Source organism: Rattus norvegicus, chromosome 4 (genome assembly GCF_021556685.1).
Source record: "Rattus norvegicus strain SHRSP/BbbUtx chromosome 4, alternate assembly SHRSP_T2T, whole genome shotgun sequence".
Lineage (NCBI taxonomy): Eukaryota > Metazoa > Chordata > Mammalia > Rodentia > Muridae > Rattus > Rattus norvegicus.
Genome location: NC_141537.1, coordinates 21,686,744 through 21,747,691, shown reverse-complemented (window position 1 = coordinate 21,747,691; position 60,948 = coordinate 21,686,744). Strand labels below are relative to the sequence as shown.

Below are 60,948 nucleotides of genomic sequence, written 5' to 3'. Positions count from 1 at the left end.
ATGTGAACCATACATATCCAGCCACCAAACTAGATAAGATGGATGAAGCAAGAAGTGCAGGCTGACAGGAACCAGATGTAGATCTCTCCTGAGAGACACAGCCAGAATACAAAAAATCCATAGGCGAATGCCATCATTACACCACTGAACTGAGAATGGGACCCTCATTGAAGGAATCTCAGAAAGGACTGAAAGAGCTTGAAGGGGTTTGAGACCCCATATGAACAACAATGCCAACCACCAGAGCTTCCAGGGACTAAGCCACTACCCAAAGGCTGTACACGGGTTGACCAGGGCCTCCAACTGCATACATAGAAATGAATAGCCTAGTAAGAGCACCTGTGGAAGGAGAAGTCCTTGTTTCTGCCAAGACTGAATCCACAGTGAACGTGATTGTTGGGGAGCAGGCGGTAATGGGGGGAGGTTGGGAGGGGAACACCCATAGAGAAGGGGAGGAGCAGGAGTTAGGGGGATATTGGCCCAGAAAACAAGAAAGGGAATAACAATTGAAATGTAAATAAGAAGGACTCAAGTTAATAAAGATAAAAAAATTAAAATGACAAAAACACAATAAGCAAACAACTGGGACCACATAAATTTGCTAGGATTCAGTAATTAAATTGGCAATGTAAATAGAACAAAACAGAGACCAAATGAGTGGGAAACGATCTTACCAACCCTCCATCCAAAAGAGGGCTAATATTTACACGCTGCAAAGATCTCAGAAAGTTATAATACAGATAGTAGAATAAGCCAAATAAAAAATGGGGTATAGAACTGGAGAAAGAATCTTAACTGGGGAATACAGAATGGCCAAGAAGCATTTAAAGAAATGCTCAAACATCCTTAGTAATCAGATAAATGCAAATCCAAACAATCCTGAGATTTCATACCCCAACAGTCAAAGTCACTAAGTTCAAAAACTCAGGTGACAACGGATGCTGGCAAGGATGTGCAAAGGAACTGTCCTCCAATCTTGGTGGGAAGGCAAGCTGGCAGAACCACTCTGGAAATCAGTCTGGAATTTCCTCTGAAATGTGGACCCAATACTAGCTGAGGACCCAGCATTACTATTCCTGGGCATATTCCCAAGACGTGCTCCAATGTAGAACAAGGACACATCCTCTCCTATGCTCATAGCAGCCTTATTTTTAATAGCCAGAAGCTGGAAAGTACCCAGATATCTTTCAACAGAGGAATGTATGGAGAAAATGTGGTACGTTTACTCAAGGGAGTACTACTCAATTATTCTTAAGAGGATCATGAGTCATTTCCAATTTAGCACCTAAATTCATTTCTAAGATAATTGTCAGGTCCATTCCTTTGTGTCTTCGTAAGTCTTTAGCATCAGAATTCCATTCTGGGCACTATCTGAACCCACACACAAAATTCACAACTGCCTTTTAGAATTTCTAAACTAATAGAGGTTGTGATCCCAGAGGCACAGTCCCAAGAAGTGTTAGGAGTACTAACATATGCAATGCCTTTACATCATTAGCAATAGAAATCAAGCCTACACCCACACCTGCGATTAGGGGACCTATCTTGATGGAACCCAGGGCAAACATGAAATTCTTGCTTTCAAAGCACATTCCTCAAGTGAGCATTACAGCTCACATCTCCGATGTATCCAGCTTTTTCTCTGCTCCAAGCCCGAACAGCTAGTACACAGCTGGTGAGCGCTGACCCTTGGTGGCTGTCAGGGTGGTAAGCAGCATCAGTTATGGTCCTCTCCAGCAAGGCTCGAGTGTCTGGGCCCGATGTTGTCATACGTGGACGGATTCCCTGACGTGAAATTGGTGAGATGGCTCAGTTGTCCCCAGAACATAGGCTATTCCTAGCTGTGTCCAGACTTCTTTCTGTATTACCTGTAGGTCTTTTAGCCTGGCATACAAATCATTATTACTGTGACATGTTGGCTCAGTTACATCATCCAATACAGTCAGAGGAGCTGTGGCCCCATATAAGATCTCAAAGGGCGTAAGGCTGAATCTCAAAAAAATATCACTTGCTCTGATGAGAGCAAAAGGGAAGGAGTGCCATCCAGTCTGCACCAGCCTCCATGGTCAATTTGGTCAGGGTCTCTCTTAGGGTTCTATCTATTCTCTCTACCTGTCCTGAGCTTTGAGGTCTGTAATGTAATTTCCAATGGACCTCTAAATACCTTGCAAAACCCTGGATTACCTTGGCAATGAAAGAGGGCTGTTGTCTGTCCTAATTACCTTGGGCACTCAAAACTGGGGAAGATCTCTTCCTATATATTTTTATGACTACCAAGGCCATCTTTTGCTTGGTGGAGAAACCTTCTATCTATTCCTGCCAAGGTAACTACAGACACTCCTGGTTTTATCTCAGCGAAGTTAACTTCGACTTCCCAATAAACTCTTTAGGTCTCTTTGCCCTGTCTGTCTGTTAAGCTTTCACCTGTGACATACCTGACAGTTTTCTACTGTCTCTCTGCCTAAAGTCGTAAAGTACATTACATATAACTTGGATAAGCTTCTTATCCCCCTAAATGAGTCCATTGGAGTCTTTTATTTATTCTCTGGGGAGTATAGTTTTCCCCTAAAGTGTGTCATTGTCCTTCCTCTTCTAAGCAATTTGGGCCTTTTCTTCTGTTGTACATTCTAAGTGAGGAAATCCCTTAGTCCAATCCCAGTTCCCAGTGTCTGTCTCTTGCAGGCCTGCAACCAGGATAGGCTCCTGCATAGCCATTTCTCGAGCCACTTGATCTGCTTTGTTATTACCTCATGCCACTGAATCACTTCCCTCCTGATATCCTGGGCAATGAATAATACTCACAATTGCTGGCTTCATCAGGGCATCCAAATGATGGCAAGTGATAGGGGCAGAGAGGGAGGACCATGAACTAGTGGATTACCTGGCCCACACCAAGGTCCACAGTTTTCGGGTAGACCATAAGCTTCACTACCCTACATTCCTACAATGGACCATCAGAGCTTGTTTGGAGGTTCTAGCAGGAGAACGCAGCTACTCATATACCCTTGACCGAAGACCGATCAGGCTAACCAAAACCACTATCATCACAACACAACCCAAAGCAAAATCAAACTCTAAATGCCCAATGTCTGGGATCCACTTACAATCTACTAGAGTCCTCCAAGGACTTAGGTCACTTCTCAAGCTCTGCCCTTTGTAGCACACACATTGTCTTCTAGGTTCCAGATGCATGTACTCCACTGCTGCTGCTGCTCTTGCTGGTCATCTCATGGTACTGGCATCTCCATAATGCTGCTCTCTTCTGCTGCAACTAGGCTTTTCCAATAGCCTCTCAAACACTCTCTTCATGATGCCAAGCCTCAACTTCTTTGCATGACACCTTCAGTCCTGGGCCATCAATTGCAACTGAGGCTGTATCTTCACCAATGGCCTTCCATGGCTTCTCACAGTGCCCAGACTCACTTGTTCTTCCTGACTCCTTCATGCCTTCAAAACCAGTACCACCTGGGTGACTCTTATACACTATTAAGTCCAGCCACAGCACACTACCTTGGCTTCTCTGCAACACAGCCCCTTTGTGCTCTCAGAAAATACTTTCCAGAACATTTCACATCAATGATGCTGGTCTATTCTTAATCACCACTAATTTCTTCCAGCTGATCAGCATCAATAGTCCCAGTAATGCAAAGGACATACTTTAACAGTTCTGGTATCCTGTTAATCACAACTGACTCTTAACCCAGATAATCAAAACCACAGAATCTTCACAATCAAAACTGCAACAGCCCTGATAAGAGTCTTTCTAGGCTGGAGAGGCCTGCTCTCTACTACTGATGCTGTTCTTCAAGGTACTGGCATTTTCTGGCCTCACGACACATCGAGTGTTGTTGTACCCTGATAGGGGAGGCACTGGATTTCAGTCCAACCACAATGGGAGGGACCCTCTCTGCCATCTTCATTCCACCAGTCTTTGCCCAGGCTTTTGGATATTCTTTTGGCCATTTGCTAATGTCTGGGGCTTACTGTCCTCTAGTTTTAAAGCCATTATCATGGAAGTGGGATTACCCCCACTTTACTTTGGGTCCTATCTGAGTAAACTGAATCTGTGCCTTCAACTTTGTCAACAAGTCTCTTCCCAACAAAGGCACAGAACATTCAGGAATAAACAGAAAGGAATGGGACACCCATCCTTTCCCAGCACAACTGTTTGTGATGTGGTCCACGGATATTGTTTCTGCACAGTTGCCCCCACAATTGTGGTCTTTTTGTCTTTTAATTCTTTTGATGATTGTTTTAGGACTGAATGCTCTGCTCTGGTATACACCAGAAAGTCTATAGGGGTCCATTCCACTTTGAGGATTACCCTAGGCTTGGGGAGGGGGTCTGAGCCCCTTCTCCCATAATCATCTTCAAGAGGCAGGACCTTAGGTCTCCTGCCTTTCTTCTTTGTGATATCTCGGGCCCAATGTCCTTTTTCTTTGCAATACTGATCTTTCTGCAACAGAAGTCTCTGCAACTCTCTGCTCCCATATAGTCTTGGTCTTCTATTTCCCAGGTACTCTGTCTGCCTAGATCATGCGTCTCTTTATCTCTATCTCCCAGTACTATGGCCGGTATTCTAGACAAGTGCCTCCCTTCTTACAATCCACCGATTGTCACGCCCAACCTTGACCAGCAAGGAAGACATGACCAGCGAAGATCTTCTTCAAGGAGCTTTTCTCAGGAACCTTGATACAATCTTCTAACCCCGGGAAATCCCTGCACCACACTTAAATAGATAGCACTAGCCAATCCTAGCAAGCCACGTGGGGACAGCGGATAGGTTGTACTATGTGGAAGTGACCAGGCCAAGCAGGAACAGCCAAATAAGGAATTGTTTTTCTCAAAGACTTGTTTTTCACAAGGAGCAGAAGGCGGAAACCAGCACCATCCCCAGGGCATGGGACCTTGCAGCTTTCTACACTTCCCCCTTTTTGTTTTATTGGCACCAAGACGACACTGGCATATACTGAGCGTGGCGACCCCCCTGTCTTAGGATTGGCCCTTCGTGTACCCGTCATAGGATTACCTTGTCGTCCTCAAGCCTCCATGTCTTAAGTGAGAAGGGAAGTTGCCTGTCACTGAGTAGGGTCACTCAATATGCTCAGGGACGATGGAATATGCCAGGGGAAACAGGGGCCCAGTAGAGTAAGGGTGGCTATATATCTTATATGACTGTTAGCCATGCCTGGGGGGACTGTCCTGCCTCAATGACTGCAAATGCCTGCACGACCATGGCCACATGCCGCCTCTGTATGAACCTCATCATGCACAAACACCACAGGCTCACTAGGGAGACCAGCAGCAAGAGTCCAGCTAGGGCTCCCATAACTTCCCACTCCTTATATGATTCACAGCAGCAGCAATCCAAGATGACAATCCCGAAGCCAGTCCAGCATCCACACATGTGGAATTCACGGTCACAATGGCTACACGTAGCTGATCCATTAAAAAACCGAATTCTCCAGTCCAAAAGATAACTTAACAACTGTTTAGACAAATTAAAGGAGTGGGCTTAAGAGTCACGACGTATCAGCATGAGTCTCGGGAACACCGGTAGCATCCCCCACTAGGGCTCCGTTTTGACCAGCATTTGGGTCACACCAAGAAGTGACAGCAACAGCAGGATCTTCATTCTTGTTGCACTTCCTGGTCAATCGTTCAGGGACCCACAACGGATCTTGCCGGTCCTGAGGAAACACACAAAGAGACGCTCTCGCCCATGCCAGAACAGGATCTGGCCCATGCCATAAGCCAGTGATCACATCTTTCCATTTCACATAGCCTTTCAACGTGCCTGCCCGACATTGATGTCGGTCAGCTTCAGAAAGGCCATCATCATCCAAAATTAAAAAAATTAAGAGTAAAAAGGGCCAAGGATATCTGTTCCTTGGGGGTTCTACCATGGCCTATTTCCCCCTTTTGTTTAATTAGGCGCTCCTTTAATGTACGATGAGCTCGCTCAACAATACCTTGTCCTTGGTGATTATAAGGCAGGCCATGGCTCAACTGTACATCCATCTGTTTACAAAAGGATTTGAAAGATTGGGCAGTGTATGCTGGGCCATTATCAGTTTTTAAGTGTTGAGGCTTTCCCCAAGCAGCCCAGGCTTCTAGGCAGTGTCCAATAACATTGCGTGCCTTTTCTCCACTCATAGGGGTAGCATGAATGACACCTGAACAACTATCCACAGAAACATGAATGTATTTCAGAGTCCCAACTCCAGATGTGTGAGTTACATCCATTTGCCAAATCTTTAGGGGTAGGAGGCCCCTAGGATTAACTCCTACACTAGGGGGATGGTGAAAAGTGATACACTGTTGACATCCTAAAACTATCTGTCGAGCATCTGCTCAAGACAGCTGAAACTTCTGCTGTAAGGTTTTGGTAGGCACATGAAATTGTTGATGAAATCCGTCGGGCTTGATCCAATGATGAGCTTAAGAAGATAAACTCCATTCGGGTACATCTATCCACAAGATCATTTCCCTCACTGAGAGGACCAGGCAAACCTGTATGAGCTCTAATATGTTGGACAAAAAACTTGTGACCTCTTTCCCAAATCAATTCCTGAAGTTCCGTCAGCAGCTGGCATACCATGCTGCTAATTTTAATAGGGCCAGCTACTTCTAACATCTTAACTGCATTAACAACATATGATGAATCAGAGAGCAAATTAAAGGCAAAAGAACAATTTTTAAACACTTCTACCACAATCTTGAGTTCAATTACTTGTGGAGAGCCGGGTTGATATTGACACAAAATTGGCTCTTGATGGTCAATCATATAGGCTCCACAGCCATTTTTGGATCCATCTGTAAAAATGTTTGGCGCCCCCTGTATAGGAACACTGGAGGTAACCTTAGGAAAGATCACGGGATGTTCCTTAAAGAAGGATAGCAAAGGGTGTTTTGGATAATGATTATCTATCTCTCCATGGAATCCACAGCGTAATATAGCCCAATCATCCACAGTACCACACAAGATCTTCATCTGCTGACCTGTATAGGGCACTATGATTGAGGTTGGGGAAACACCAAAATATTGTATGCACTGTTGGATCCCATTCAGGGCTAATCGTGCAACTGCTGTAGGATAATACTCTACTGATCTAGCTGGAGAAGCTCTGGGATAAACCCAAAGCAGAGAGCCATCTTGCCACAACAATCCTGTGGGCTGCATGTAGGTGGCTAGAATGCATAGCACAATGTCTGCACCTTCCTCCCATCGATGCAACATTGCACCTTGTAATCCTTTTTCAACCTTCTTTAAAGGTTCCCTTGCTTCATCAGTCAATTGTCTAGGAGAATCCAAGGCCGAATTCCCAACTAAGATATTTTACAATGGCTTTAATTCATAATTTGGTAATTTTAAATAACATCTGACCCAATTAATATCTCCCAATAATTTTTGAAAATCATTAAGAGTCTTAAGATTATCTTTCCTCAATTCAACCTTTTGGGGGATAATGATATAAGGGCTTACTTTTGCTCCTAAATAATTTACAAGATTGCCCTTTTGTACCTTTTCAGGGGCAATAATCAATCCTTTACCTTCTAGGAATTTAACTAAATTTCCATATGCTAAATCTAAAATCTCTTCATTCTTCACAGTTAAAAGGATATCATCCATAAAATGGATGCATCTCAGTGCTGGAAACTTTTGTCTTATAGGGCGATGGCGTTGCCCACAAAAATTTGACACATAGTAGGGCTATTGGCCATACACTGTGGTAAAACCACCCATTCATATCTTTGATCAGGTCCTTCATGATTGCATGATGGAACAGTAATAGCAAATCTTTCACTATCCCTTGGACAAAGAGGTATGGAAAAAAAGCAGTCTTTTATATCAATCACTACAACAGGCCAACAGGCTGGCAGAGAGGATAAAAGAGGAAGCCCGCGTTGCACTGGGCCCATGATTTGCATCTGCTGATTAATAACTCATAAATCATGCAACAGTCTCCATTTCCCTGACTTCTTTTTAACCACAAATATTGGGGTATTCCAAGGTGACACTGATGGTTTTATATGCTTCATAGCCAGCTGTTCATCTACCAGGGCTTTAACTGCGGCAAGCTTCTCAGAGGAAAGTGGCCACTGAGGAACCCACACCGGTTCCTCTGTCTTCCAGGTAATGGGAATGCCTTCCTCAGCGGCCCCTAGGAAAAACCCAGGTTCTGATTCCATTCTCTCTGTTGGGCAGTTATAGGGCTAATCCTACCCTGCAGGTACTTCCCTATTCCTTTACCAGGCAAATAACCCATATTTTTCATAATCTTTTGTGAAGTATCAGAATATTCGTTGATCAATTTGACCCCATGTCTTTCAACAGATCCCTTCCCCAAAAGGAAATGGGCAAATCCAACACATAGGGTTGCGTAACTCCTGAATGCCCTTCTTGATCTCTCCAACTCAATTGTCTTGTACTCATATCAGGAGCTCTTGCATAACCAAGACCTTGTAATGTTTGAGATGAGGTCTGTACTAGCCATCCACAGGGCCAATCTTTTTGAGCTATTATACTTCTATCAGCCCCTGTATCCAACAATCCTAGGATCCTTTTACCATCTACCCTTAGCTCCATTACTGGGCGTTGGTCTAAACCCAAGGCTAAAAATGTAAGGTCTGAGCCTGTGGAACCGAAACCCTTCTCTCCCCTCTCTCTAGACTGGGCTGCAAACCTTTCATGAAGGCTAGGTAAAAGTAATAATTGGGCTATTCTGTCCCCAGGGGAAATGGCAGTAATCCCTTTTGGTGATTCTACCATGATCTTGACTACCCCGGTATAATCTGGGTCAATAACTCCTAGATGGACATGCAGTCCTTTTAAAACTGTAGATGATCTCCCTATAAGTAACCCTACTGTGCCAGGATCAAGAGGTCCTTTACAATCAGTTTCTATCAACTGGACCCCCATCGAAGGAGTTAGTACGAGTCTGGTGGTGGAGCGGAGATCCAGTCCTGCAGAGCCCATAGTGGCTCTCCTTGGCCCCTCGGATGGCAAAGAGATGGCCATCTCTCTTAACTCTGTTCTACATCCTGATTCTCGACTGCCCCATATATTTGTGGGCCCTGGGGTCGTGGCCCCACTGTCCATTTTTTGGACATGCTCCACCAAAACCTGAGCTAAGAGGCTGCCCATTGATGTCTTTTACTGAGCGGCACTCATTAGCCCAATGGTTCCCCTTTTTGCACTTGGGGCACAGCCCTGGTTGCCTTGGGTGTTGGCCACTTCCCGTACTGACTAGACTTCTCCTTTCTGGACATTGCCTTTTTAGGTGACCCTGTTTACCACACTTAAAACACGCTCCTGAGCTTCCTTCTTTTCTCTGCGTCATCTGCAGAACCGCAGCCGCAAGTCCAGCATTAGTCAAAGGTCCCCCTATTTCTCTACAGACCTTCATCTAAGCCTCAAGTCCCTTGTTCTTGTAAGGAGTGATAGCGGCTCGACATTCCTTTGTGCACTGTTCATAGACCAACTGTTTAATCAGGGGCATAGCAGTATCGGGGTCTCCAAAGACTCTCTCCGCTGCTTCCACACATCGGGCTACAAAGTCAGAGAATGGCTCCATAGGTCCTTGAAGGATCTTGGTGACCCTTCTCCCTTATTAGGTAAGGATTTTCATGCCTTTGTTGCAACTTCATTAATCTGCTGGTAAACCTGTCCTGGATACCCTGTCTGAGCATTGGCCTAGTGTCCCTGACCCAGCAGCATATCTCTATCCCAGGCAGCCTGGCCTCCCCCTGCTGCCAAGTTAGCAGCATCCTGTTCATTAGCAAACTCAATAAGAAAAGCTTTCCAGTCCAAATACTGTCCCGGACTAAGATAGGCCCGAGCAAGGTTAGTCCAATCACTAGGAGTCATGCAAAATCTGTGTAAGGCCTCAACCTGAGCTATGGTAAATGAGGCCGTAATACCATATGTCCTAACTGATTCCACCAGGGACTTGATCACCTTAAAGTCTAAAGGTTCATGATACCTTTGTTGATTAGCATCCACATAAACAGGATAGGCCAGATGTAGTTCTGTGCGGACTGCCTTCCACACTTCTGGGCAGAAAGTATGCCCCTGGCTTCTACTTCCCCCTTCTATAGCATTCAATGGAGGAGGAGCAGATGGGTGTCATCCAGTGGATTCACCCTCCATTTTATACTTACTTCCCCATCCCCTATGCTTTGCCCTTAAAGTCTGTCTTTTCACTTGTCCTATTAATTTCTGTAACTCATCCTCAGTATCCATCCCCTCCGTCTCTCTGTCTGTATCTGATCTTTCCTTATCTGTTTCTTCCGTACTTCCTTGCTTTTCCGATCTTTCTTCCTGGAGCATTTCAAGAGCCACACGTCCCTTTTCTAACACTTCCTGACAGCACATCTGATCCTCCTAGCAACAACTCACTAGACACCAAACTAGGCGAACTCCTGGTTTTAAGGTTCCTTGGGACCATGCAAAGTCTAAGTATTCGCCTAGCTTGTCCCAACAAGCAACAGAAAGATTACCCAAGACTGTGAACCAGGGTGAAATGGCTTTACATTCACTCAGAAACCTCTCTATGGTGCTCCTTTTCATCTTTAACTTTCTTGATTCAAACAGCTCCTGAAGAGCCAGAAAAATCGGGTGGGATTGTGAATTTCCCATCACAGCAATAGGCAAAAATGATTCCTAAATGAAAAAGGAAGTTTAGAAGCAGCCACAAAATAAGGAGGATGAAAAAGTCCATCAACTACAAGGCTGCCTGTTTTTACCTTCGGTTCGCTACTACCTTGAACTTTACCTTTGGTTCGCTACTACTGCGAACTTTCTTGCTCACTACCATGAAACTTTATAGCCGCTAATTTCCCGCAGCCCTCATCGTCCCAACTTACCTTGGGAACTTTTCCAGCGCTGCCCTGACTGCGAGAAGTTCTGATCTCCTTCCCCAAATGGTTGCCACCACTTGTCGCGCCCAACCTCGACCAGCAAGGAAGACTCGACCAGCGAAGATCTTCTTCAAGCAGCTTTACTCAGGAACCTTGATACAATCTTCTAACCCCGGGAAATCCCTGCACCACACTTAAATAGCTAGCACTGGCCAATCCTAGCAAGCCATGTGGGGACAGCAGATAGGTTGTACTATGCGGAAGCGACCAGGCCAAGCAGGAACAGCCAAATAAGGAATTGTTTTTCTCAAGGACTTGTTTTTCTCAATGAGCGGAAGACGGAAAACGGACTTGTTTTGCTCAATGACCAGATGACAGAAACTGGACTTGTTTTCCACAAGGAGCAGAAGGCAGAAACTGGCACCATCCCCAGGGCGCGGGACCTTGCAGCTTTCTACAACCAATCTACTCTTTCTTCCCTTTTTCTCTTTTCTTTCCTGCTTCTCTTCCTCAGTCTCTCTAACTTCACTTTCTCTACAACTTACACTAACTCTCAGTGATTTAGCTTGACCTTTCAACTTGCGGCATCTTTCTCTTCATATCTTTACATACCTTAGCCAAATTGGTGGGATATTTTTCAGGCCCTCAGAGACCCACCTTTGGAGCCTGGCAGTAGACCAGGCCCTCCCAAACATCAGGCGTGTTGAAGTCAACAGGCAGAAGTGAGGGCCTTCCATCCATCTAACAGCTACTAAAAAGCATGTCAACTGGAATGGTGAGAAAACAAAAACAGACCCCATAAAATAGAGGTACGCCAAAGGGGACAAATAGCATTCAGTCACACTAAAAAGACAATCAAAAATTAGGAGACAAAAACAGAAGTACTCACAACAACAAAAAACAAGCGACCGCTGCGAGATCACCACAAAACTGAACTGATTCAGATGGGAGCTTCCGTGACCTCACCAAAGACAGCTGAAGGAGAACAGATTCCATATCACTCCTCCTTCCCAACGGGACACCAAAGACAGAAGAAGGAGAGCAGATCGAAAATAATGATTAAGTCAAAGGTGCTTTCTGGAGGCCAGCAGACATCAAATGCTGGCCACTCCAAGGAGCAAAAAGTCTGCCATGGTCCTTTCTTAATCTTAACTGACAGGTTGTGTGCTCTAGCCCAAACCTCAGTCCAGTGATCTAAAGTCAAACTCAGAGGAGTCTTCACAGTCTGTCCCATCGTCAAAAATAACACAGGACATAAACACAGAAAGCAAAGAGACAAACTAACAGATCTGACTGTCTAGTGGTCCAGGGTCAAACTCAGAGGGGTCGTCACAGTCTGTCCCATCATCACAGTCCCAAGATCACAGAGACCTAAGACACACAGACTGAGACTAACAGACATCCCTCTCCACCTAGACAGGCAAGACCAGTCTGGAAAAACAGACGGCTGGAAGGACGTTTCGCTGCTCTAGTCCAGCAGAACTACTTTGTCTTCACCAGCACCCAGACAGCTGGGAGGGTGGGACTTTTCTCCAACTCCAGGAGAATCAATGTATCCTCACCAGCACCAAGACAGGAATCACCCCTGAATCCCTGGGGTCCCTACAAACCTCCTGGGAAGTCTCCCAGGGCAGTGCAGTCAGTGAGCCTCTGGGACACCTACCAATACTCACGCACCTCCGCCTCTACCCGAGACACGAGTGACTGCAAAATCAGAACTCGCATGCAAATACAGAACCAGAATTCAGCCAGCACAGAAACACAAACAAACAGACAATATCTAAACATTGAAGTCTATCTCCATAGACCAGGGTGATCACTGATCCCAGACCAGGCTCAAAATGTAAGACCGCCAAAGGCGGGAGACCCTCCTTCAAGTCTGCAGATGATGCTACCCCCAAAAAACTCACAAGACAATGATCTTGTTGTAATCACCATGTAGTTTATTGATAGGGAAGACAGATACCAGCGCACTGGGGTCGAGACATGTAGCCCACACAGGGGTAGAGGAGTTTGACCTCGAATGGTTGGGAGAAGGGGTATTTAAGGAAAAACCATATCAAATCACAAGGAAGAACCTCCTATTTCTCATGATTGTTACCGAAGCACCATGAAGAACCTCTTGTTTCTCATGATTGTTCTTTAAGATTTTAATCCAACACTATGATTTACCAGATCCTGATACTATTGTAGTCAGCAGCTATTATGGTGACTTGCTATTATGGTTAGCTAGTTTCTGGAACAAAGTGGCTGAACCAGCTGGTGCAATTACTTACTCTATCTGTGGTCAGCTAGTTCCTGGAACAGGCAATTCCATGGCTCATTTTGGCTTCAACTTTTGTCTAGGGGGCAATCTTCAACTTTTTCCTATCAGTCCAATCTCTCAAAATTGGGTGATTCAGCTGGTTTTGTGTATAAACTGGTGGTCTGAAGAAATAGTCCTTGGTAGATATGCTGACCAAGTAACAGCAAGCAGGCAAATAAAAAAGCATTCCTATTCCAGCAGCAGATAGAGTCCATATTAAACTCTTACCATCTGGATTTAAAGTGAGTATCAATCTGAATTAGGTCTATGCATCATCCCACATCAAGATATGGATCAGAGGCTTGTTTTTTCCATTCTCAACATTCTGGTCACAGGTGTGCCTTCTTTTTCTGGATTGTAGTTTATTCCAAATATAGTGAAGTTGAAAGCCAACAATAACCATCCAAATCCACGCTTCTTTAACTTGACAAAAATTGTATCTCATGTCAAAATGAAAACTATAACCAGGTTATAAATACAGCTAACATGATATAACCATCCCTCTTACGAAGGCATAAGCAATAATAAGGACAAAATGATGCCTAACATGATAACCTTTCCCCTAGGAAAACCACAAACAAATTGTGAATTAGGGTAGTTCAGTGTCCTTTACGAAGCATCCTTTTACTATCTCAAACTTAAATATGATAACTGTTGATAGTCTTTGAATTGATCTTAAAGAAATTAAAGAATACAAAATATCTCTTTACATGGATAGCAACATTCCTATCTATTGTAATCATCATTTCTATAGATGGTCTAGTGGCCTTTGATGATATATATACCTATCTCGTTTACTGCTCATTTTGTATTTCTACCATTCTCCACAAGCATGTCAGCAGATCTTGACTTCTTTCCTGAAGAAGTGACCCATACCTTTATTCATAAAGGGTCTTTTCACTTTGAACTTCTGCCCAGATTAAGCCATTATAGTTTCCCATTGACATTATTAAGGGGACATGATACTACTAAGAGGTGTTCTTCATAATCTTCCCCCCACATTGTGGAGAGGAAATACAGTTTCTCCATGGTGATCTACTGTTACCCCTGTTATCACTGTTATTCCTTTCTTAGTCTATTAGGTTAAGGTCAACAGAAGCCCAAAATGACCAGGAAGAAATCTGGGTTTAAATTTCAAAGGAATGTTCATTGTGACTCATAAGAGGAAGACTTCCGTCCTTTTGAAGCACACCTTTTAGAACAACAGATCTTACTGTCTCTGGTACAGGAAAGAAAAATTTTGTTGTAGGCCAGTAAGGATATTCTTTGCTACCTTTGATTCCTGGACAGTGGATATGGGAGAAACCCTATCATACATTGAACTGTGATTTAACCCACATACTGAGTTCTGAAGAACCTTGACCCAGGTATCCATGGCTCTCCAACCATGTCTTCATAAAAGCCACTGCATCTTTCTATTATTCCAGCTCTTTCAGAATGGTGTGCAATATGGCTGAAAAATGAATTCCTTAGTAAATGAAATACTGTATGTAAGATCAGGATGGTGGATATGATTTTTGTAAGTGTACAGATTATGGTTTTGGCAAAAACAATGTGTTCCAGAATGTACTCCAGAATGAACAAGGTATTTCCTCCCCACAGAGGACATGGTCCAACATAGTGCACATTACAACAGCTTGGAGACCGGCCAGCCCAGGAAATGGTACCATATCTGGGGTTAGGTGTTGAGTTCTGCTGTTGGCAAACCTGGTATTCAGCTTTAGTTGTGCCCAGGTCTGACTTGGTGAGTGAAAGTTCATATTGATGAGCACATAAATGAATAAACACATCTCTGCTACCATGGCCACTTTGTTTTTGTTCCAAATGAGCAATGATAAGAATGGCTGGGAAAAGAGGCTGGCACCAGCATAAAATTTAGAAACATCAATGAACTAGGTCCTAGTCTTCTCTTCCTCAGTCAACATATCATAGGAATCACTATATGAGGCTATGGATGCATATTTTGTAGCAACTGCATTTTAATAGGAATAGAAACTATAAGCATTTGGGGACCTTCTTTATATTGTCTGCTTGTGTATTTATGATCTGCTTGGGCCCATATGTATATAAACTTTTACCATTTGATAATAGATTGGTTTCTTTCCAGTTCCACTTCATGACTATGTGGGTCATTTTTCTTTGTATGTTAAATGGTTAGCATAATGTCAAATCCTTGGATTTCCCTATAACAGGCACAGAATAGTCTTAAAAAAGGAGAACTGTTGCTGTAGTCTTGTTCCATAATTCCACTGGTTTGTTCAGTGATACAAGTATACAGTCCTGCCAAAGGCCCCCATGGCATCCCTCTCTGACACTTCTACCTCAATAATACAGGGTCAGCTAGATCATGTGTTTCAAGTGGTAGAGCAGCCTGCAGAGCATTCTGGAGCTGTTGAAGGATATTTGAATGTCCCAAGCTCATCATATAACTACAAGCTTTCCAAATCACTTGGTTTATGTGGTGGAGGATCATAGCCAAGTAAGTAATCTACTGTCTCCAGGATCCTAATAGATCCCATAATCAGTGCCTTCTTTCTTTAAGGTGAGAAAGGTCAGGTACAGTAGCTTATCCTTCACCTTACAAGGAATGTCTCTGCATTTCCAATGTCCAACATGACTGAACTTTCACTGAGGTGGACAATATTTGAATGTTGTTTAAATACTTCCCATTCTGATACGTGTGTGTTTGTGTGTGTTTGTGTGTGTTTGTGTGTGTGTGTGTGTGTATGTGTGTGTGTTACCAATGAGTCAAAAGTGGTTGATGCCTCACTCTAAGTTGACTCAATCAACATAATTCCTTCAGTTTATTGCAACAATATAATATTTGTGCAAGAGACATACAAGTTCCCTTCTAACTAAGTTATGACTCATATCAGGAGACTTAATATATCCTATAGGCAAATCTATAAATGATTTTGGTTCCCCTTGTGAGCAGAAACTGAGACATAAGCATTTACTTGATTAAGAGCTATAAACCATATCCCAGGAGATATTTTACATTGCCCAAGAGAGCATACAATACTTGTACAGCAGTTGCATTTGGAATTACTGCTTGATTTAATTTTTGATAGTCAACTCACATTTTCTAAGTCCTATCTGTCTTCTTACTAGCCTGATAAGAGAATTAAAGGGAAATATAGGGAGAACCAACTCCACTGTATCTTTCAAGTTCTCGATGATGGCACAATTTTTCTAATTCCTCCAGGAATATAATACTACTCTTGATTCACTATTTTCTTGGAACAGGTGACACTAAAGGCTCCTGTTCAGACATTCCAAGTATCAGAGCTTTGACTTAGCATGACCTTGGAACCAGTATGAGATCTGCTATCTTCTAAGTATATCTGTTCCAAGTATCCATTCTGAAACTGAGGAAATAACCACAGAATGAATCAAACAATGTCCATTAGTCATCTGGCTTCCAAAAGCTTCCAGCTTAACTGGAGGACACAGTGTTTCTTGGAATCACATGGAATCATCATCAATTCAGATCCAGTATCCACTAGACTCCAGAATATCTGCTTGGATTCCTTACCCCAATGTTCTCTTGTAAAAGGAAATAGATCCTTGTGGGGAAGACGTGTAGAAAGGTTTACATAAAAACTTATAACTATCTCATCGCCATTCTTCAGGGAAACCCAGCTACCTTTTGTTCCTCAGAGTAGGAAACAAGTTCTGAGTCTGCAAGATGGCTCATGTCTAGAAATTAGTTCTTCAGCAAAGATTGCCTTTTACCTTGATCTAATGTAATCTTTCTTTCCTTTGTTTGTAAAGTTCTCTCTGCATATAAAGGACAAAGGGAAATTCAGTAGGCTTCTTATCGATTTCATACCTGGGAACACCATGATTGATGAGCATATAGCAAAGGTCCATACAAGTCGTATCAGCATAAAATTCAGAACATCTGTGCTGACCATTAAAAAGAAGTGACGTTACTGGCATGCTAATAATGGCTTAGTCTCACTTTCTCTTCTAGAACTCAGGACCACCAGACAAAGCATGCCAACTTGCACAATCGGCTGTGCCCTGTACCTTCCCTTACTAATTAAGAGAATGACTTACATCTTCATTTATCAAGGCATTTTTTTAATTGAAGTTCCCTCCTTTCAACTCTGGCTTGAATGACATTTGCCACCACCAATGGGTAAAAAAAATCTTGTGCTATTGTGGGCCTACTTATAAGTGAGTTCTCTGATATCTACTGTTTTAATTTGGGTTTCCACTGATGTGAAGAGTCAATAGAACTTAGGCAACTCTTTAAGAGAAAACATTTAAGCATGGTTGGCATACAGGTTAAGAGGTCCATTCCATTATTATCAAGACAGGAATATGATAGCTTCCAGCCAGGCATGGTGATAAAAGAGCTGAGAGTATTGCATCTTCATCTGCAGGCACACAGGAGAGGATTGGAATCCTCAGGTAGCTAGGAGAAGGCACTTTAATGAAAATTAAGACATAACATTCCCACATTTTCAGACACAATGATAGCAGTGCTGACAGGAAAACTCATAGCTCTGAGTGCCTCCAAAAAGAACTTGGAGAGAGCATATATTAGCAGCTTGACAGCACATTGAAAAGTACTAGAACAAAAAGAAACAAATACACATGAGAGGAGTAGATGGCAGGAAATAATCAATCTCAGGGCTGAAAGCAACCAAGTAGAACAAAAGGAACTGTACAAAGAACCAACAAAACCAGGAGCTTATTCTTTGAGAAAAACAACAAAATAGATAAACACTTAGCCAGAGTAACAAGAGGGCATAAAGACAGTATCCAAATTAACAAAATCAGAAATGAAAGGGGAGAAGTGACCACAGAATTTGAGGAAATTCATAAATGAACAGAACCTACTACAAACAACTATACCAACAAAACTAGAAAATCTGGATGAAACGGACAAATGTTTAGAAAGACATCAGGTACCAAAGTTAATTCAGGATCAGATAAACCATCTCAACAATCCCATAACTTCTTCAGAAATAGAAGTGGGTATTAAAATTCTCAAAATCAAAAGGCACAAAGGACCAGGTGTGTTTAGTTGAGAATTATATCACCCCTTCATGGAAGCCCTAATACTAATACTGTCCAAATTAATCCACAAAATAGAAACAAAAGGAATACTACACAATTTCTTTTATGAAGCTACTGTTATGGCTATACCTAAAACACACAAAGACCCAACAAAGAAAGAGAACTTCAGACTAATTTCCCTTAAGAATATTGATGCATAAAATCTCACGAACTGAATCCAAGAACACATTCAAAGGATCATCCATCATCATCAAGTAGGTTTCATGCCAGGTATGCAAGGATGGCTCAATATATGGAAATCCATAAATATAATCTACTATGTAAACAAACTCAAAGAAAAACATTTGACAAAATTCAGCACCACATCATGTTAAAAGTCTTGGAAAGGTCAGGAATTCAAGGTCCATACCTAAACATAGTAAAGCAAAATGCAGCAAACCAGTAGCTAACATTAAACTAAATGGAGAAAAACTTGAAGCAATCCCAGTAAATGAGAAAGTAGACACAGATGCCCACTCTCTCACTTAGTATTCAATACAGTACTTGAAGTCCTAGCCTTAGCAATCAGAAAACAACAGGAGGCCTAAGGATACAAACTGGAAAGGAGGAAGTCAAAATATCAAAATTTGCAGATGATACGATAGTATACTTAAGTGACTCCAAAAGTTCCACCAGAGAACTACTAGGCCTGATAAGCAACTTCAGCAAAGTGGCTGTGTATAAAATTAACTCCAACAAATCAGTAATTTTTCTCTCCTCAAACTATAAAGAGGCTGAGATAGAAATTAGGGAAACAGTACCTTTCAGAATAGTCACAAATAACATAACCATGGTGTGACTCAAACAATGCAATTGAAAAATCTGTATGACAAGAACTTCAAGTCTCTGAAGGAAGAAATTGAAGAAGATCTCAGAACATGGAAAGACCTACCATGATTGTGGATTGGCAGGATGATTATTGTAAAAATATACCTGGCTAAAAGAACTCTACAGACTCATTGAAATCAGCTTCAAAATCAAACTCAATACTTCAAAGAGTTAGAAAGAGGAATTTGCAAATTAATATGGAATAACTGAGGGAAGTGCCATAATGTGAAGGAACCCAGTGAAACGTTCATTGGGATAGAAAACAAAAGGGAAGGGGATATGTGCTGTATACAACATGAGATGCTCGCTCCACAGCAAGGGGAAATGAGTACTCCCCGAAAGACACTGAAGAATGCTGCCTCACGGAAGTAGAACCTTAAGGGTTTTTGGAACGTCCTTTGGCTGGGCTCGGTGGAACAGAGAGTGGAAGGAAAGGTACAGCTGAAGGAAACATGGGAGGGAGAATGTTCAAGGAAAGCCAGCAACAAAAGAGACGAGTGATGTTGATGAAAGAATCCAGGCAAACGAAATGCATGGACTCATCTGTCTTCCTTGCATTGCTTGGTTGAGCTACCTCTTCCTGAACTCCACCGAGAACAGTCCAACAAAACCTTCCGGCACTGGACTTGCAGCTTCTGTGGGATTGAACTGATTGGCAGAGTGATATCAGCTGACAGATGTGCTGAGGATAGACTTATTGAGCACAGGTGATATATATGGAGGGATAGAAATAGAACTTGAGGGTCTCGTGTCTTCTTCAGTGGTCTTCCATTCCCTGAGAGAAGGACAGCTGAGAATCTCTCCTGGTCTTCCTCCTGCTGAAGCATGCTTAACCTGAGGTCTGGCTGCCACTGCTGGCTTTTGCCACAGCTGCTGGTCCTTGATTGCTATCCTGACTCTAGCAAATTGGACTGCTGCTATATCCCTGAAGTGTTTGCTAGCAGACTGAGCTGCCACTTTCTGGACAAACTAGGTGTGGCTGCTCCAAGGAAACAACTATTGGTCTGCTTACAGAAAGGAGACTCACATGGCGGCATTCTGTGAGGCCCAACCAGCAGCTTACGAATTCATCTGTAGATACTTTCACACAACCATTGGACAGAAGCCAGAGAGAAATGGGGTTGTCTTAAGGAAAAGCTGGAGTATCTGAGGAGCATGGAGGCCCCTCGGGAAGACCAAAAAGACTCAACTAACCTGGATCCTCAAGATCTTAGAGAACAAGCAACCAACCAGACAGCATATATCTTCTGAGAGGAGGCCTCCAAAACATATACTCCAGAGGACTGCCTTTTCAGGTCGCATAGAATAGATGCAACTAAGCCGAGGGAGACTTGAGGCCTCAGGGAGTGGGGAGGTCTGGTTGGTGGGGAGAGGTATTGGGGAACAGCTCCTTGGACAGTGTGTGGTGGGAGGTGTTCTGGGATGAGTGTGGAATGGCATGGGGATGGTGACTGGACTGTAAATGTAAGACTAAAGTATAATAAAAGGAAAAATTGAACCTTTCTAAACTGGTCCATGTTCACATTATCCTTTCTTGTACACTTTCTCTGATGTGTGGTGGGCCATAAGGGAGGACTATGAGATTAAGAAACACCGTGAAGAAGCTTTTTAGGTTATCTCACTCATGATGATATTTTCCTAGTCCTACCCGTTTGCCTACGAATTTCATAAAGTCCTTCTTTTAAATAGTTGAGTAGTACTCCCTTGAGTAAACATACCACATTTTCTCCATACATTCCTCTGCTGAAAGACATCTGGGTACTTTCCAGCTTCTCGCTAGTATGAATAAGGGTGCTTTGAGCATAGAGGAGAAAGCGTCCTTGTTCTAGGGTGGAGCAAGTTTTGGGGATATGCCCAGGAAGGGAGTATCAACTCCACATTTCTGAGGAACTTCCAGACTGATTTCCAGAGTGCTTCTACCAGCTTGCGGTCCCACCAAGATTGGAGGACGGTTCATTTGTCTCCACATCCTTCCCAGCATCTGATGTCACCTGAGTTTTGAACTTAGCCACTCGGCCTGTTGGGAGACAAACGCTCAGAGTTGTTTGTATTTGCATTTACTTGAGTACTGAGTATGTTTAACCTTTTTTTTAATTGCTTCGGGGCCATTCCGTATTCCCCACTTAAGGTTCTTTCTTAATTTCCCCATTTTTATTTGGCTTACTCTGCTATCTGCATTCTAAATTTTTGAGAGCTTTGTAGAGTGTAGATATTAGCCTCCTATTGGATGGAGGGTTGGTAAGAACTTTCTTTCCCCATTCAGTTGGTCTCTGTTTTGTCCCTATTTACACGGCCATATTACTTTCAGGATCTTTCCACACTCATGTGGTCCCATTTGTTGCTTTGTTCTTTTTGTCAGTTTGTTATTGATGTTTTCATTTTTTATCGTTTGGGATTTTCTTTCTTTTTTGATTTGGTATTTGTTTGAATTTTTTCTTTTCCTTTTTGGCCTTAGAACATAAACCATTTGCCTTCTGACCAAGTGACTTTCTTTCCCCTTTGCCTCTCAGTTCCAGGATCTGACCCACATTCTCTTCTTTTAGTTTCAGTGTATCTGGTTTTACATGTTGGTCTTAGATCTACTTGGAGTTGAGCTTTGTACAAGGAGATGAGAATGTATCATTTTCCATTCCTCCACAAGGGGATTTCCACTGGAAAGAGCACCATTTCTTGAAAATTAGGTCTTTTTTCTATTGGGTGATTTTAGCTCCTTTGCAAAGGTCAAATGACCTTAGGTGGGTGAGTTGATTCCCAGGTCTTCAATTCTATTCCCTTGATCCTCCTGCCTTTCCTTGTACTGGGCACTCTTTATCTCTATTGCTCTGCAATAGAGCTTGAGGTCATGGGGGATGGTTCCTACCTTCTTATTTTGAAGCAGCAATACATTTCTTACACACTGTGGTGGAACTGTCCTTCAGTGAGACTAAACTTTCCAATGATATGGATGCATGGGTTCCTTAAAACTACAAGCATACCAACCAAACAGAATGTTTTTCATCCGTGAAGATGCAAAGGAATAGGAGGAAAAGATTCTTGTAAATTTATAATAATTGGATAGGGTGTGGTGCTGAGATCTCCTACTATTAATGTGTGGTTTTCTCTAAAAATTCAAGCTGGAGTAATGTTTCTTTTATGGTTCTGAGTGTGCTAGTGTTTGGGGCACAATCAAGATGTAATCTCGGTGGGTTTATCTTTGATGGGTATAATATCTCCCTCACCATGTCTTTTGACTCAACGTGGTAGAAATTCTATTTTCCTCGACATTCACATGTCTGCTCCAGCTTTTTGGGTGTGTCAGATTGCTTGGAATTTTAAATTCAGGGCTTTATTCCAAAGCTGCAACTGCCTTTGTTGCTGAGGTATGATTCTCGTGTGTAGCAGATTGAAGAATTTCTTTTGCATCCATTGTATTATCTTTTGCCTGTTAGGTTGGAGTTGAGTCCTTCCATGCTGAAAGATGTTAATAACTAATGATGGTTAATGTCGGTAACTTGGATAACTGTTGTGGTGCTGATGGTTTTGGTTGTGGCAGCAGTGTGTGTGTGGGAGTGGGAGGTTGTGCCTGTGTTTGTGTGTTTGTTTTCCACTTTTCTTTTTGGTGCTGAGAAATTATCTACCCCGTTTTCTCAAACATAGCAATCCTCCTCCAGTTCCAGGTTTATTTCTAATTTCTTTGTAGGGCTGTGTGTGGGAGTCAAAGTTTATATTAGAATCGGTCATGGGAATCTACTTTCCTTCCTTAGTCGAGAATGAAAGTTTTTCTGGGTATATTAGTGTAAGTGAGCAGTTGTATTGTATGGTGTCTGTAAAACACATGCCCAGCAATTTCTGTGTTTCAGGGCCTCTGTTGAGAATTCAGGTGTAGTTCTAATTGATCTTGAGTGAGATCAAACAGACACAAATAACTTATGTGGTATCTATTCACCTGTAACGGATATTACCTGTAAAATACAAGATAAAGTAAACAGGATACAAAGAACCTCCAAAGCCGCACAACACAGAGAAAAGTTGGAGAAGTATTGAACCCTTCTCAGAAGGAGAAATAAAATAGAGCTTGAGGGTAGATGGACAGAGGGTTCCGAGTTGGTCATCACGTAAGGCAGGGTATGGGATCATGGAGATAGAGAGACGTGTATTGGTAATGGGAAATCTCTGGGCCTCAGAGCTTACTGGAACAAGTGGGAAGACACAAGGCGATCTGTAGGCAAGCACAGATGAGACTCCGAACGGATGGGGGATTTGATGCTGAAAAGGCCCCTCCCTGTAACATGACATTATGATCAAATATTCTTCTTCTCCGCCTCCTCCTTTTCTTCGTCCTCCTTGTCCTCCTTCTCCTTCTTGTGCTCCTCCTCCTCCTCATTCTTCTTCCTCTTCCTCCACTCACTAGGTCATTTGGACTTCTTCCTGCCTACCTCCTCCACGTCTAATCAACCAGTCCCTACAAAACCCTCTTGGGAAAAGTGTGTCTTCTCTCATGGACACTCCTCCACAGTGCTTTCTTCTAAGCAGCCAGGCTCTTCTCTCTGTACACAAACAATTCAGGCATATCCTCTTCATCACACCTTCCTGTGCTTTATCACACAGTCTACTTTTCAAATATACCTTCCCTTTCAAACACTGGTCTCTCCATCTAACCCAGCTGTATGAAAAGAGCATATCTATAGTCCAAGCAGAGGGTTTAAAAGCGTTTGCTATGACGGAGAAACACCTCAACTACAAACAGTCCTTTTTGGTAAACACACCATTTTGGCGGTTCATATTACTACCACATATTCTGAGACACTGCTGTGCAGTGCTAGCCAGGGCTCTGTGTGCCTGGGGCTGGTCTGTACCATGTGGGCTGAGGTCAAGTGTGTGGGCATACTCATTCACTGTCGTCTGCGGCAGGGTAGAACTCAAATAAAACTCTTTCTTTTTCCTCTAGTATTTAGATGTCTAGCATTGATTTGATGGGATTGTATTTGATTTCTGTGTGCGTTGGGCATAAACCGTCTTTGGCCAACAAAGCATGCAACAAGTCAGGATAAACAAATGACTGCCAACACCTCTGCCCCAATTGAGGAGGTAAATTGATCCAGCAAAGTGGCTGCCCTGATCCCATCTAGGGAATTGCAAGGTCAGCGTGATCCTTCTGGACACACCCTTCATACACGCCTTTAATCCCAAACAAGATAATCCTACTGGAAGGCAGACAAAATGTTCAATCAGAGTACAGAGGGTGTGTCAGAGATTGGATACACCCACCTCTCCTATATAAGCACAGCAAAAGAACGGAGAGTTTTTATCCATTAGCAGAGTTGCCTTCAGTTGGGAGTGCATTAGCTGAGCTCATTGGAGTGCACTGGAGCTCCGTTGTGAGTGTGTACATAGACCATTCAAAGCAGAGGCTAAGAATAAGTCAGAAGATCAGAACAATAGACAGAATTATTTTGAGCAAAGCCCTGTAAAGGTTGGAGAGGCCGGGTTGAATCAGTCATCTCGGACAGGTGTTGGAATTGAACCATTCTACCAGAATTCAGGAAGAAAAGGAACTTATTCAAAATTAAGCCGGTGAGACTACAATTTCTTCTGGCAATTAAAAGGTACATCTGGTTTATTTGGGCGGTTTACATCGGGGGAGTCGGGGGAGGCAAACCCAAAGTGATTATCCAGCAAGACGCCCACAGGTCCTCTGAGAGAAAGCTCCAGAAGAGAAATTCACCGAGGTTGTCTCCAGAGGAAGAATCATTTCCTCAAGTCCTGCAGGGGACCCAGAGACATTCTGCAACTCTGGAACCACTGGAGACTTAAGACCAGAGCAAGGCACCGATCAGAGGACTCAGACAAGGTAAGCCTTACCAAGTCAACAGAAAAGACACTTTTCCTTGTATAGGCAGACTTTGACTGCATTACCAATGGAAAATTCCAGTGCTGATCCCTCACACACAAGTGTAAAGATTGGAGAGTACCAGAAGATAGTTGAGAAAGCCTTGACTTTACTGATTGCATGTGTGATTTCGGGCATAAGCCTCTACCAATTTACAGTTGCAATCTTCATATATTTCCTCTTAGAAGAACTGAAAAATACACATCTACAACTAGAAATTCTCTCAAAAAAGGTTGCAAAGCTAGCCGGGCAACAACAAGAAATAGGTGTGCTAGGAGGAAAACTAGACACGATATTAGAAAGGCTTGAAAGACCAACGGCAGAGGAAGCAAGAGAACAGGAAGTGCTTAATTGTGAACCTGTGGTGCCTGATAAAATCGAGGCTGAAGACAGACAGCCCATTGAACATAAAGCACCCCCTCTTACGGACCTTACTGAGGCAGGTTCACCATCTGCACTATCTTTCCCAGCGGCCCGGGAACAGAGGCCTGAAAATGGTTTGCAAGAGCAAACAGGAATTACAGGTCCTAATAATAGGAAGCCGGACTGTGCAGAGCCTCCTCGCTCTTGCAGCTCTCCTCACCTCAAGCCAAAGACTCCCCAAACCGACCCAGCTCTGCTGCCCCAGCACTTAACTTCACATACTGATGCAAGATTGGCCCGACCCTGCGATCAAATCTATTCCTCCATTACCCGGGATCAAAGATTTCAAGATATTCTGAAAACACCATACCAGCTGGACTTAAGAAATGAACCAGCCAGAGAAGATCTGAAGCCTATTGTTATAGATGGCAGTAATGTTGCAATGGCCCATGGTCTGAACAAGTTCTTTAGTTGCCGTGGCATAGCCATTGCAGTTGAATATTTTTGGAAGCTCGGCCACAGAAACATCACTGTGTTTGTCCCACACTGGAGAACCACTCGGCATCCTGATGCCGCAGAACAGCACTTCTTAAGCCAGCTCCGGGAGCTTGGGCTATTAGCTGTCACTATTTCCGGGAAGAACCTTGGGCAGAGTATTGCTTCTCATGACCACAGGTTCCTGCTCCACTTAGCAGAAAAGACTGGTGGCATCATTGTAACCAATGACAACTTGAGAGAGTTTGTGACCGAGTCCGTGTCCTGGAGAGAAATTATCGCAAGAAGGCTGCTTCAGTACACTTTTGTGGGGGACATATTTATGGTTCCTGACGACCCTCTGGGAAGACATGGACCTCGGCTCGAAGAATTTCTTCGAAGGGAGGCCTTTCTTCTACACACGCCTCCAAAACTCGATGCCCAGTCAGATGTGCGCACATTTGGCCACGCCATCCAGAGCCACAATAGCCAGGGAGCCCAAGCAAGCCCTGGTGCTTCACCCAGGACCAGGATTCTGCAGAGAAAAGCGCTCTGAGTGTGGCCTTTGTGAATGGCTTCCCGGACGCTGAGCAAAACCTGATGTTCGACCAGACTCTGACGGCTCATCCCTACTTGAGAGACCTGAGTGCCCTCTCCGTCCTGGTGATTTGCTGCAAGCTGGCCTGAAGGCCCAGGGACAACGGGAGCCCTGGGTGGGAGGTTGGAACTGCCAACTGCGGGAAGTGCCATAATGTGAAGGAACCCAGTGTAAGGTTCATTGGGATAGAAAAAAAAAAAAAAAAAAAAAAAAAGGGAAGGGGATATGTGCTGTATACAACATGAGATGCTCGCTCCACAGCAAGGGGAAATGAGTACTCCCCGAAAGACACTGAAGAATGCTGCCTCACGGAAGTAGAACCTTAAGGGTTTTTGGAACGTCCTTTGGCTGGGCTCGGTGGAACAGAGAGTGGAAGGAAAGGTACAGCTGAAGCAAACATGGGAGGGAGAATGTCCAGGGAAAGCCAACAACAAAAGAGACGAGTGATGTTGATGAAAGAATCCAGGCAAACGAAATGCATGGACTCATCTGTCTTCCTTGCATTGCTTGGTTGAGCTACCTTTTCCTGAACTCCACCGAGAACGGTCCAACAAAACCTTCTGGGAATGGGCTTGCAGCTTCGGTGGGCTTGAACTGCTTGGCCGAGTGATGTCAGCTGACAGATGTGCTGAGGCTAGACCTGTTGAGCACAGGTGATATATGGAGGGATAGAAATAGAAGTTGAGGGTCTCGTGTCTTCTTCAGTGGTCTTCCATTCCCTGAGAGAAGCACAGCTGAGAACCTCTCCTGGTCTTCCTCCTGCTGAAGCATGCTTAACCTGAGGTCTGGCTGCCACTGCTGGTTTTTGCCACAGCTGCTGGTCCTTGATTGCTATCCTGACTCTAGCAAATTGGAGTGCTGCTGTATCCCGGAAGTGTTTGCTGGCGGACTGAGCTGCCACTTTCTGGACAAACTAGGTGTGGCTGCTCCAAGGAAACAACTATTGGTCTGCTTACAGAGAGGAGCCTCACATGGTGGCATTATCTGAGGCCCAACCAGCAGCTTACAAATTCATCTGTAGATACTTTCACACAACCATTGGACAGAAGCCAGAGAGAAATGTGGTTGTCTTAAGGAGAAGCTGGAGTATCCGAGAAGCATGGAGGCCCCTCGGGAAGACCAAAAAGACTCAACTAACCTGGATCCTCAAGATCTTAGAGAAGAAGCAACCAACCAGACAGCGTATATCTTCTGAGAGGAGGCCTCCAACACATATACTCCAGAGGACTGCCTTTTCAGGTCGCATAGAATAGATGCAACTAAGCCGAGGGAGATGAGGCCTCAGGGACTGGGGAGGTCTGGTTGGTGGGGAGAGGTATTGGGGAACAGCTCCTTGGACACATGGGAGGTGGGAGGTGTTCTGGGATGAGTGTGGAATGGCATGGGGATGGTGACTGGACTGTAAATGTAAGACTAAAGTATAATAAAAGGAAAAATTGAACCTTTCTAAACTGGTCCATGTTCACATTATCCTTTCTTGTTCTCTTTCTCTGATGTGTGGTGGGCCATAAGCGAGGATGAAGAGTTTTAGAAACACTGTGAAGAAGCTTTTTAGGTTATCTCACTCATGATGATATTTTCTAGTCCTAACCGTTTGCCTACTAATTTCATAAAGTCCTTCTTTTAAATAGTTGAGTAGTACTCCCTTGAGTAAGCATACCACACTCTCTCCATACATTCCTCTGTTGAAAGACATCTGGGTACCTTCCAGCTTCTCGCTAGTATGAATAAGGGTGCTTTGAGCATAGAGGAGAAGGCGTCCTTGTTCTCTCATGGAGCAAGTTTTGGGGATATGCCCAGGAAGAGTATTGCTGGGTCCTAAGGGAGTATTGTGTCCACATTTCTGAGGAACTTCCAGACTGATTTCCAGAGTGCTTCTACCAGCATGCGGTCCCACCAAGATTGGAGGACGGTTCCTTTGTCTCCACATCCTTCCCAGCATCTGTTGTCACCTGAGTTTTCAACTTATCCACTCTGCCTGTTGGGAGACAAAAATCTCAGGGTTGTTTGTATTTGCATTTACTTGAGTACTGAGGATGTTTAACCTTTTTTTAATTGCTTCGGGGCCATTCAGTTCTTTCTTAAGGTTCTTTCTTAATTTCCCCATTTTTATCTGGCTTACTCTGCTATCTGCATTCTAACTTTTTGAGAGCTTTGTAGAGTGTAGATATTAGCCTTCTATTGGATGGAGGGTTGGTAAGATCTTTCTTTCCCCATTCAGTTGGTCTCTGTTTTGTCCCTATTTACACGGCCATATTACTCTCAGGATCTTTCCACATTCATGTGGTCCCATTTGTTGCTTTGTTCTTTTTGTCGGTTTGTTGTTGATGTTTTCATTTTTTATCGTTTGGGATTTTCTTTCTTTTTTGATTTGGTATTTGTTTGAATTTTTTCTTTTCCTTTTTGGCCTTAGAACAGAAACCATTTATTTGCCTTCTGACCAAGTGACTTTCTTTCCCCTTTGCCTCTCAGTTCCAGGATCTGACCCACATTCTCTTCTTTTAGTTTCAGTGTATCTGGTTTTACATGGTGGTCTTTGATCTACTTGGTGTTGAGCTTTGTACAAGAGATGAGAATGTATCATTTTCCATTCCTCCACAAGGGGATCTCCACTGGAAAGAGCACCATTTCTTGAAAATTAGGTCTTTTTTCTATTGGGTGATTTTAGCTCCTTTGTCAGGGTCAAGTGACCTTAGGTGTGTGAGTTCATTCCCGGGTCTTCAATTCTATTCCCTTGATCCTCCTGCCTTTCCTTGTACTGGGCACTCTTTATCTCTATTGCTCTGCAATAGAGCTTGAGGTCATGGGGGATGGTTCCTACCTTCTTATTTTGAAGCAGCAATACATTTCTTACACACTGTGGTGGAACTGTCCTTCAGTGAGACTAAACTTTCCAATGATATGGATGCATGGGTTCCTTAAAACTACAAGCATACCAACCAAACAGAATGTTTTTCATCCGTGAAGATGCAAAGGAATAGAAGGAAAAGATTCTTGTAAATTTATAATAATTGGATAGGGTGTGGTGCTGAGATCTCCTACTATTAATGTGTGGTTTTCTCTAAAAATTCAAGCTGGAGTAATGTTTCTTTTATGGTTCTGAGTGTGCTAGTGTTTGGAGCACAATCAAGATGTAATCTCGGTGGGTTTATCTTTGATGGGTATAATATCTCCCTCACCATGTCTTTTGACTCAACGTGGTAGAAATTCTATTTTCCTCGACATTCACATGTCTGCTCCAGCTTTTTGGGTGTGTCAGATTGCTTGGAATTTTAAATTCAGGGCTTTATTCCAAAGCTGCAACTGCCTTTGTTGCTGAGGTATGATTCTCGTGTGTAGCAGATTGAAGAATTTCTTTTGCATCCATTGTATTATCTTTTGCCTGTTAGGTTGGAGTTGAGTCCTTCCATGCTGAAAGATGTTAATAACTAATGATGGTTAATGTCGGTAACTTGGATAACTGTTGTGGTGCTGATGGTTTTGGTTGTGGCAGCAGTGTGTGTGTGGGAGTGGGAGGTTGTGCCTGTGTTTGTGTGTTTGTTTTCCACTTTTCTTTTTGGTGCTGAGAAATTATCTACCCCGTTTTCTCAAACATAGCAATCCTCCTCCAGTTCCAGGTTTATTTCTAATTTCTTTGTAGGGCTGTGTGTGGGAGTCAAAGTTTATATTAGAATCGGTCATGGGAATCTACTTTCCTTCCTTAGTCGAGAATGAAAGTTTTTCTGGGTATATTAGTGTAAGTGAGCAGTTGTATTGTATGGTGTCTGTAAAACACATGCCCAGCAATTTCTGTGTTTCAGGGCCTCTGTTGAGAATTCAGGTGTAGTTCTAATTGATCTTGAGTGAGATCAAACAGACACAAATAACTTATGTGGTATCTATTCACCTGTAACGGATATTACCTGTAAAATACAAGATAAAGTAAACAGGATACAAAGAACCTCCAAAGCCGCACAACACAGAGAAAAGTTGGAGAAGTATTGAACCCTTCTCAGAAGGAGAAATAAAATAGAGCTTGAGGGTAGATGGACAGAGGGTTCCGAGTTGGTCATCACGTAAGGCAGGGTATGGGATCATGGAGATAGAGAGACGTGTATTGGTAATGGGAAATCTCTGGGCCTCAGAGCTTACTGGAACAAGTGGGAAGACACAAGGCGATCTGTAGGCAAGCACAGATGAGACTCCGAACGGATGGGGGATTTGATGCTGAAAAGGCCCCTCCCTGTAACATGACATTATGATCAAATATTCTTCTTCTCCGCCTCCTCCTTTTCTTCGTCCTCCTTGTCCTCCTTCTCCTTCTTGTGCTCCTCCTCCTCCTCATTCTTCTTCCTCTTCCTCCACTCACTAGGTCATTTGGACTTCTTCCTGCCTACCTCCTCCACGTCTAATCAACCAGTCCCTACAAAACCCTCTTGGGAAAAGTGTGTCTTCTCTCATGGACACTCCTCCACAGTGCTTTCTTCTAAGCAGCCAGGCTCTTCTCTCTGTACACAAACAATTCAGGCATATCCTCTTCATCACACCTTCCTGTGCTTTATCACACAGTCTACTTTTCAAATATACCTTCCCTTTCAAACACTGGTCTCTCCATCTAACCCAGCTGTATGAAAAGAGCATATCTATAGTCCAAGCAGAGGGTTTAAAAGCGTTTGCTATGACGGAGAAACACCTCAACTACAAACAGTCCTTTTTGGTAAACACACCATTTTGGCGGTTCATATTACTACCACATATTCTGAGACACTGCTGTGCAGTGCTAGCCAGGGCTCTGTGTGCCTGGGGCTGGTCTGTACCATGTGGGCTGAGGTCAAGTGTGTGGGCATACTCATTCACTGTCGTCTGCGGCAGGGTAGAACTCAAATAAAACTCTTTCTTTTTCCTCTAGTATTTAGATGTCTAGCATTGATTTGATGGGATTGTATTTGATTTCTGTGTGCGTTGGGCATAAACCGTCTTTGGCCAACAAAGCATGCAACAAGTCAGGATAAACAAATGACTGCCAACACCTCTGCCCCAATTGAGGAGGTAAATTGATCCAGCAAAGTGGCTGCCCTGATCCCATCTAGGGAATTGCAAGGTCAGCGTGATCCTTCTGGACACACCCTTCATACACGCCTTTAATCCCAAACAAGATAATCCTACTGGAAGGCAGACAAAATGTTCAATCAGAGTACAGAGGGTGTGTCAGAGATTGGATACACCCACCTCTCCTATATAAGCACAGCAAAAGAACGGAGAGTTTTTATCCATTAGCAGAGTTGCCTTCAGTTGGGAGTGCATTAGCTGAGCTCATTGGAGTGCACTGGAGCTCCGTTGTGAGTGTGTACATAGACCATTCAAAGCAGAGGCTAAGAATAAGTCAGAAGATCAGAACAATAGACAGAATTATTTTGAGCAAAGCCCTGTAAAGGTTGGAGAGGCCGGGTTGAATCAGTCATCTCGGACAGGTGTTGGAATTGAACCATTCTACCAGAATTCAGGAAGAAAAGGAACTTATTCAAAATTAAGCCGGTGAGACTACAATTTCTTCTGGCAATTAAAAGGTACATCTGGTTTATTTGGGCGGTTTACATCGGGGGAGTCGGGGGAGGCAAACCCAAAGTGATTATCCAGCAAGACAGCCCACAGGTCCTCTGAGAGAAAGCTCCAGAAGAGAAATTCACCGAGGTTGTCTCCAGAGGAAGAATCATTTCCTCAAGTCCTGCAGGGGACCCAGAGACATTCTGCAACTCTGGAACCACTGGAGACTTAAGACCAGAGCAAGGCACCGATCAGAGGACTCAGACAAGGTAAGCCTTACCAAGTCAACAGAAAAGACACTTTTCCTTGTATAGGCAGACTTTGACTGCATTACCAATGGAAAATTCCAGTGCTGATCCCTCACACACAAGTGTAAAGATTGGAGAGTACCAGAAGATAGTTGAGAAAGCCTTGACTTTACTGATTGCATGTGTGATTTCGGGCATAAGCCTCTACCAATTTACAGTTGCAATCTTCATATATTTCCTCTTAGAAGAACTGAAAAATACACATCTACAACTAGAAATTCTCTCAAAAAAGGTTGCAAAGCTAGCCGGGCAACAACAAGAAATAGGTGTGCTAGGAGGAAAACTAGACACGATATTAGAAAGGCTTGAAAGACCAACGGCAGAGGAAGCAAGAGAACAGGAAGTGCTTAATTGTGAACCTGTGGTGCCTGATAAAATCGAGGCTGAAGACAGACAGCCCATTGAACATAAAGCACCCCCTCTTACGGACCTTACTGAGGCAGGTTCACCATCTGCACTATCTTTCCCAGCGGCCCGGGAACAGAGGCCTGAAAATGGTTTGCAAGAGCAAACAGGAATTACAGGTCCGAATAATAGGAAGCCGGACTGTGCAGAGCCTCCTCGCTCTTGCAGCTCTCCTCACCTCAAGCCAAAGACTCCCCAAACCGACCCAGCTCTGCTGCCCCAGCACTTAACTTCACATACTGATGCAAGATTGGCCCGACCCTGCGATCAAATCTATTCCTCCATTACCCGGGATCAAAGATTTCAAGATATTCTGAAAACACCATACCAGCTGGACTTAAGAAATGAACCAGCCAGAGAAGATCTGAAGCCTATTGTTATAGATGGCAGTAATGTTGCAATGGCCCATGGTCTGAACAAGTTCTTTAGTTGCCGTGGCATAGCCATTGCAGTTGAATATTTTTGGAAGCTCGGCCACAGAAACATCACTGTGTTTGTCCCACACTGGAGAACCACTCGGCATCCTGATGCCGCAGAACAGCACTTCTTAAGCCAGCTCCGGGAGCTTGGGCTATTAGCTGTCACTATTTCCGGGAAGAACCTTGGGCAGAGTATTGCTTCTCATGACCACAGGTTCCTGCTCCACTTAGCAGAAAAGACTGGTGGCATCATTGTAACCAATGACAACTTGAGAGAGTTTGTGACCGAGTCCGTGTCCTGGAGAGAAATTATCGCAAGAAGGCTGCTTCAGTACACTTTTGTGGGGGACATATTTATGGTTCCTGACGACCCTCTGGGAAGACATGGACCTCGGCTCGAAGAATTTCTTCGAAGGGAGGCCTTTCTTCTACACACGCCTCCAAAACTCGATGCCCAGTCAGATGTGCGCACATTTGGCCACGCCATCCAGAGCCACAATAGCCAGGGAGCCCAAGCAAGCCCTGGTGCTTCACCCAGGACCAGGATTCTGCAGAGAAAAGCGCTCTGAGTGTGGCCTTTGTGAATGGCTTCCCGGACGCTGAGCAAAACCTGATGTTCGACCAGACTCTGACGGCTCATCCCTACTTGAGAGACCTGAGTGCCCTCTCCGTCCTGGTGATTTGCTGCAAGCTGGCCTGAAGGCCCAGGGACAACGGGAGCCCTGGGTGGGAGGTTGGAACTGCCAACTGCGGGAAGTGCCATAATGTGAAGGAACCCAGTGTAAGGTTCATTGGGATAGAAAAAAAAAAAAAAAAAAAAAAAAAAGGGAAGGGGATATGTGCTGTATACAACATGAGATGCTCGCTCCACAGCAAGGGGAAATGAGTACTCCCCGAAAGACACTGAAGAATGCTGCCTCACGGAAGTAGAACCTTAAGGGTTTTTGGAACGTCCTTTGGCTGGGCTCGGTGGAACAGAGAGTGGAAGGAAAGGTACAGCTGAAGCAAACATGGGAGGGAGAATGTCCAGGGAAAGCCAACAACAAAAGAGACGAGTGATGTTGATGAAAGAATCCAGGCAAACGAAATGCATGGACTCATCTGTCTTCCTTGCATTGCTTGGTTGAGCTACCTTTTCCTGAACTCCACCGAGAACGGTCCAACAAAACCTTCTGGGAATGGGCTTGCAGCTTCGGTGGGCTTGAACTGCTTGGCCGAGTGATGTCAGCTGACAGATGTGCTGAGGCTAGACCTGTTGAGCACAGGTGATATATGGAGGGATAGAAATAGAAGTTGAGGGTCTCGTGTCTTCTTCAGTGGTCTTCCATTCCCTGAGAGAAGCACAGCTGAGAACCTCTCCTGGTCTTCCTCCTGCTGAAGCATGCTTAACCTGAGGTCTGGCTGCCACTGCTGGTTTTTGCCACAGCTGCTGGTCCTTGATTGCTATCCTGACTCTAGCAAATTGGAGTGCTGCTGTATCCCGGAAGTGTTTGCTGGCGGACTGAGCTGCCACTTTCTGGACAAACTAGGTGTGGCTGCTCCAAGGAAACAACTATTGGTCTGCTTACAGAGAGGAGCCTCACATGGTGGCATTATCTGAGGCCCAACCAGCAGCTTACAAATTCATCTGTAGATACTTTCACACAACCATTGGACAGAAGCCAGAGAGAAATGTGGTTGTCTTAAGGAGAAGCTGGAGTATCCGAGAAGCATGGAGGCCCCTCGGGAAGACCAAAAAGACTCAACTAACCTGGATCCTCAAGATCTTAGAGAAGAAGCAACCAACCAGACAGCGTATATCTTCTGAGAGGAGGCCTCCAACACATATACTCCAGAGGACTGCCTTTTCAGGTCGCATAGAATAGATGCAACTAAGCCGAGGGAGATGAGGCCTCAGGGACTGGGGAGGTCTGGTTGGTGGGGAGAGGTATTGGGGAACAGCTCCTTGGACACATGGGAGGTGGGAGGTGTTCTGGGATGAGTGTGGAATGGCATGGGGATGGTGACTGGACTGTAAATGTAAGACTAAAGTATAATAAAAGGAAAAATTGAACCTTTCTAAACTGGTCCATGTTCACATTATCCTTTCTTGTTCTCTTTCTCTGATGTGTGGTGGGCCATAAGCGAGGATGAAGAGTTTTAGAAACACTGTGAAGAAGCTTTTTAGGTTATCTCACTCATGATGATATTTTCTAGTCCTAACCGTTTGCCTACTAATTTCATAAAGTCCTTCTTTTAAATAGTTGAGTAGTACTCCCTTGAGTAAGCATACCACACTCTCTCCATACATTCCTCTGTTGAAAGACATCTGGGTACCTTCCAGCTTCTCGCTAGTATGAATAAGGGTGCTTTGAGCATAGAGGAGAAGGCGTCCTTGTTCTCTCATGGAGCAAGTTTTGGGGATATGCCCAGGAAGAGTATTGCTGGGTCCTAAGGGAGTATTGTGTCCACATTTCTGAGGAACTTCCAGACTGATTTCCAGAGTGCTTCTACCAGCATGCGGTCCCACCAAGATTGGAGGACGGTTCCTTTGTCTCCACATCCTTCCCAGCATCTGTTGTCACCTGAGTTTTCAACTTATCCACTCTGCCTGTTGGGAGACAAAAATCTCAGGGTTGTTTGTATTTGCATTTACTTGAGTACTGAGGATGTTTAACCTTTTTTTAATTGCTTCGGGGCCATTCAGTTCTTTCTTAAGGTTCTTTCTTAATTTCCCCATTTTTATCTGGCTTACTCTGCTATCTGCATTCTAACTTTTTGAGAGCTTTGTAGAGTGTAGATATTAGCCTTCTATTGGATGGAGGGTTGGTAAGATCTTTCTTTCCCCATTCAGTTGGTCTCTGTTTTGTCCCTATTTACACGGCCATATTACTCTCAGGATCTTTCCACATTCATGTGGTCCCATTTGTTGCTTTGTTCTTTTTGTCGGTTTGTTGTTGATGTTTTCATTTTTTATCGTTTGGGATTTTCTTTCTTTTTTGATTTGGTATTTGTTTGAATTTTTTCTTTTCCTTTTTGGCCTTAGAACAGAAACCATTTATTTGCCTTCTGACCAAGTGACTTTCTTTCCCCTTTGCCTCTCAGTTCCAGGATCTGACCCACATTCTCTTCTTTTAGTTTCAGTGTATCTGGTTTTACATGGTGGTCTTTGATCTACTTGGTGTTGAGCTTTGTACAAGAGATGAGAATGTATCATTTTCCATTCCTCCACAAGGGGATCTCCACTGGAAAGAGCACCATTTCTTGAAAATTAGGTCTTTTTTCTATTGGGTGATTTTAGCTCCTTTGTCAGGGTCAAGTGACCTTAGGTGTGTGAGTTCATTCCCGGGTCTTCAATTCTATTCCCTTGATCCTCCTGCCTTTCCTTGTACTGGGCACTCTTTATCTCTATTGCTCTGCAATAGAGCTTGAGGTCATGGGGGATGGTTCCTACCTTCTTATTTTGAAGCAGCAATACATTTCTTACACACTGTGGTGGAACTGTCCTTCAGTGAGACTAAACTTTCCAATGATATGGATGCATGGGTTCCTTAAAACTACAAGCATACCAACCAAACAGAATGTTTTTCATCCGTGAAGATGCAAAGGAATAGAAGGAAAAGATTCTTGTAAATTTATAATAATTGGATAGGGTGTGGTGCTGAGATCTCCTACTATTAATGTGTGGTTTTCTCTAAAAATTCAAGCTGGAGTAATGTTTCTTTTATGGTTCTGAGTGTGCTAGTGTTTGGAGCACAATCAAGATGTAATCTCGGTGGGTTTATCTTTGATGGGTATAATATCTCCCTCACCATGTCTTTTGACTCAACGTGGTAGAAATTCTATTTTCCTCGACATTCACATGTCTGCTCCAGCTTTTTGGGTGTGTCAGATTGCTTGGAATTTTAAATTCAGGGCTTTATTCCAAAGCTGCAACTGCCTTTGTTGCTGAGGTATGATTCTCGTGTGTAGCAGATTGAAGAATTTCTTTTGCATCCATTGTATTATCTTTTGCCTGTTAGGTTGGAGTTGAGTCCTTCCATGCTGAAAGATGTTAATAACTAATGATGGTTAATGTCGGTAACTTGGATAACTGTTGTGGTGCTGATGGTTTTGGTTGTGGCAGCAGTGTGTGTGTGGGAGTGGGAGGTTGTGCCTGTGTTTGTGTGTTTGTTTTCCACTTTTCTTTTTGGTGCTGAGAAATTATCTACCCCGTTTTCTCAAACATAGCAATCCTCCTCCAGTTCCAGGTTTATTTCTAATTTCTTTGTAGGGCTGTGTGTGGGAGTCAAAGTTTATATTAGAATCGGTCATGGGAATCTACTTTCCTTCCTTAGTCGAGAATGAAAGTTTTTCTGGGTATATTAGTGTAAGTGAGCAGTTGTATTGTATGGTGTCTGTAAAACACATGCCCAGCAATTTCTGTGTTTCAGGGCCTCTGTTGAGAATTCAGGTGTAGTTCTAATTGATCTTGAGTGAGATCAAACAGACACAAATAACTTATGTGGTATCTATTCACCTGTAACGGATATTACCTGTAAAATACAAGATAAAGTAAACAGGATACAAAGAACCTCCAAAGCCGCACAACACAGAGAAAAGTTGGAGAAGTATTGAACCCTTCTCAGAAGGAGAAATAAAATAGAGCTTGAGGGTAGATGGACAGAGGGTTCCGAGTTGGTCATCACGTAAGGCAGGGTATGGGATCATGGAGATAGAGAGACGTGTATTGGTAATGGGAAATCTCTGGGCCTCAGAGCTTACTGGAACAAGTGGGAAGACACAAGGCGATCTGTAGGCAAGCACAGATGAGACTCCGAACGGATGGGGGATTTGATGCTGAAAAGGCCCCTCCCTGTAACATGACATTATGATCAAATATTCTTCTTCTCCGCCTCCTCCTTTTCTTCGTCCTCCTTGTCCTCCTTCTCCTTCTTGTGCTCCTCCTCCTCCTCATTCTTCTTCCTCTTCCTCCACTCACTAGGTCATTTGGACTTCTTCCTGCCTACCTCCTCCACGTCTAATCAACCAGTCCCTACAAAACCCTCTTGGGAAAAGTGTGTCTTCTCTCATGGACACTCCTCCACAGTGCTTTCTTCTAAGCAGCCAGGCTCTTCTCTCTGTACACAAACAATTCAGGCATATCCTCTTCATCACACCTTCCTGTGCTTTATCACACAGTCTACTTTTCAAATATACCTTCCCTTTCAAACACTGGTCTCTCCATCTAACCCAGCTGTATGAAAAGAGCATATCTATAGTCCAAGCAGAGGGTTTAAAAGCGTTTGCTATGACGGAGAAACACCTCAACTACAAACAGTCCTTTTTGGTAAACACACCATTTTGGCGGTTCATATTACTACCACATATTCTGAGACACTGCTGTGCAGTGCTAGCCAGGGCTCTGTGTGCCTGGGGCTGGTCTGTACCATGTGGGCTGAGGTCAAGTGTGTGGGCATACTCATTCACTGTCGTCTGCGGCAGGGTAGAACTCAAATAAAACTCTTTCTTTTTCCTCTAGTATTTAGATGTCTAGCATTGATTTGATGGGATTGTATTTGATTTCTGTGTGCGTTGGGCATAAACCGTCTTTGGCCAACAAAGCATGCAACAAGTCAGGATAAACAAATGACTGCCAACACCTCTGCCCCAATTGAGGAGGTAAATTGATCCAGCAAAGTGGCTGCCCTGATCCCATCTAGGGAATTGCAAGGTCAGCGTGATCCTTCTGGACACACCCTTCATACACGCCTTTAATCCCAAACAAGATAATCCTACTGGAAGGCAGACAAAATGTTCAATCAGAGTACAGAGGGTGTGTCAGAGATTGGATACACCCACCTCTCCTATATAAGCACAGCAAAAGAACGGAGAGTTTTTATCCATTAGCAGAGTTGCCTTCAGTTGGGAGTGCATTAGCTGAGCTCATTGGAGTGCACTGGAGCTCCGTTGTGAGTGTGTACATAGACCATTCAAAGCAGAGGCTAAGAATAAGTCAGAAGATCAGAACAATAGACAGAATTATTTTGAGCAAAGCCCTGTAAAGGTTGGAGAGGCCGGGTTGAATCAGTCATCTCGGACAGGTGTTGGAATTGAACCATTCTACCAGAATTCAGGAAGAAAAGGAACTTATTCAAAATTAAGCCGGTGAGACTACAATTTCTTCTGGCAATTAAAAGGTACATCTGGTTTATTTGGGCGGTTTACATCGGGGGAGTCGGGGGAGGCAAACCCAAAGTGATTATCCAGCAAGACAGCCCACAGGTCCTCTGAGAGAAAGCTCCAGAAGAGAAATTCACCGAGGTTGTCTCCAGAGGAAGAATCATTTCCTCAAGTCCTGCAGGGGACCCAGAGACATTCTGCAACTCTGGAACCACTGGAGACTTAAGACCAGAGCAAGGCACCGATCAGAGGACTCAGACAAGGTAAGCCTTACCAAGTCAACAGAAAAGACACTTTTCCTTGTATAGGCAGACTTTGACTGCATTACCAATGGAAAATTCCAGTGCTGATCCCTCACACACAAGTGTAAAGATTGGAGAGTACCAGAAGATAGTTGAGAAAGCCTTGACTTTACTGATTGCATGTGTGATTTCGGGCATAAGCCTCTACCAATTTACAGTTGCAATCTTCATATATTTCCTCTTAGAAGAACTGAAAAATACACATCTACAACTAGAAATTCTCTCAAAAAAGGTTGCAAAGCTAGCCGGGCAACAACAAGAAATAGGTGTGCTAGGAGGAAAACTAGACACGATATTAGAAAGGCTTGAAAGACCAACGGCAGAGGAAGCAAGAGAACAGGAAGTGCTTAATTGTGAACCTGTGGTGCCTGATAAAATCGAGGCTGAAGACAGACAGCCCATTGAACATAAAGCACCCCCTCTTACGGACCTTACTGAGGCAGGTTCACCATCTGCACTATCTTTCCCAGCGGCCCGGGAACAGAGGCCTGAAAATGGTTTGCAAGAGCAAACAGGAATTACAGGTCCGAATAATAGGAAGCCGGACTGTGCAGAGCCTCCTCGCTCTTGCAGCTCTCCTCACCTCAAGCCAAAGACTCCCCAAACCGACCCAGCTCTGCTGCCCCAGCACTTAACTTCACATACTGATGCAAGATTGGCCCGACCCTGCGATCAAATCTATTCCTCCATTACCCGGGATCAAAGATTTCAAGATATTCTGAAAACACCATACCAGCTGGACTTAAGAAATGAACCAGCCAGAGAAGATCTGAAGCCTATTGTTATAGATGGCAGTAATGTTGCAATGGCCCATGGTCTGAACAAGTTCTTTAGTTGCCGTGGCATAGCCATTGCAGTTGAATATTTTTGGAAGCTCGGCCACAGAAACATCACTGTGTTTGTCCCACACTGGAGAACCACTCGGCATCCTGATGCCGCAGAACAGCACTTCTTAAGCCAGCTCCGGGAGCTTGGGCTATTAGCTGTCACTATTTCCGGGAAGAACCTTGGGCAGAGTATTGCTTCTCATGACCACAGGTTCCTGCTCCACTTAGCAGAAAAGACTGGTGGCATCATTGTAACCAATGACAACTTGAGAGAGTTTGTGACCGAGTCCGTGTCCTGGAGAGAAATTATCGCAAGAAGGCTGCTTCAGTACACTTTTGTGGGGGACATATTTATGGTTCCTGACGACCCTCTGGGAAGACATGGACCTCGGCTCGAAGAATTTCTTCGAAGGGAGGCCTTTCTTCTACACACGCCTCCAAAACTCGATGCCCAGTCAGATGTGCGCACATTTGGCCACGCCATCCAGAGCCACAATAGCCAGGGAGCCCAAGCAAGCCCTGGTGCTTCACCCAGGACCAGGATTCTGCAGAGAAAAGCGCTCTGAGTGTGGCCTTTGTGAATGGCTTCCCGGACGCTGAGCAAAACCTGATGTTCGACCAGACTCTGACGGCTCATCCCTACTTGAGAGACCTGAGTGCCCTCTCCGTCCTGGTGATTTGCTGCAAGCTGGCCTGAAGGCCCAGGGACAACGGGAGCCCTGGGTGGGAGGTTGGAACTGCCAACTGCGGGAAGTGCCATAATGTGAAGGAACCCAGTGTAAGGTTCATTGGGATAGAAAAAAAAAAAAAAAAAAAAAAAAAAGGGAAGGGGATATGTGCTGTATACAACATGAGATGCTCGCTCCACAGCAAGGGGAAATGAGTACTCCCCGAAAGACACTGAAGAATGCTGCCTCACGGAAGTAGAACCTTAAGGGTTTTTGGAACGTCCTTTGGCTGGGCTCGGTGGAACAGAGAGTGGAAGGAAAGGTACAGCTGAAGCAAACATGGGAGGGAGAATGTCCAGGGAAAGCCAACAACAAAAGAGACGAGTGATGTTGATGAAAGAATCCAGGCAAACGAAATGCATGGACTCATCTGTCTTCCTTGCATTGCTTGGTTGAGCTACCTTTTCCTGAACTCCACCGAGAACGGTCCAACAAAACCTTCTGGGAATGGGCTTGCAGCTTCGGTGGGCTTGAACTGCTTGGCCGAGTGATGTCAGCTGACAGATGTGCTGAGGCTAGACCTGTTGAGCACAGGTGATATATGGAGGGATAGAAATAGAAGTTGAGGGTCTCGTGTCTTCTTCAGTGGTCTTCCATTCCCTGAGAGAAGCACAGCTGAGAACCTCTCCTGGTCTTCCTCCTGCTGAAGCATGCTTAACCTGAGGTCTGGCTGCCACTGCTGGTTTTTGCCACAGCTGCTGGTCCTTGATTGCTATCCTGACTCTAGCAAATTGGAGTGCTGCTGTATCCCGGAAGTGTTTGCTGGCGGACTGAGCTGCCACTTTCTGGACAAACTAGGTGTGGCTGCTCCAAGGAAACAACTATTGGTCTGCTTACAGAGAGGAGCCTCACATGGTGGCATTATCTGAGGCCCAACCAGCAGCTTACAAATTCATCTGTAGATACTTTCACACAACCATTGGACAGAAGCCAGAGAGAAATGTGGTTGTCTTAAGGAGAAGCTGGAGTATCCGAGAAGCATGGAGGCCCCTCGGGAAGACCAAAAAGACTCAACTAACCTGGATCCTCAAGATCTTAGAGAAGAAGCAACCAACCAGACAGCGTATATCTTCTGAGAGGAGGCCTCCAACACATATACTCCAGAGGACTGCCTTTTCAGGTCGCATAGAATAGATGCAACTAAGCCGAGGGAGATGAGGCCTCAGGGACTGGGGAGGTCTGGTTGGTGGGGAGAGGTATTGGGGAACAGCTCCTTGGACACATGGGAGGTGGGAGGTGTTCTGGGATGAGTGTGGAATGGCATGGGGATGGTGACTGGACTGTAAATGTAAGACTAAAGTATAATAAAAGGAAAAATTGAACCTTTCTAAACTGGTCCATGTTCACATTATCCTTTCTTGTTCTCTTTCTCTGATGTGTGGTGGGCCATAAGCGAGGATGAAGAGTTTTAGAAACACTGTGAAGAAGCTTTTTAGGTTATCTCACTCATGATGATATTTTCTAGTCCTAACCGTTTGCCTACTAATTTCATAAAGTCCTTCTTTTAAATAGTTGAGTAGTACTCCCTTGAGTAAGCATACCACACTCTCTCCATACATTCCTCTGTTGAAAGACATCTGGGTACCTTCCAGCTTCTCGCTAGTATGAATAAGGGTGCTTTGAGCATAGAGGAGAAGGCGTCCTTGTTCTCTCATGGAGCAAGTTTTGGGGATATGCCCAGGAAGAGTATTGCTGGGTCCTAAGGGAGTATTGTGTCCACATTTCTGAGGAACTTCCAGACTGATTTCCAGAGTGCTTCTACCAGCATGCGGTCCCACCAAGATTGGAGGACGGTTCCTTTGTCTCCACATCCTTCCCAGCATCTGTTGTCACCTGAGTTTTCAACTTATCCACTCTGCCTGTTGGGAGACAAAAATCTCAGGGTTGTTTGTATTTGCATTTACTTGAGTACTGAGGATGTTTAACCTTTTTTTAATTGCTTCGGGGCCATTCAGTTCTTTCTTAAGGTTCTTTCTTAATTTCCCCATTTTTATCTGGCTTACTCTGCTATCTGCATTCTAACTTTTTGAGAGCTTTGTAGAGTGTAGATATTAGCCTTCTATTGGATGGAGGGTTGGTAAGATCTTTCTTTCCCCATTCAGTTGGTCTCTGTTTTGTCCCTATTTACACGGCCATATTACTCTCAGGATCTTTCCACATTCATGTGGTCCCATTTGTTGCTTTGTTCTTTTTGTCGGTTTGTTGTTGATGTTTTCATTTTTTATCGTTTGGGATTTTCTTTCTTTTTTGATTTGGTATTTGTTTGAATTTTTTCTTTTCCTTTTTGGCCTTAGAACAGAAACCATTTATTTGCCTTCTGACCAAGTGACTTTCTTTCCCCTTTGCCTCTCAGTTCCAGGATCTGACCCACATTCTCTTCTTTTAGTTTCAGTGTATCTGGTTTTACATGGTGGTCTTTGATCTACTTGGTGTTGAGCTTTGTACAAGAGATGAGAATGTATCATTTTCCATTCCTCCACAAGGGGATCTCCACTGGAAAGAGCACCATTTCTTGAAAATTAGGTCTTTTTTCTATTGGGTGATTTTAGCTCCTTTGTCAGGGTCAAGTGACCTTAGGTGTGTGAGTTCATTCCCGGGTCTTCAATTCTATTCCCTTGATCCTCCTGCCTTTCCTTGTACTGGGCACTCTTTATCTCTATTGCTCTGCAATAGAGCTTGAGGTCATGGGGGATGGTTCCTACCTTCTTATTTTGAAGCAGCAATACATTTCTTACACACTGTGGTGGAACTGTCCTTCAGTGAGACTAAACTTTCCAATGATATGGATGCATGGGTTCCTTAAAACTACAAGCATACCAACCAAACAGAATGTTTTTCATCCGTGAAGATGCAAAGGAATAGAAGGAAAAGATTCTTGTAAATTTATAATAATTGGATAGGGTGTGGTGCTGAGATCTCCTACTATTAATGTGTGGTTTTCTCTAAAAATTCAAGCTGGAGTAATGTTTCTTTTATGGTTCTGAGTGTGCTAGTGTTTGGAGCACAATCAAGATGTAATCTCGGTGGGTTTATCTTTGATGGGTATAATATCTCCCTCACCATGTCTTTTGACTCAACGTGGTAGAAATTCTATTTTCCTCGACATTCACATGTCTGCTCCAGCTTTTTGGGTGTGTCAGATTGCTTGGAATTTTAAATTCAGGGCTTTATTCCAAAGCTGCAACTGCCTTTGTTGCTGAGGTATGATTCTCGTGTGTAGCAGATTGAAGAATTTCTTTTGCATCCATTGTATTATCTTTTGCCTGTTAGGTTGGAGTTGAGTCCTTCCATGCTGAAAGATGTTAATAACTAATGATGGTTAATGTCGGTAACTTGGATAACTGTTGTGGTGCTGATGGTTTTGGTTGTGGCAGCAGTGTGTGTGTGGGAGTGGGAGGTTGTGCCTGTGTTTGTGTGTTTGTTTTCCACTTTTCTTTTTGGTGCTGAGAAATTATCTACCCCGTTTTCTCAAACATAGCAATCCTCCTCCAGTTCCAGGTTTATTTCTAATTTCTTTGTAGGGCTGTGTGTGGGAGTCAAAGTTTATATTAGAATCGGTCATGGGAATCTACTTTCCTTCCTTAGTCGAGAATGAAAGTTTTTCTGGGTATATTAGTGTAAGTGAGCAGTTGTATTGTATGGTGTCTGTAAAACACATGCCCAGCAATTTCTGTGTTTCAGGGCCTCTGTTGAGAATTCAGGTGTAGTTCTAATTGATCTTGAGTGAGATCAAACAGACACAAATAACTTATGTGGTATCTATTCACCTGTAACGGATATTACCTGTAAAATACAAGATAAAGTAAACAGGATACAAAGAACCTCCAAAGCCGCACAACACAGAGAAAAGTTGGAGAAGTATTGAACCCTTCTCAGAAGGAGAAATAAAATAGAGCTTGAGGGTAGATGGACAGAGGGTTCCGAGTTGGTCATCACGTAAGGCAGGGTATGGGATCATGGAGATAGAGAGACGTGTATTGGTAATGGGAAATCTCTGGGCCTCAGAGCTTACTGGAACAAGTGGGAAGACACAAGGCGATCTGTAGGCAAGCACAGATGAGACTCCGAACGGATGGGGGATTTGATGCTGAAAAGGCCCCTCCCTGTAACATGACATTATGATCAAATATTCTTCTTCTCCGCCTCCTCCTTTTCTTCGTCCTCCTTGTCCTCCTTCTCCTTCTTGTGCTCCTCCTCCTCCTCATTCTTCTTCCTCTTCCTCCACTCACTAGGTCATTTGGACTTCTTCCTGCCTACCTCCTCCACGTCTAATCAACCAGTCCCTACAAAACCCTCTTGGGAAAAGTGTGTCTTCTCTCATGGACACTCCTCCACAGTGCTTTCTTCTAAGCAGCCAGGCTCTTCTCTCTGTACACAAACAATTCAGGCATATCCTCTTCATCACACCTTCCTGTGCTTTATCACACAGTCTACTTTTCAAATATACCTTCCCTTTCAAACACTGGTCTCTCCATCTAACCCAGCTGTATGAAAAGAGCATATCTATAGTCCAAGCAGAGGGTTTAAAAGCGTTTGCTATGACGGAGAAACACCTCAACTACAAACAGTCCTTTTTGGTAAACACACCATTTTGGCGGTTCATATTACTACCACATATTCTGAGACACTGCTGTGCAGTGCTAGCCAGGGCTCTGTGTGCCTGGGGCTGGTCTGTACCATGTGGGCTGAGGTCAAGTGTGTGGGCATACTCATTCACTGTCGTCTGCGGCAGGGTAGAACTCAAATAAAACTCTTTCTTTTTCCTCTAGTATTTAGATGTCTAGCATTGATTTGATGGGATTGTATTTGATTTCTGTGTGCGTTGGGCATAAACCGTCTTTGGCCAACAAAGCATGCAACAAGTCAGGATAAACAAATGACTGCCAACACCTCTGCCCCAATTGAGGAGGTAAATTGATCCAGCAAAGTGGCTGCCCTGATCCCATCTAGGGAATTGCAAGGTCAGCGTGATCCTTCTGGACACACCCTTCATACACGCCTTTAATCCCAAACAAGATAATCCTACTGGAAGGCAGACAAAATGTTCAATCAGAGTACAGAGGGTGTGTCAGAGATTGGATACACCCACCTCTCCTATATAAGCACAGCAAAAGAACGGAGAGTTTTTATCCATTAGCAGAGTTGCCTTCAGTTGGGAGTGCATTAGCTGAGCTCATTGGAGTGCACTGGAGCTCCGTTGTGAGTGTGTACATAGACCATTCAAAGCAGAGGCTAAGAATAAGTCAGAAGATCAGAACAATAGACAGAATTATTTTGAGCAAAGCCCTGTAAAGGTTGGAGAGGCCGGGTTGAATCAGTCATCTCGGACAGGTGTTGGAATTGAACCATTCTACCAGAATTCAGGAAGAAAAGGAACTTATTCAAAATTAAGCCGGTGAGACTACAATTTCTTCTGGCAATTAAAAGGTACATCTGGTTTATTTGGGCGGTTTACATCGGGGGAGTCGGGGGAGGCAAACCCAAAGTGATTATCCAGCAAGACAGCCCACAGGTCCTCTGAGAGAAAGCTCCAGAAGAGAAATTCACCGAGGTTGTCTCCAGAGGAAGAATCATTTCCTCAAGTCCTGCAGGGGACCCAGAGACATTCTGCAACTCTGGAACCACTGGAGACTTAAGACCAGAGCAAGGCACCGATCAGAGGACTCAGACAAGGTAAGCCTTACCAAGTCAACAGAAAAGACACTTTTCCTTGTATAGGCAGACTTTGACTGCATTACCAATGGAAAATTCCAGTGCTGATCCCTCACACACAAGTGTAAAGATTGGAGAGTACCAGAAGATAGTTGAGAAAGCCTTGACTTTACTGATTGCATGTGTGATTTCGGGCATAAGCCTCTACCAATTTACAGTTGCAATCTTCATATATTTCCTCTTAGAAGAACTGAAAAATACACATCTACAACTAGAAATTCTCTCAAAAAAGGTTGCAAAGCTAGCCGGGCAACAACAAGAAATAGGTGTGCTAGGAGGAAAACTAGACACGATATTAGAAAGGCTTGAAAGACCAACGGCAGAGGAAGCAAGAGAACAGGAAGTGCTTAATTGTGAACCTGTGGTGCCTGATAAAATCGAGGCTGAAGACAGACAGCCCATTGAACATAAAGCACCCCCTCTTACGGACCTTACTGAGGCAGGTTCACCATCTGCACTATCTTTCCCAGCGGCCCGGGAACAGAGGCCTGAAAATGGTTTGCAAGAGCAAACAGGAATTACAGGTCCTAATAATAGGAAGCCGGACTGTGCAGAGCCTCCTCGCTCTTGCAGCTCTCCTCACCTCAAGCCAAAGACTCCCCAAACCGACCCAGCTCTGCTGCCCCAGCACTTAACTTCACATACTGATGCAAGATTGGCCCGACCCTGCGATCAAATCTATTCCTCCATTACCCGGGATCAAAGATTTCAAGATATTCTGAAAACACCATACCAGCTGGACTTAAGAAATGAACCAGCCAGAGAAGATCTGAAGCCTATTGTTATAGATGGCAGTAATGTTGCAATGGCCCATGGTCTGAACAAGTTCTTTAGTTGCCGTGGCATAGCCATTGCAGTTGAATATTTTTGGAAGCTCGGCCACAGAAACATCACTGTGTTTGTCCCACACTGGAGAACCACTCGGCATCCTGATGCCGCAGAACAGCACTTCTTAAGCCAGCTCCGGGAGCTTGGGCTATTAGCTGTCACTATTTCCGGGAAGAACCTTGGGCAGAGTATTGCTTCTCATGACCACAGGTTCCTGCTCCACTTAGCAGAAAAGACTGGTGGCATCATTGTAACCAATGACAACTTGAGAGAGTTTGTGACCGAGTCCGTGTCCTGGAGAGAAATTATCGCAAGAAGGCTGCTTCAGTACACTTTTGTGGGGGACATATTTATGGTTCCTGACGACCCTCTGGGAAGACATGGACCTCGGCTCGAAGAATTTCTTCGAAGGGAGGCCTTTCTTCTACACACGCCTCCAAAACTCGATGCCCAGTCAGATGTGCGCACATTTGGCCACGCCATCCAGAGCCACAATAGCCAGGGAGCCCAAGCAAGCCCTGGTGCTTCACCCAGGACCAGGATTCTGCAGAGAAAAGCGCTCTGAGTGTGGCCTTTGTGAATGGCTTCCCGGACGCTGAGCAAAACCTGATGTTCGACCAGACTCTGACGGCTCATCCCTACTTGAGAGACCTGAGTGCCCTCTCCGTCCTGGTGATTTGCTGCAAGCTGGCCTGAAGGCCCAGGGACAACGGGAGCCCTGGGTGGGAGGTTGGAACTGCCAACTGCGGGAAGTGCCATAATGTGAAGGAACCCAGTGTAAGGTTCATTGGGATAGAAAAAAAAAAAAAAAAAAAAAAAAAAGGGAAGGGGATATGTGCTGTATACAACATGAGATGCTCGCTCCACAGCAAGGGGAAATGAGTACTCCCCGAAAGACACTGAAGAATGCTGCCTCACGGAAGTAGAACCTTAAGGGTTTTTGGAACGTCCTTTGGCTGGGCTCGGTGGAACAGAGAGTGGAAGGAAAGGTACAGCTGAAGCAAACATGGGAGGGAGAATGTCCAGGGAAAGCCAACAACAAAAGAGACGAGTGATGTTGATGAAAGAATCCAGGCAAACGAAATGCATGGACTCATCTGTCTTCCTTGCATTGCTTGGTTGAGCTACCTTTTCCTGAACTCCACCGAGAACGGTCCAACAAAACCTTCTGGGAATGGGCTTGCAGCTTCGGTGGGCTTGAACTGCTTGGCCGAGTGATGTCAGCTGACAGATGTGCTGAGGCTAGACCTGTTGAGCACAGGTGATATATGGAGGGATAGAAATAGAAGTTGAGGGTCTCGTGTCTTCTTCAGTGGTCTTCCATTCCCTGAGAGAAGCACAGCTGAGAACCTCTCCTGGTCTTCCTCCTGCTGAAGCATGCTTAACCTGAGGTCTGGCTGCCACTGCTGGTTTTTGCCACAGCTGCTGGTCCTTGATTGCTATCCTGACTCTAGCAAATTGGAGTGCTGCTGTATCCCGGAAGTGTTTGCTGGCGGACTGAGCTGCCACTTTCTGGACAAACTAGGTGTGGCTGCTCCAAGGAAACAACTATTGGTCTGCTTACAGAGAGGAGCCTCACATGGTGGCATTATCTGAGGCCCAACCAGCAGCTTACAAATTCATCTGTAGATACTTTCACACAACCATTGGACAGAAGCCAGAGAGAAATGTGGTTGTCTTAAGGAGAAGCTGGAGTATCCGAGAAGCATGGAGGCCCCTCGGGAAGACCAAAAAGACTCAACTAACCTGGATCCTCAAGATCTTAGAGAAGAAGCAACCAACCAGACAGCGTATATCTTCTGAGAGGAGGCCTCCAACACATATACTCCAGAGGACTGCCTTTTCAGGTCGCATAGAATAGATGCAACTAAGCCGAGGGAGATGAGGCCTCAGGGACTGGGGAGGTCTGGTTGGTGGGGAGAGGTATTGGGGAACAGCTCCTTGGACACATGGGAGGTGGGAGGTGTTCTGGGATGAGTGTGGAATGGCATGGGGATGGTGACTGGACTGTAAATGTAAGACTAAAGTATAATAAAAGGAAAAATTGAACCTTTCTAAACTGGTCCATGTTCACATTATCCTTTCTTGTTCTCTTTCTCTGATGTGTGGTGGGCCATAAGCGAGGATGAAGAGTTTTAGAAACACTGTGAAGAAGCTTTTTAGGTTATCTCACTCATGATGATATTTTCTAGTCCTAACCGTTTGCCTACTAATTTCATAAAGTCCTTCTTTTAAATAGTTGAGTAGTACTCCCTTGAGTAAGCATACCACACTCTCTCCATACATTCCTCTGTTGAAAGACATCTGGGTACCTTCCAGCTTCTCGCTAGTATGAATAAGGGTGCTTTGAGCATAGAGGAGAAGGCGTCCTTGTTCTCTCATGGAGCAAGTTTTGGGGATATGCCCAGGAAGAGTATTGCTGGGTCCTAAGGGAGTATTGTGTCCACATTTCTGAGGAACTTCCAGACTGATTTCCAGAGTGCTTCTACCAGCATGCGGTCCCACCAAGATTGGAGGACGGTTCCTTTGTCTCCACATCCTTCCCAGCATCTGTTGTCACCTGAGTTTTCAACTTATCCACTCTGCCTGTTGGGAGACAAAAATCTCAGGGTTGTTTGTATTTGCATTTACTTGAGTACTGAGGATGTTTAACCTTTTTTTAATTGCTTCGGGGCCATTCAGTTCTTTCTTAAGGTTCTTTCTTAATTTCCCCATTTTTATCTGGCTTACTCTGCTATCTGCATTCTAACTTTTTGAGAGCTTTGTAGAGTGTAGATATTAGCCTTCTATTGGATGGAGGGTTGGTAAGATCTTTCTTTCCCCATTCAGTTGGTCTCTGTTTTGTCCCTATTTACACGGCCATATTACTCTCAGGATCTTTCCACATTCATGTGGTCCCATTTGTTGCTTTGTTCTTTTTGTCGGTTTGTTGTTGATGTTTTCATTTTTTATCGTTTGGGATTTTCTTTCTTTTTTGATTTGGTATTTGTTTGAATTTTTTCTTTTCCTTTTTGGCCTTAGAACAGAAACCATTTATTTGCCTTCTGACCAAGTGACTTTCTTTCCCCTTTGCCTCTCAGTTCCAGGATCTGACCCACATTCTCTTCTTTTAGTTTCAGTGTATCTGGTTTTACATGGTGGTCTTTGATCTACTTGGTGTTGAGCTTTGTACAAGAGATGAGAATGTATCATTTTCCATTCCTCCACAAGGGGATCTCCACTGGAAAGAGCACCATTTCTTGAAAATTAGGTCTTTTTTCTATTGGGTGATTTTAGCTCCTTTGTCAGGGTCAAGTGACCTTAGGTGTGTGAGTTCATTCCCGGGTCTTCAATTCTATTCCCTTGATCCTCCTGCCTTTCCTTGTACTGGGCACTCTTTATCTCTATTGCTCTGCAATAGAGCTTGAGGTCATGGGGGATGGTTCCTACCTTCTTATTTTGAAGCAGCAATACATTTCTTACACACTGTGGTGGAACTGTCCTTCAGTGAGACTAAACTTTCCAATGATATGGATGCATGGGTTCCTTAAAACTACAAGCATACCAACCAAACAGAATGTTTTTCATCCGTGAAGATGCAAAGGAATAGAAGGAAAAGATTCTTGTAAATTTATAATAATTGGATAGGGTGTGGTGCTGAGATCTCCTACTATTAATGTGTGGTTTTCTCTAAAAATTCAAGCTGGAGTAATGTTTCTTTTATGGTTCTGAGTGTGCTAGTGTTTGGAGCACAATCAAGATGTAATCTCGGTGGGTTTATCTTTGATGGGTATAATATCTCCCTCACCATGTCTTTTGACTCAACGTGGTAGAAATTCTATTTTCCTCGACATTCACATGTCTGCTCCAGCTTTTTGGGTGTGTCAGATTGCTTGGAATTTTAAATTCAGGGCTTTATTCCAAAGCTGCAACTGCCTTTGTTGCTGAGGTATGATTCTCGTGTGTAGCAGATTGAAGAATTTCTTTTGCATCCATTGTATTATCTTTTGCCTGTTAGGTTGGAGTTGAGTCCTTCCATGCTGAAAGATGTTAATAACTAATGATGGTTAATGTCGGTAACTTGGATAACTGTTGTGGTGCTGATGGTTTTGGTTGTGGCAGCAGTGTGTGTGTGGGAGTGGGAGGTTGTGCCTGTGTTTGTGTGTTTGTTTTCCACTTTTCTTTTTGGTGCTGAGAAATTATCTACCCCGTTTTCTCAAACATAGCAATCCTCCTCCAGTTCCAGGTTTATTTCTAATTTCTTTGTAGGGCTGTGTGTGGGAGTCAAAGTTTATATTAGAATCGGTCATGGGAATCTACTTTCCTTCCTTAGTCGAGAATGAAAGTTTTTCTGGGTATATTAGTGTAAGTGAGCAGTTGTATTGTATGGTGTCTGTAAAACACATGCCCAGCAATTTCTGTGTTTCAGGGCCTCTGTTGAGAATTCAGGTGTAGTTCTAATTGATCTTGAGTGAGATCAAACAGACACAAATAACTTATGTGGTATCTATTCACCTGTAACGGATATTACCTGTAAAATACAAGATAAAGTAAACAGGATACAAAGAACCTCCAAAGCCGCACAACACAGAGAAAAGTTGGAGAAGTATTGAACCCTTCTCAGAAGGAGAAATAAAATAGAGCTTGAGGGTAGATGGACAGAGGGTTCCGAGTTGGTCATCACGTAAGGCAGGGTATGGGATCATGGAGATAGAGAGACGTGTATTGGTAATGGGAAATCTCTGGGCCTCAGAGCTTACTGGAACAAGTGGGAAGACACAAGGCGATCTGTAGGCAAGCACAGATGAGACTCCGAACGGATGGGGGATTTGATGCTGAAAAGGCCCCTCCCTGTAACATGACATTATGATCAAATATTCTTCTTCTCCGCCTCCTCCTTTTCTTCGTCCTCCTTGTCCTCCTTCTCCTTCTTGTGCTCCTCCTCCTCCTCATTCTTCTTCCTCTTCCTCCACTCACTAGGTCATTTGGACTTCTTCCTGCCTACCTCCTCCACGTCTAATCAACCAGTCCCTACAAAACCCTCTTGGGAAAAGTGTGTCTTCTCTCATGGACACTCCTCCACAGTGCTTTCTTCTAAGCAGCCAGGCTCTTCTCTCTGTACACAAACAATTCAGGCATATCCTCTTCATCACACCTTCCTGTGCTTTATCACACAGTCTACTTTTCAAATATACCTTCCCTTTCAAACACTGGTCTCTCCATCTAACCCAGCTGTATGAAAAGAGCATATCTATAGTCCAAGCAGAGGGTTTAAAAGCGTTTGCTATGACGGAGAAACACCTCAACTACAAACAGTCCTTTTTGGTAAACACACCATTTTGGCGGTTCATATTACTACCACATATTCTGAGACACTGCTGTGCAGTGCTAGCCAGGGCTCTGTGTGCCTGGGGCTGGTCTGTACCATGTGGGCTGAGGTCAAGTGTGTGGGCATACTCATTCACTGTCGTCTGCGGCAGGGTAGAACTCAAATAAAACTCTTTCTTTTTCCTCTAGTATTTAGATGTCTAGCATTGATTTGATGGGATTGTATTTGATTTCTGTGTGCGTTGGGCATAAACCGTCTTTGGCCAACAAAGCATGCAACAAGTCAGGATAAACAAATGACTGCCAACACCTCTGCCCCAATTGAGGAGGTAAATTGATCCAGCAAAGTGGCTGCCCTGATCCCATCTAGGGAATTGCAAGGTCAGCGTGATCCTTCTGGACACACCCTTCATACACGCCTTTAATCCCAAACAAGATAATCCTACTGGAAGGCAGACAAAATGTTCAATCAGAGTACAGAGGGTGTGTCAGAGATTGGATACACCCACCTCTCCTATATAAGCACAGCAAAAGAACGGAGAGTTTTTATCCATTAGCAGAGTTGCCTTCAGTTGGGAGTGCATTAGCTGAGCTCATTGGAGTGCACTGGAGCTCCGTTGTGAGTGTGTACATAGACCATTCAAAGCAGAGGCTAAGAATAAGTCAGAAGATCAGAACAATAGACAGAATTATTTTGAGCAAAGCCCTGTAAAGGTTGGAGAGGCCGGGTTGAATCAGTCATCTCGGACAGGTGTTGGAATTGAACCATTCTACCAGAATTCAGGAAGAAAAGGAACTTATTCAAAATTAAGCCGGTGAGACTACAATTTCTTCTGGCAATTAAAAGGTACATCTGGTTTATTTGGGCGGTTTACATCGGGGGAGTCGGGGGAGGCAAACCCAAAGTGATTATCCAGCAAGACAGCCCACAGGTCCTCTGAGAGAAAGCTCCAGAAGAGAAATTCACCGAGGTTGTCTCCAGAGGAAGAATCATTTCCTCAAGTCCTGCAGGGGACCCAGAGACATTCTGCAACTCTGGAACCACTGGAGACTTAAGACCAGAGCAAGGCACCGATCAGAGGACTCAGACAAGGTAAGCCTTACCAAGTCAACAGAAAAGACACTTTTCCTTGTATAGGCAGACTTTGACTGCATTACCAATGGAAAATTCCAGTGCTGATCCCTCACACACAAGTGTAAAGATTGGAGAGTACCAGAAGATAGTTGAGAAAGCCTTGACTTTACTGATTGCATGTGTGATTTCGGGCATAAGCCTCTACCAATTTACAGTTGCAATCTTCATATATTTCCTCTTAGAAGAACTGAAAAATACACATCTACAACTAGAAATTCTCTCAAAAAAGGTTGCAAAGCTAGCCGGGCAACAACAAGAAATAGGTGTGCTAGGAGGAAAACTAGACACGATATTAGAAAGGCTTGAAAGACCAACGGCAGAGGAAGCAAGAGAACAGGAAGTGCTTAATTGTGAACCTGTGGTGCCTGATAAAATCGAGGCTGAAGACAGACAGCCCATTGAACATAAAGCACCCCCTCTTACGGACCTTACTGAGGCAGGTTCACCATCTGCACTATCTTTCCCAGCGGCCCGGGAACAGAGGCCTGAAAATGGTTTGCAAGAGCAAACAGGAATTACAGGTCCTAATAATAGGAAGCCGGACTGTGCAGAGCCTCCTCGCTCTTGCAGCTCTCCTCACCTCAAGCCAAAGACTCCCCAAACCGACCCAGCTCTGCTGCCCCAGCACTTAACTTCACATACTGATGCAAGATTGGCCCGACCCTGCGATCAAATCTATTCCTCCATTACCCGGGATCAAAGATTTCAAGATATTCTGAAAACACCATACCAGCTGGACTTAAGAAATGAACCAGCCAGAGAAGATCTGAAGCCTATTGTTATAGATGGCAGTAATGTTGCAATGGCCCATGGTCTGAACAAGTTCTTTAGTTGCCGTGGCATAGCCATTGCAGTTGAATATTTTTGGAAGCTCGGCCACAGAAACATCACTGTGTTTGTCCCACACTGGAGAACCACTCGGCATCCTGATGCCACAGAACAGCACTTCTTAAGCCAGCTCCGGGAGCTTGGGCTATTAGCTGTCACTATTTCCGGGAAGAACCTTGGGCAGAGTATTGCTTCTCATGACCACAGGTTCCTGCTCCACTTAGCAGAAAAGACTGGTGGCATCATTGTAACCAATGACAACTTGAGAGAGTTTGTGACCGAGTCCGTGTCCTGGAGAGAAATTATCGCAAGAAGGCTGCTTCAGTACACTTTTGTGGGGGACATATTTATGGTTCCTGACGACCCTCTGGGAAGACATGGACCTCGGCTCGAAGAATTTCTTCGAAGGGAGGCCTTTCTTCTACACACGCCTCCAAAACTCGATGCCCAGTCAGATGTGCGCACATTTGGCCACGCCATCCAGAGCCACAATAGCCAGGGAGCCCAAGCAAGCCCTGGTGCTTCACCCAGGACCAGGATTCTGCAGAGAAAAGCGCTCTGAGTGTGGCCTTTGTGAATGGCTTCCCGGACGCTGAGCAAAACCTGATGTTCGACCAGACTCTGACGGCTCATCCCTACTTGAGAGACCTGAGTGCCCTCTCCGTCCTGGTGATTTGCTGCAAGCTGGCCTGAAGGCCCAGGGACAACGGGAGCCCTGGGTGGGAGGTTGGAACTGCCAACTGCGGGAAGTGCCATAATGTGAAGGAACCCAGTGTAAGGTTCATTGGGATAGAAAAAAAAAAAAAAAAAAAAAAAAGGGAAGGGGATATGTGCTGTATACAACATGAGATGCTCGCTCCACAGCAAGGGGAAATGAGTACTCCCCGAAAGACACTGAAGAATGCTGCCTCACGGAAGTAGAACCTTAAGGGTTTTTGGAACGTCCTTTGGCTGGGCTCGGTGGAACAGAGAGTGGAAGGAAAGGTACAGCTGAAGCAAACATGGGAGGGAGAATGTCCAGGGAAAGCCAACAACAAAAGAGACGAGTGATGTTGATGAAAGAATCCAGGCAAACGAAATGCATGGACTCATCTGTCTTCCTTGCATTGCTTGGTTGAGCTACCTTTTCCTGAACTCCACCGAGAACGGTCCAACAAAACCTTCTGGGAATGGGCTTGCAGCTTCGGTGGGCTTGAACTGCTTGGCCGAGTGATGTCAGCTGACAGATGTGCTGAGGCTAGACCTGTTGAGCACAGGTGATATATGGAGGGATAGAAATAGAAGTTGAGGGTCTCGTGTCTTCTTCAGTGGTCTTCCATTCCCTGAGAGAAGCACAGCTGAGAACCTCTCCTGGTCTTCCTCCTGCTGAAGCATGCTTAACCTGAGGTCTGGCTGCCACTGCTGGTTTTTGCCACAGCTGCTGGTCCTTGATTGCTATCCTGACTCTAGCAAATTGGAGTGCTGCTGTATCCCGGAAGTGTTTGCTGGCGGACTGAGCTGCCACTTTCTGGACAAACTAGGTGTGGCTGCTCCAAGGAAACAACTATTGGTCTGCTTACAGAGAGGAGCCTCACATGGTGGCATTATCTGAGGCCCAACCAGCAGCTTACAAATTCATCTGTAGATACTTTCACACAACCATTGGACAGAAGCCAGAGAGAAATGTGGTTGTCTTAAGGAGAAGCTGGAGTATCCGAGAAGCATGGAGGCCCCTCGGGAAGACCAAAAAGACTCAACTAACCTGGATCCTCAAGATCTTAGAGAAGAAGCAACCAACCAGACAGCGTATATCTTCTGAGAGGAGGCCTCCAACACATATACTCCAGAGGACTGCCTTTTCAGGTCGCATAGAATAGATGCAACTAAGCCGAGGGAGATGAGGCCTCAGGGACTGGGGAGGTCTGGTTGGTGGGGAGAGGTATTGGGGAACAGCTCCTTGGACACATGGGAGGTGGGAGGTGTTCTGGGATGAGTGTGGAATGGCATGGGGATGGTGACTGGACTGTAAATGTAAGACTAAAGTATAATAAAAGGAAAAATTGAACCTTTCTAAACTGGTCCATGTTCACATTATCCTTTCTTGTTCTCTTTCTCTGATGTGTGGTGGGCCATAAGCGAGGATGAAGAGTTTTAGAAACACTGTGAAGAAGCTTTTTAGGTTATCTCACTCATGATGATATTTTCTAGTCCTAACCGTTTGCCTACTAATTTCATAAAGTCCTTCTTTTAAATAGTTGAGTAGTACTCCCTTGAGTAAGCATACCACACTCTCTCCATACATTCCTCTGTTGAAAGACATCTGGGTACCTTCCAGCTTCTCGCTAGTATGAATAAGGGTGCTTTGAGCATAGAGGAGAAGGCGTCCTTGTTCTCTCATGGAGCAAGTTTTGGGGATATGCCCAGGAAGAGTATTGCTGGGTCCTAAGGGAGTATTGTGTCCACATTTCTGAGGAACTTCCAGACTGATTTCCAGAGTGCTTCTACCAGCATGCGGTCCCACCAAGATTGGAGGACGGTTCCTTTGTCTCCACATCCTTCCCAGCATCTGTTGTCACCTGAGTTTTCAACTTATCCACTCTGCCTGTTGGGAGACAAAAATCTCAGGGTTGTTTGTATTTGCATTTACTTGAGTACTGAGGATGTTTAACCTTTTTTTAATTGCTTCGGGGCCATTCAGTTCTTTCTTAAGGTTCTTTCTTAATTTCCCCATTTTTATCTGGCTTACTCTGCTATCTGCATTCTAACTTTTTGAGAGCTTTGTAGAGTGTAGATATTAGCCTTCTATTGGATGGAGGGTTGGTAAGATCTTTCTTTCCCCATTCAGTTGGTCTCTGTTTTGTCCCTATTTACACGGCCATATTACTCTCAGGATCTTTCCACATTCATGTGGTCCCATTTGTTGCTTTGTTCTTTTTGTCGGTTTGTTGTTGATGTTTTCATTTTTTATCGTTTGGGATTTTCTTTCTTTTTTGATTTGGTATTTGTTTGAATTTTTTCTTTTCCTTTTTGGCCTTAGAACAGAAACCATTTATTTGCCTTCTGACCAAGTGACTTTCTTTCCCCTTTGCCTCTCAGTTCCAGGATCTGACCCACATTCTCTTCTTTTAGTTTCAGTGTATCTGGTTTTACATGGTGGTCTTTGATCTACTTGGTGTTGAGCTTTGTACAAGAGATGAGAATGTATCATTTTCCATTCCTCCACAAGGGGATCTCCACTGGAAAGAGCACCATTTCTTGAAAATTAGGTCTTTTTTCTATTGGGTGATTTTAGCTCCTTTGTCAGGGTCAAGTGACCTTAGGTGTGTGAGTTCATTCCCGGGTCTTCAATTCTATTCCCTTGATCCTCCTGCCTTTCCTTGTACTGGGCACTCTTTATCTCTATTGCTCTGCAATAGAGCTTGAGGTCATGGGGGATGGTTCCTACCTTCTTATTTTGAAGCAGCAATACATTTCTTACACACTGTGGTGGAACTGTCCTTCAGTGAGACTAAACTTTCCAATGATATGGATGCATGGGTTCCTTAAAACTACAAGCATACCAACCAAACAGAATGTTTTTCATCCGTGAAGATGCAAAGGAATAGAAGGAAAAGATTCTTGTAAATTTATAATAATTGGATAGGGTGTGGTGCTGAGATCTCCTACTATTAATGTGTGGTTTTCTCTAAAAATTCAAGCTGGAGTAATGTTTCTTTTATGGTTCTGAGTGTGCTAGTGTTTGGAGCACAATCAAGATGTAATCTCGGTGGGTTTATCTTTGATGGGTATAATATCTCCCTCACCATGTCTTTTGACTCAACGTGGTAGAAATTCTATTTTCCTCGACATTCACATGTCTGCTCCAGCTTTTTGGGTGTGTCAGATTGCTTGGAATTTTAAATTCAGGGCTTTATTCCAAAGCTGCAACTGCCTTTGTTGCTGAGGTATGATTCTCGTGTGTAGCAGATTGAAGAATTTCTTTTGCATCCATTGTATTATCTTTTGCCTGTTAGGTTGGAGTTGAGTCCTTCCATGCTGAAAGATGTTAATAACTAATGATGGTTAATGTCGGTAACTTGGATAACTGTTGTGGTGCTGATGGTTTTGGTTGTGGCAGCAGTGTGTGTGTGGGAGTGGGAGGTTGTGCCTGTGTTTGTGTGTTTGTTTTCCACTTTTCTTTTTGGTGCTGAGAAATTATCTACCCCGTTTTCTCAAACATAGCAATCCTCCTCCAGTTCCAGGTTTATTTCTAATTTCTTTGTAGGGCTGTGTGTGGGAGTCAAAGTTTATATTAGAATCGGTCATGGGAATCTACTTTCCTTCCTTAGTCGAGAATGAAAGTTTTTCTGGGTATATTAGTGTAAGTGAGCAGTTGTATTGTATGGTGTCTGTAAAACACATGCCCAGCAATTTCTGTGTTTCAGGGCCTCTGTTGAGAATTCAGGTGTAGTTCTAATTGATCTTGAGTGAGATCAAACAGACACAAATAACTTATGTGGTATCTATTCACCTGTAACGGATATTACCTGTAAAATACAAGATAAAGTAAACAGGATACAAAGAACCTCCAAAGCCGCACAACACAGAGAAAAGTTGGAGAAGTATTGAACCCTTCTCAGAAGGAGAAATAAAATAGAGCTTGAGGGTAGATGGACAGAGGGTTCCGAGTTGGTCATCACGTAAGGCAGGGTATGGGATCATGGAGATAGAGAGACGTGTATTGGTAATGGGAAATCTCTGGGCCTCAGAGCTTACTGGAACAAGTGGGAAGACACAAGGCGATCTGTAGGCAAGCACAGATGAGACTCCGAACGGATGGGGGATTTGATGCTGAAAAGGCCCCTCCCTGTAACATGACATTATGATCAAATATTCTTCTTCTCCGCCTCCTCCTTTTCTTCGTCCTCCTTGTCCTCCTTCTCCTTCTTGTGCTCCTCCTCCTCCTCATTCTTCTTCCTCTTCCTCCACTCACTAGGTCATTTGGACTTCTTCCTGCCTACCTCCTCCACGTCTAATCAACCAGTCCCTACAAAACCCTCTTGGGAAAAGTGTGTCTTCTCTCATGGACACTCCTCCACAGTGCTTTCTTCTAAGCAGCCAGGCTCTTCTCTCTGTACACAAACAATTCAGGCATATCCTCTTCATCACACCTTCCTGTGCTTTATCACACAGTCTACTTTTCAAATATACCTTCCCTTTCAAACACTGGTCTCTCCATCTAACCCAGCTGTATGAAAAGAGCATATCTATAGTCCAAGCAGAGGGTTTAAAAGCGTGTGCTATGACGGAGAAACACCTCAACTACAAACAGTCCTTTTTGGTAAACACACCATTTTGGCGGTTCATATTACTACCACATATTCTGAGACACTGCTGTGCAGTGCTAGCCAGGGCTCTGTGTGCCTGGGGCTGGTCTGTACCATGTGGGCTGAGTTCAAGAAATAAAGAAAGAAATTAAAGAATTCTTAGAATTTATTGAAAATGAAGGTACAACATACCTAAACTTATGGGACACAATGAAACCTGTGCTATGAGGAAAACTCATAGCTCTGAGTGTCTGCAGAATGCAACAGGGGAGAGCATATATCAGCCATTTGAGAGCACACCTAAAATCTCAAGAACAAAAAGAAGCAAATACACCCAGGAGAAGTAGAAGGCAGTAAGTAATCAAACCCAGAGCTGAAATCAACCAAGCAGAAACAAAAAGGACTAAAGAAAGAATCAACAGAACCAAAAGTTGGTTCTTTGAGAAAATCAACAAGATAGATAAACCCTTAGCCAGACTAACAAGAGGACACAGAGTGTGTTTCCACATTAACAAAATCAGAAATGAAAAGGTAGACATGACTACAGATTCAGAGGAAATTCAAAAAATCTTCAGATCCCACTACAAAAGCCTATATTCAACAAAACTTGAAAATCTGCAGGAAATGAAAAATTTCCGAGACAGATAACAGGTTCCAAAGTTAAATCAGGAACAGATAAACCATTTAAACAACCCCATAACTCCTAAAGAAATAGGAGCACTCATGAAAGGTCTCCCAATAAAAAAAGAGCCCAGGTCCAGATGGGTTCAGTGCAGAATTCTATCAGACCTTCATAGAAGACCTCACACCAATACTAACCAAACTATTCC

At 44.1% G+C, this 60,948-nt stretch overlaps 1 protein-coding gene and 1 pseudogene across 1 annotated transcript; both read left to right on the top strand.

The window, feature by feature from the left end:
- Positions 1-1,760: 1,760 nt before the first annotated feature.
- Positions 1,761-26,328, top strand: LOC120102462 (NEDD4-binding protein 1-like). The gene is made up of 4 exons (XM_087659855.1): positions 1,761-1,799; positions 9,351-9,618; positions 25,406-25,760; positions 25,974-26,328. Exons 1-4 carry the CDS (start codon positions 1,761-1,763, stop codon positions 26,326-26,328), a joined length of 1,017 nt encoding a protein of 338 aa, XP_087515981.1.
- Positions 26,329-29,804: 3,476 nt separating this feature from the next.
- LOC148006233 (NEDD4-binding protein 1 pseudogene) lies at positions 29,805-33,594 on the top strand (annotated as a pseudogene).
- Positions 33,595-60,948: the final 27,354 nt, after the last annotated feature.

Coding starts and splice junctions, on each gene's coding strand:
- LOC120102462 (XM_087659855.1), top strand. CDS start 1,761: ATGTTGTCATACGTGGACGGATTCCCTGACGTGAAATTG. Junction 1,800..9,350: donor GATTCCCTGACGTGAAATTG/GTGAGATGGCTC, acceptor CGTCATCTGCAG/AACCGCAGCCGCAAGTCCAG. Junction 25,761..25,973: donor ATGGCCCATGGTCTGAACAA/GTTCTTTAGTTG, acceptor TCATGACCACAG/GTTCCTGCTCCACTTAGCAG.